At 48.0% G+C, this 71,306-nt stretch overlaps 1 protein-coding gene across 13 annotated transcripts; it reads left to right on the top strand.

Annotated features, from left to right (window-relative positions):
* Positions 1-13,237: 13,237 nt before the first annotated feature.
* SLC45A1 (solute carrier family 45 member 1) lies at positions 13,238-54,591 on the top strand. 13 transcript variants are annotated; one of them, XM_019480999.2, is made up of 14 exons: positions 13,238-13,363; positions 21,595-21,677; positions 23,039-23,229; positions 25,530-25,575; positions 28,358-28,396; positions 29,290-29,697; positions 36,970-37,062; positions 37,564-37,788; positions 39,691-39,762; positions 40,114-40,850; positions 42,725-42,878; positions 47,112-47,288; positions 52,561-52,766; positions 54,277-54,591. In XM_019480999.2, exons 6-14 carry the CDS (start codon positions 29,301-29,303, stop codon positions 54,541-54,543), a joined length of 2,328 nt encoding a protein of 775 aa, XP_019336544.1. In that variant the 5' UTR covers positions 13,238-13,363; positions 21,595-21,677; positions 23,039-23,229; positions 25,530-25,575; positions 28,358-28,396; positions 29,290-29,300; the 3' UTR covers positions 54,544-54,591. The 13 variants fall into 13 exon arrangements, with proteins under 13 accessions (XP_019336544.1, XP_059572935.1, XP_019336545.1 ...); XM_059716952.1 differs by lacking the exon at positions 28,358-28,396; XM_019481000.2 differs by lacking the exon at positions 23,039-23,229.
* Positions 54,592-71,306: the final 16,715 nt, after the last annotated feature.

The following is a 71,306-nucleotide window of genomic DNA, read 5'->3' on the forward strand; positions in this document are numbered from 1 at the left end:
CTGTAGTAAACACCAAGTTAGGCTTCTCTTACCTTGCCCCCTCCCTACCTGAAGCTTGACCCAGAGGATTTCAAGCTGCTTATCTTTGGAGCCAATGTCAGTCTCCAGAGAAGTGTACTGCTCCCTCACATAGACAGCCAACCCTCTGCCTTTTCTCCCTACTCAGTCCCTTATGTGCAGGGTGTAGCCCTGTATGACTATGCTCCAGTTCTCATGTGAGGAGTCCCACCAGGTCTCCGTGATCCCTATCAGGTCATATTACCCACTAGAGAGCAGGTGGGCTAGCTCCTCCTGCTTGTTTCCCATGTGCCTGGCATTGGTGTACAGGCAACTGAGGCCTCCAACTGACACCCTTGATTTCCCCAGATGATGTGGGAGAACTGTTCCATTAGCATTTTCAAAAACAGTTAACTTAGTGTCCTCCATGTGGCAGCTTTCTTGTGTGCCACTCCCACTTGGAGTTTCCCTGTCCCCCAGCAAAACCAGTTTAAAGCCCTGTCTAGTAGATCAGCCATCCTGGCCAGGAACAGGGACTTACCTCTCCATGTGAGGTGGATGCCATCTTGTCCCAGGAGTCCTCTTTCCTTGAAGTGTGTTGGCGGCGTCTGTTTACTTCTTCAACACAGCCTTCCCTCTTGGGTCTGTGGCCTGCAACAGGGAGCACAGAAGGAAAAACTACTTGAGGCCCCAGTCCCTTGAGCCCAGCTTCCAGAGCCCTGTAGTCATTCGTGACACATGACACTTTTATCATAGCAGCCCCTTTCTTCATCCACTCTCCATCTGTCTCTAGGTCTTCATTTCTGCTCTTCAATTTTCTTTCCACCTCATGCTTACTTGCTACTACTGATGTTGTTTTGAGCATCAGGTCTCCTTCCTCCACATCTTACACCCCAATGCTCTGTTGATCCCCCTTTTTGTTTAAAAGGCATTTGTCAGGTTTTCAGTGATGATAGGTTGTACTGATTTATCCTTGTTACTATCTGAATAAGACATTTTGGTAGTGCTCATTAAATGCAGTCCCCCTCATTGCTGAGTATTTTGCAAGTCATGGTGAGCCATGACACTGCATACCCAGAGTCCCTCTTTTGGTCTCTCTCTCATCCTGGTAAATATGTTTAGTGTAGCCCTGCTCTCCAGGAGGTGTAGCCATACCAGACTACCTTATCTACACACAAAGTTTTGGAGTGTCCCAACAGTTGTGACAAGAACACACAGTTCCAGTCATGAGTGAGGCCTAATTAGCACACGGATCCTTTATGGCAGGTGTGACACAAGACATTTACTGCAGAGTAGACTGGGCAGTGCACTTAGTGTGCCTGCTCCTTTAAGGGGACCAGAAGCCTGCAAAAGCAGCCTGAAAGTGGTGACTGGGCTAAGAAGAGCCTCACCTAACAGGGAAAGGGCTGGGCTTAGCCAGGAGATAATCCCAGACCCTGGATGGAACAGGCAATAAGATCTTGGAGACCAAAAAGGACTGGGTTTAGCTGGGAGATAAACCCAGACCATGAATAGAGCAGACAGCAAGATCTTGGAGGTTGCTGATAGAAGATCATTAGGCAGACAGGCTGAAGCTGAGACAGGCTACTGACATGGCAGGAAGAAATCAGAGCCACATGACCAGGGAAGGGGGTGGGCTTAGATAGGGTATAAGCCCAGACCCTGACTTGAGCCAGTAGTAGGTCAGGGAGGCTACTGAGGGAATATCCCCTCAGCAAGATGGTTCCAGCTCCTGACTGCCATGTGAAGAGTGCAGTCATTTTTGGTCTGACCTGCAGAGCTACAAAGGGAGGAGCTCCAGACAGTGGGACAACAGTCAGGCTCTTCAGATGCTGGGGTAAGCAACTCTACTGGCCTGGGGAACACGGGAGTAGAACCTAGGCAGAAAGAGAGATGTGCACGTAGGGAAGTGACCACAGGTTTAAGACTGTACCCAGAGAGGGATGCAGGGCCAGGAGTGGCCACTGCTGGAGAGAGAGCCCATTGGGCCAAGTTGTGCCAAGGGGAGTCTGAGATTTCAACTGGCCTGAGACTGGGCCAGGGTCCAGGACAGGGTAAAGGTCCAGGAAGGGCAGCAGCTGTGTCTTGCCAGAACAAGGTAAGTCTGAAGGGTCTAGTTTGAGCTGGGTCAGGGGTCCAGAAATCTGTAGCCCAGTGGGAACAGAGAGAGGGGGCAGGAAGCTCATAGCTCAGAGAAGCAAGTGTGAGCCCGGGGAAACTGGGAGCTGGGAATGAGGCCAGTGGGCCTGGGAGTCCAGAAGGGAGGTGTGACATTAGTGGGAGAGAAAGGCCAAAGACTCCATGGCCCAGGAGGGGCAAGGATGGCCAGGGCAGGAAAACCCAGGAGTTGGTCCTGGGTAAGATCAAAAACTGAACCATACCCTAAACCCCAGTAACAGTGGTAGAACTGATTATGGGGGGTAGCCCCTATAAAGTGCCACTGGATTCAAACCCCAGGAAAGAGTGAGTATGGGGTGCCTGGAAACTCCAGCTCCCACTGCCTTGTGGGTTACCCTGTGGAGGGGGAAGTCAAGGGGAGCACACCCTGACAGAAGAATGCTTGGAAGGGCCCAGAAAGATCATGGGATCCATGAGCCCAGAGTCCAGAGAGGGACTGGAAGTGAGATCAAAGCATCCCAGGACCCAGTGAGAGAGTGGGAGCAGGACCAAAGGGAGGATGCCAAGAAGGTCCTATTCCCAGACAGCTGAGAGAAGAAGTGTGGGACCAAAAGGGGTCCAATAGCTTAGAGAAGGGCTGAAAGTGAGAGTGGGACCAAAGAGTCCAAGGGCCTACGGAGAGGCCAAGAGTGGAACCAAGAGGTCCACGAGAAAGAGAAAGACTGAGAGTGGGGCCAAAGTGCCCAGAAGCCTCAGGAAAGGATGAGTGACAGACCAAGAGATCTGAGAGCCCAGAGAGGGACTGAAAGAGTGTACAGAGAGAATGTCCAAGTGTGATAACACTTGCAAGACTTGGGGCATGGTGTAGGGGTGGAATGGAACCATGCAATTAGCCCATAAGGCAATAACTGCAGCCACCTGGTGGTCATTAGGGCAAGGACCAGAGGCAGTGGTAACCATTAGAAGACAATGACGTCTGGGATGCCCTGGGGCCCCCTTCCACTTATAAACATAAAATACACCAAGGTGTAGCAGGCAAGTGAGGGGGTGATTGCCCCCCAAAGAGCAAGCAGGGTAAAAAGTTGTTTTTTGGTTTTTTTGTCTTTGTTGGTTTCCATGGGCTTTCTAGCCACCCGTGGAGATGGCACCCTGCTACATAGATTAATTAGGTCAGCAGTAAATGTCCCATATCTACACATGCACCCCTGTTAGACTGGAGTAAACTAATTAACTCTGCAGCAGAGTAGCACCTGTAAATAGAAGTACTATCCTGCAGAGGATTTTTTTCTGTGCAGCAGCGCACATGTGGATGCTGCCCCAGCTGGCTGGGGCATGGGGGTTCTTTAGTGCAGGGGTTGCCTGCTGGCTAGTCCTACACTGGAGTACTCTTGTGCCGCAGCCAGCCCCTCCACAGTACATTGAACTAGAAGGTGGGGAGCAGCCTGGGGCTGGCAGGCTGACCCCCAAGGTCCCCAGCCAGCTGGGGCTGCTTCAACCCAGCACAACATGCTGCAGTCCTGGGTGCACACTGAAATGGTGCACCCAGGAGCAATGCACACCAGGGCAATAGGCTCTGGAGTTTATTGCTTCACATTAATTGCATATGCAGATGTGCCTTGGAGGGGAGGGGTAGTATATCTGGAGTATATACACATGCTGGGTGCATCTACATGAGACATTTACTGCACAGTTGACTAATTAGTTGTGCAGTAAACATGTCAGCATCTACAAGTGCACCCATATAAGTCTGAGGTAAACTAATTTACTTTGTGGCAGGATAGTACCCTGCTGTAGAGTTAAAAAAAATGCACAGAAGTGCACATGTAGATGCTGGAGGGGATGGCTGGGGCAGGAGGGTGTTTAAGTATGGGGGCTGTGGCCAGCCAGCCCTGTGCTGAAGCTCCCTTGTGCCCTACTCAGCCCCTCCACATCATGTTGGGCTGGGAGTAGCAGCCTCAGGCTGGCAGGCTGACTGCTGAGGCCCCATGCCAGCCAGGACTGCTCTGACCTGGCTCCACATGCTGTGACTGAATAAATGGTGGAGCTTAATGTTCTGGAGTTAACTACTTCTGGGTGCATGTTCAAACAGCACACTCAGGAGCAATAGAGGGTGGAGCAATAAACTCTGCAGTTTATTCATGTACTGTAATTGCACATATAGACACTCCCACTGAGCAGTGCTAAACTGTGGGGTCACATGAATCATATGTGCCAGGTTGAGAAGGGGAAACACAGGGATTCTGGGTATGCTATGCTGTGGCTCACCATGACTTGAAATACTATTGACTCTGGTGGGGCCAGCTCAGTGCACTATGCGATAAACCATGAACCTTTTAGCTTTGGACTACTACCATGCATATCTTCTCTGATAGGTAAACTAAATCATGATGGGGGAGGTGGAGGGATTTTAAAAACAAACAAAGTAGTGAGGTTAGATGGGCTACCTAGGGAATTCTATTGTAAATTTTGGGGGTGGATAGGGAAAGATTTGGTGCAGATTTTTAAGGAAATTATGGAAGCGGGGGAAGTAGGGGAATGCTTTGCTGATGGGGTTGTCATACAGTTATATAAGAAAGGGGGGAGGGAAAGCTTAAAGAATTGGTGACCAATTACTTTGCTAAATGTAGATTATGAATTATTCACTAAGATGTTAGCAGGAAGAATGAAGGGGATAATATCGCAAGTCATTGGGGAAGAGCAGACATGTACAGTGGAGGGGCATAGGATTACACAAACACATTGGGTTTTGAGGGATTTGTTAGATTATAGCAGGGATAGGAAGTAGAGTGTGGTGATGGGGAATTTAGAATTAGAAAAAGTGTATGACAGGGTGAACTATGCATTTTTGTTTAGGGTGTTGGAGGGGATTGCATTTGCAGAGTGGTTTGTCAGGTGGGTATGAGCAATTTATAAAGGGGCACAGAGTAGGGTGTTGGTGAGGGGTTTCTTAGGTCAAAAGTTTACAGTTGCAATGGGGGTTTGGCAAAAGTGTCTATTATCACCGGGTTGTTTTTTCATGGGATTCTCTATTAGCACAGAGAATTAGGAAGGATGGGGTAATTAAGAGTGATGGTACTGGGGGGGGAGGGGAAATTAAATGTTTAGTATACATAGATGATATGACAATAGTGGTGAGAAATAGAATATCATTAGAAAGGGTTTTGAGATGCACAATGGAGTATGGGGAAGTGCCAGGGGCACAAGTTAACAAGGGGAAGACGGTTTTGTTAGTGATAGGAAAGTGGGAGTATATAGAAAGACACAGATTATGGGTGGTAAGAGATAATTTAAAGGTGTTGCGGGTAAATTTTGACACAAGGGTGAAAAGGGGAGAGGGCATAGAAGGAATTAGGGACACATATTAGAGGGGTGGTAGATTTATGGAGTTCTAGGGGTTTATTGTTTTCAGGGAAAGTGGAACTGATTAAGAAGGTGCTGTTACCAATTATTGTTCATCGGGATGGTGTACCCACCATTGTGGTTACAGGCATGGTGGATACAATGGGAGATTTGTGGTTTTTTTTCTGGGGAGGGAAGACTGAGAGGATAGCAAGGGAGAGAATTTATATACAGCAGGGGAGTTAGGGAGGTGGGGGTTATTGGAGGTAGAAGTTTTGTTTATGGGCATTTTGTTTTGTCAGTGGTGTGGGAGGCTAGAAGGGAAGGAGGGGTAGTCGGGAGGTTTTGTAGGTATTGGGGAGGGAAAATATTGAGGAAGTTGTGTTTGTTTAGGACAAGGTGGACTGGCTTATGGGTGTGGAAACATCACATTATGCACAGATGGGGGGCTTTATTCAGGTACATGGTTTAGTGGTGTTGGCGTTGGAAGAGCTACAAAAAGTGAAGAATATGTTTCAGTTAATTAGAGGGAAGGGTGGTTTAATGGATGTGGGGGATTTAGCTTGGGCACAGGTTAGGGAAGTTTGGAAAGGGGTGGTGGACAGAAGGTGGAGGGCAGAACATAGGGAACTTGCATGGAAGGATACAAAGGTTATTAATGGTGAGGGGAAACACGGCATTGGTGGGGTTTGGTAAGAATGGCAGAATGTTCATGGGAACTATGTTGTAGGGAAAAAACAGTTTATCACATTCTGGGAGTGTTTTTATGCAAGAAAGGTGTGGGAATGAGTGAAGAGGCTTTTGGGTGAGATAGGATGGGTTTCTTTTGAGAATGTTATGTATGACCGTGGTAAAGTAGGAGTCCCTGGCTAGCCACAGAGCTAGCTGCCCAACTGCCTCTGGGCACACCACCCACCTGTCTCGTCTGCCATGCCTTGTTAACTAATTGATTATTGTTAATCAAGGCAGGAGGCTGTCTATTGTACACCCAGATATTGGGGGGGGATATCCGTGGTTCCATTCCACCCCTACACCATGGCCCAAGCCTCACAGATGGCATCTCAGGCAGTTAGCTCAACTGATGCCTTTGCCCATTAGCTGTGGCCCCCAACCTTGGGGACCTTTGGCTTCCATAAGCCCTGGCCCCATCTCAGGACCAGTCGGGACTCTGAGCTTCTTTGTTCTTCATGGGCATCCCCCACAGTGGACCCCTGGCTCTTTTGACCCTTTGCTCCTGGACCCAGCATTGACCAGCCGAGTACCTCAGTGGGTTTTTTGCCTCCTGCCTGCACTTGTGGGTCAGGGTCCCCCATTCTCAGCTCAGGTGCTCCTGGAAGCATGCCTGGCCCTGAGGGGTCACTCCCCCAGCAAGCTCAGGTGCCTCCAAAAGCTTACCTGGCCTACCCTGCTCTGGTGTTATCTGGCCCACCCGCTTGGGTTAAGGCACCCCTACTCACCTTTCACTGGGGTAGTAACTGGCCTGGCATTTCCTGGGGGCTCCCACACCATTAAGAGTCCCACTAGGCCACCCACTCCTGGCAGGGTGCACTTTTTAGGTTATGCCCAGGACCCTCCAAACCATCCCCTACAGCTCCTGTCCTTACCTCCAGAATGTTCCAAGCAGCCCTGCAGCCAGGCAATGTTACTGCCTAGCATGCCAGCAGCAAACTGCCCTGCTTATATAGGTAGCCATAGATCTAAAATGGCTGCCACAATCAAGCACCTGCTGGCTGCTTGGCTTGGCCCTTAGAGCAGCTGGCACCCACAGTGCCCTGCCACAATGGCTTAGTGGAAGGGGGAAGTAGGGAAAGGGAGGTGTGGTTACTACTGGTGAGAATTAAGGTTGCATTGTGAAAAGTTAGGTGTTTAATAATTACTAAGGGCTGTGTTTTTTTTTTCAGCAAGGGAATGTTTACAGTTGGGGTATTATGAAATGAGGGGTTATATGAGACAGGGAGAGGACAGGGGTCAGGAACAGGAATTACACAGGGTGTGGAAATATGTTAACTGGAATCATTTATTTGACCTGGCAGGGATTGGATGAGGAAAAGGGAAAAAGCAGGGGAGGGTAGGTGGCAGGATGAAGAGGTTTGTATATGAATTGTAGGGCTGTGCAAAGTTTCAGTCCCTGATTTGATTTGGTGGAGATTTGACCTGATTCAGTGGCTGAATCTCTGAATCTGAATTGAATCGGAGGACCCTTTAATCTCTCCAAATCAATTCAGAGAGATTTGGAAAGATTCAGACATAGAGACAGCTTTAAATGTTTTTTCTACATACCTCTAGGTAGCAGGGGCTCGTGAATGCTGTGATGCTGGGGCACATGGAGTGTCCCACAGAAGCGTGGGGGGGCTCCCCAGTGCGCTCAGCAGCAGACCCAGAAGTGGATCAGAAGCACTTCTGGTCCACTTTCAAGTCCGCTATGGAGTGTGCTGCCCGTCCCCACCCCGTGCCCCCTTGGCTCAGTGACTGGTGCATCCTGGGTCTGGGGGGGCACCCGGGGTCCCCCTGCAGCTGATCGCCAAACTGGGAGGGCATGGGGGGGCCCCCAGTGTCCTCCCCAGCAGACCCAGAAGTGCACTGGAAGTACTTCCCGGGAACTTCTGGGTTCACCGCTGAGCACATGGTGGGCCCCTCCGCACTTCTGTGGGACCCTCCATGTGCCCCAGCATAGCATTGATCATGAGATGTTCCTGCTACCTCAAGGTTTGTAGAAAAAACTTTTAAAGCTATGTCCGTGTCTGAATCGCTGATTCTCCAAATCGCCATCGAATCTTCAGATTTGGATTTGGCCAAATTGAATCGGGGACAAAGAATCGAATCACTGCCCCCAATTTGGCCCAAATCTGAATCCAAATTGAATAGGGCTCACTTCACACACACCTAATGAGTTGGGTGATGTTTATAAATAGTATAACTGTATTATGGGGTTAATCGGAATTTAGATGTGTTTTGCTCTGGTCGGTTTTGTTTTTGAGAAAAAAAAATCTGTAAATTATTTGTGGAATTTCTGTTTGGTTTGTTTCATCAGGGACATGATTTAGTTTTTCATTTGAGTATGACTTGGAGTTATATAATTTATAAATGCAACTGGTTTTGCTACTGGATGTTTGCCTTACGGATTGAGCTAATGGCTCAAAGTTGATGGTAGCAATTTTTTAATTGAAGTGTTCTTCCATTTCCATAAAAATCTTCTTGAATGTGTGACAGTTGCAATGGTACCTGTGTTACAACCTCTCTGTGGTGCAAGGTCAGATAAGGGGGCATTGCATCCCTTCTCTGCATATCTCCTATGGATATGCATGGGTGAGGAAGTGGAAAACTTTTCTGTGCTTGTTTTGTCTGCGATTACACGTTTTAACTGCTTTTTACAGTTTGAATACAAGAGACCAGGGAAGTCATGCTTGTGTGCACTGGCCCTTCCTTCTAACTCTTAAAGTTCATAAGAGCACCGATGCTGTAAGACAGGGGCGCTCAACTTTAAGCCTATGGGCTAAATCCAGAGCACTGAACCATGGTATCCAGCCTAAGGGGTTCCCCATGGTTTGGGAGTGGGGAAGCAGAAGTGATTAATACTGTCACTCCTCCCCCTCCCCCCCCTTCCCTACTGCCAAATTACCAAGCTCTGTATGGCTAGGTTGGGGCCAGACCATGCCCCCTATCCCTGCCACCCTGGCTGAATCAGGGCTGGGCCACATGCCTTTCCCACTCCTTGCTGCTTGATTGGATTCTGCTCTGCCTACCTCACATGCTGAATTGGGCCCACCAGCTGGATCTGGTCCATGGACAGACCAGACACTGTCTATCTGGCCCACCAGGCAAAATGGTTGAGTACCACTACTGAAAAAAAGTTGGGTAAATATTGTTGAGGGGATCAGTGTTCACCAAAATTTGAGAGTCCCTTTACCTTACATTTCCACACATCTCAGGAATCACAAAAGGAGGTTTCCAGGGGATAGCTGTCCTAAGAGAGTGGTATTGCATCTCACCATCCGGCCATTAAAGGATAAGTATTAGTGATGTACAAATACCTTTTAATGAGTCTAGTCTGAACCTATTACCAGTGGCGTACTGATGGGGAAGGGTGGGGGGTGGGAGGGGGCCTCTGGAGAGACAAGGGGGTGGGGTGCCAGCTGAAGAGACCAGGGCGCTTCCTGCATTTTGTGTGTCACCCAACCTGCCCGCCTGGCAGGTTGTGGCTTTCTTTGGCTGCTCTGGACAGAAATTCCAGCTGCCACCCCTCCCCCCATGACTGATGTGCTCTACTGCTAATTCCCCCACAGAAGTGCTGTGGGGCAGGAGGTGGGGCCCCACACAGGCTGATTTGCCTCGGGCCCTGCACCCTGCTTAGGTCATCTCTAGGTTGGGGCGTCAATGCAAGCATTGGCCCCTGGGCACCAGAGACCCACGGTATGCCACTACCTATCACCCATTTGGTTCTAAAGAGATGAAATCCTTATGGTACTAATAGATCAGGAAGAGGCATATAACTGCTAGATTTTGAAAGAGTGAAGATTCTTGAGATTCTTGCCAAGGTCTCAAATAGTTAGGTTGCTTTTGCAGCTACAAAAAGGGAAGCACTTTTCCAGCGGTGGTGAGCAGCAGTAAAGCTGTGCCCCTTAGAAGAGATGAGCAGCAGCAGAGCAGGACTTCCCACTGACTGCAGAAAGCAATGACAGCAACTAAGGAGCAATATTTGCTAACTGATGACAGCAACTGAGAAGCAGTGTCCCCCCAGTGGTGGTAAGGCAAAGAAACCCTTGTGCTAGGAGCTACACCGACTCTCCTAACTACACTGTTCATCCTGTATGGGACTAAGAAAGAACACTGAACATACTGAGTGTTCAAAACTGTTAATAGTGGATTACGGTGGTCTACTGATTATTTGGGGTTTCCTAAATATGTTTGTGTCCCACTTCCCTTCCCCTGCATTGACAAACCCTGCATAGTTTAATGTTGTTTGCAAGTGGGAATGTTTGTTCACATTGGAACACCCAGGCAGAAATTATTTTTCCAGGTGAGGGGACTGGGGCAATGGTGAGGGGTTAGGGCAGGGGTGGGCAAAATATGGCCCATGGGCCAGATCCAGCCCGCGGGGCACCTAAAAATATAAAATTTAATATTTCTCTGCCCTTGGTTCCTGTAAAAAATGACAGGAACCAAGGGCAGTAGGATCCAGGGGAAGCCTGTCAGGCTCCAACAACAGTGGGGCCCACCTGGCCCCACCCCCCCAGCTGGAAGCCCCAACTGGGGCTTCTGGCCTGGGAGCACATGGCTGCCCCATGCCAGAACTGCAGGTAAGTGGGGGGGACCCCGGGCAGGGAAGGAGCATGGGTGGGGGGGGAAGCGGCCCCTTCCCTGCCCCGTGCTGCAGCTGTTTGCAGCCTGTGCCTGCTCCAGACAGCCCTGTGTGGCCTGTGAGCAGCTGCAGCAGGGAGCACCGGCCATGGAGCAGAGTAGGGTCTGCTTTTCCCCCCGTGCTCAGCTTTTCCCTGGGCTCCTTCCCTGCGTGGAGAAAAGCGACCCCTTGCCTCCCCCATGGCTGGCACTCCCTGCTGCAGGTACTCGCAGCCCATGCAGGACTGTTCGGGGCAGGCACAGGCAGCCCCAGATGGGCTGCGAGTGGTTGCAGCATGGGGCACCAGGCATGGGGCAGGCGAGGGGCTGCTTTCCCCCCACCCCACATTCAGCACCACCTTGTAACCCAGCCCCGCTGCCAGGCTGGCAGCAGGGTGGATTACAAGCTGGTGCTGCACATGGGGAAGAGTGGCTCCTCGCTCACTGTGTGGCCAGTGTCCCACGCTGCAGCCATTCACAGCCTGCCTGGGATTGCCTGTGCCTGCTCCAGACAGCCCCGCGTGGGCTGTGAGCACTTGCAGCAGGGAGCGCTAGCCTTGGGGTGGGTGAGGGGCTGCTTTTCCCTGTGCTCAGCACCAGCTTCTTCCCTGCCAGCAAGCAAAGGGTTGGGGCTGTGCGCTGCCCCCTGCCTGTACCGCAGGGCTGGGGGGCACTGGGTGTGAGTGGGTGTAGTAAAAAGACGTTAGCCCCCATAATTTTGCAGTAATGCTTGAGCAACAACCATATGATAGAAGTGTCTTATGACCATCTTATGACCCTTTTGTGTAAAGATCAGGAGGTCTAACGTCCAAGCTGTGGTCTGCGGTTCTTACTGCTTGCCTTGCATTTTGAAATCATCTCTGTCCAGTGCCTCAAGGTTACGTTAAGATAGGAAGTTACTAAAGTTTAACTAACTTTGTTGAAATTGCTCTTTTCTTCTGCATGCTGCAATTCTACCTTTGAGTGCGCACGTACTAACCCTGATAAGTCACATTAACCAATAACTAGTTAAGTACAGCCTACAAGATAAGACGTCACAATTAGGAACTGGTACTGCAGCCAATAAACTTCTAGTACGTCAAGACTCTGTTGAATGTAAGCTATAAAAATGTAATTCCAGGCTGGACTCATCGTCGGCCCTGATTTGAGCTCTCTGCTCCCCGGTCGAACTGTTTGCAAACAATAAATCTGAAATTGGACCTAGCCTGTGTGTGTGACTCTCTCTCCGGGGGTGGATTGGACAAGCCTCCAGGGGCACGAAACTAGCCGTTTGTGCAACGTGGGCAGGGATCCAGTGGAAGAATGGGGCCCACACCAGTGCCCCAGGGTCAGTGCTGGTGGGGCCCAGAGCAGGGTGGCAGGAGCATGGGGTCCCAGCTGGCAGGGGCTCTACGGAGCTGGGCCAGCTCCCCCTTCTCCCTGCTGGTGCAGCCCAGCCCAGCTCCACGGACTGCTGCCAGCCTGCACCCCTCTTTGGGCCCCACTGGTGCTGGCCCTGGGACATTATTCCCAAGATGGTGACCAGGGGGTGGGGCACCTGTCAAGGGGCGGGGCTACCCATGCAGGCCTCAACAGCCTGCCAAAACGGGGTAAGCAGCCCTGCTTCTGAAATAATTGCCCGCCCCTGGGTTAGAGCCAAGACAATCAATTTGTGGAAAATCTCTAAACTGAACTTGGCCTTTGTTAGAGTCATCTGGTGCCTGGCAGAAGGGTTACAAATGAATGCACAGTTAACTCCTTTCTTGGGATTCACTGTTTTCTTGGCTATGTTTCTTCTACAATAAACAGAGTTAGTTATATTAAAAGTAAAGACTTGTTCCTCCTCTCTGCCTAACTCCCTTTTGCATTGAAAGGGTACAGAATGCTGTTAAGGCAGGGGTAGCCAAGCCACAACTTGTCAGCTGCAGGACAGAATGTCTCTGTAAGCCAGCTCCAACCTGCAGGTCATATAGCAAAGGTGTCAAACATATATGAGAGTTAAAATAATCAAAAGTAAATTTGTCATAATGTTTACAATCCAGCTGACCAGCAAAATGGGTAAATCTAAATGAAGAATAACTTCAAAACTGCACTTTTATGGAAAAATCTCATGTTGTTAATGCAGTAAATGACTGATTTCTTTATGCAGATTTATCAAATATACAAAAAAGACAACTCTGGCACCTCAGAAGCCTCTGGTATAACTTAAGGTCTCATAATAAAAGTGGCAGCTAATAAAAGAGAAAAAAAAAAAAAAAGGTCTTACTTCGTCACTAATCCTTTCTGGGGTCTTTTGAAGCTTGGTTTATATTATTGTTCTGTAATGCTAGCAGCTTGTTCGTGCTGCCTGTCACTTTAAAGAACAAAAGCTGAGGTACAGAGAAAAGCTGACTCTTTCTGCAGACTCCCAGCAGGCTAGGAAGAAGGGAGGGCATGATGACATCACTACATTCCCCAGCCAGAATCCAGGCTCCTTGTACAGGGAGGGCGGATTCAGCAAGACCAGCAGTGCCAGTCCTAGGAACCCCTGTCTCAAATAATCCAGGCATAAATAAGCATTTGAAAAGGGATGATTCTTCAGCTGTAATTACAGGTAACACCATTTTGTACTGAACAAATGCAAGCTGCTTTCTGAGATCTGTATACAAACTCATCCTCTTACTGCTCTGGGCATTTGCTCAAGAGCCCTTTGACAGGAAGGTTTACAAATAATGTATTTGGGATGCTATTTCAGAAAAATGAATGGGAGTGGGAGAGGATAATGCCTTTGCTAGTTGCATCAATTTCTGCAGTTACTGGTGAGATGACAATGCAGTTCCTTGGTAACGGCTCTTCTGCTCGAGGAAGTGCAGAGGGAATGCATCCTGTGGTGCATGTTGCAAAAGCAAAAGCCCTGGGATAGACTCCACTGCAAAGGGAGCATTGCCATTGCTGGGAGGAATGCTGAAGGGCTGCAGTGGGAAGGTTCTGGTGCTTCCTGATCAAGTTTTTATTAGTTGCTATTTTCTGCTTCAGATGCTGACCTCCTCAATATATACATCTGGGCTGTAACTTACCTTTCCAACAAGGGAAAAGGACAACAAAAGGGATTTTTTAAAAATTTTATTTATTTTTGCAAAAATGTTTATTCATTCCCACATTCTGATTAACCTTCAATTTCAGAATATTTGCTGCAAGCATAGAGATCCATTGTCTTCATTACAGAGGGTGCTAGGAAGTGTTATACATTTTAGATTTGCAATTTCAAAGCTTGCTTTCCACCATGAAAAAAATAATGAACCCTGTATTCTGGTCAAATCTGCTGTTACAAATCTCACCTCTCCTCCTCTTCCCACTAGAGTGAAGGTTTCTCAGCATTTTCATTGCTATTTCAGTGATGATGGACTTCTTTCCTGACCAAAATTAATAGCATGGGGGAATTTTAAACCCCTGTACAGAGGGCTGTACAAATTCTGACACTGTGCAGGTCACAGACCCCAAGGAGACACATGGCATGTTGGCTGCACCCTATACCACTTTCCCCTGGCTGCACTGCAGGTGCCCCCTCTTGCTGTACTGGGCTAGCATGCTGCATCACATTGCATAAACTTCCCAGGTTCCCATCTGGCACCCTTCTCCTTGAACCTTGTACACTGCACCATGTCGTCTTAACTTCACTGGGCAACGAGCACTTATGTCACTTTGCCATGACAGTGCCGCTGCGCCCTGCATGCGGTACCATGTTCTCTCCAGCCATGATGTGTGGCAGGCACCCCTTTGCTCCCTGCTTCCCCCAGCTGTCTGCCCATGGACTCTCAGCCTCTCAGACCATGCCCCAAGGGTAGGAATGGGCAGTTGAAGCAGGAGGGAGGGAGTAGGAGCTCAGACTCCAGCAGCCACAGATGATAAAGTGGTTATGGGGAGAAACCACCAGATCAGGAGCCTGGAGGACACAGGTTAATGATATGGGGGCTGCATGTGGCCTGTGGGCCACCAGTTGTACAGCCTTGATCCAGACAGCTCAATCTTTTTGGCCCAATCCCTCTGCAGGCTGAGTCTGACAGGGCCCCATCTGGCCAGGTATAGGGGCAGCCTCAGTCCAAATCCAGGGTGTCTGGCCCCAACCTGGCCCTGCAGGGGGAAGAAGGCTGGGTCTGGCCCCAGTTCAGCCCTATGGGGGGTGGAGTGTAACTTGGCTCCATGGGAGGAAGGGTCATGGCCCAGCCCCAACCTGGCTGGGTGGAGGGAAGATGGGTGTGGCCCAGCCCTGCATAAAGGGGTAAAGGGGCATGGCTAGGCCCCAGGGGAGGAAGGGGGGGCAGCCTAGCTCCAAACTAGGGTTGCCAGGTGTCAGCTAAATTTTTAGCCCAAAGTCACTTCAAAACTACCTCAAAACTAGTCAATTTTTAAAAATGGAAAACAATCAAATTTTTATCAACCCATTGATGTTCACACTAGGCAATGAATGCTACGGACACTGGCCCCTGCTTTAAGTTCCTAAACACTAGCAGTAATGAAGGTCACTCATAACATAATTATGTAGTATGTTGTTGTACTTTTTCTGTTTAGGTAGGTCCAGTGGGGCAGACAGGCTTTTTTTTTATTATTATTATGTGCATTGTGTATTCTCCCTTTGTTCCCCACCCTGGAGTGAACACCCACTTAATAAAGAGAGAAGACATGGCTCTAACCTTTAGTGTGGCCTCGATGTATGGCAACATCCTCTGGTAGGCAACAGGCGCCCTTCCACAATATTTTTTTCCACATTAAAATAAGATTGAAATATAAATTTTAAGGCTGAGGGACCTGGGCCTCTTTAGCCTAAAGAAAAGAAGGTTGAGAGGGGACTTGATAGTGGCTTACTGCTATATGAGAGGAGTGCATTGGGAGCTTGGCGAACAACTGTTCACTAGGGCACCCCCGGGGAAGACGAGAAACAATGGATACAAACTCCGGGAAGGCCGCTTCAGGCTTAATACCAGGAAAAACTCCTTCACAGTCAGGGTGTCCAGACTGTGGAATAAACTCCCTCCAGAGGTGATGCAGTCACCTACCCTGGTGGTTTTCGAGAGGAGACTGGACAGTTACCTCGCTGGGGTCACCTAACCCCAGTTGTCTTCCTGCCTAGAGCAGGGATGAGGTTTTGGGGGGCTGGACCCAATGTTCTGCAAGGTCCCTTCCAGCCCCTAACAAGCAATGAATAATCAAGCAACATTTCAACACTAATCCTCGCCTCAGTTTTTGTTGAGATCTGAGCTGATGTTGCCTAACTGGAGAGTCTGACTGTGACATCTTTCAATAACTATTTACAAATGAAAAAGTCCACTCAAGATGTTAATTATTTACTTTAAGAATTTTCATTTGAGTCTGCATCCTTGCTAGAGGATGATTCTCATATGCCCGTGTTGAACAGAGCAAACATCTCTTTAGATGACAAACTGGTTGCAGCAGATTTTGTTTCTGTGCATGGTTGCTCTGATGCGACAGATGTTTTCAAGTATGCTGTGTTTCATTTTGTTTCTCAGTTTTGTCTTCATCATATTCATTTCAGAAAACATACATTCTACAGCTGTGTTGCTGAATGGTAAAGGCCAGTAGTGAGAGGGTACATGAACCCAGCTCTCTAAAGTCCTTGTCACCTGTAGCATCTGAGTGTTTTTTTTTTTACACCTCAATCCAGAACTCTTCAATTTGACTATTGCCAGCCTTCTCCCACTGAACAGTGCTCGGTATTCTCCACTGCTGATCAAGTTTGCCAAGATCTCCTTTTGTATAATGGTAAAAATGACAGAGTTGCAAGTGGTAGATTTCTAGGGCTGAGTACAACAGATGGGCTGAGTGCACAGAAACTGAAGTTGCTGGATGTTTCCAGGCAGCCTTTGCTTTGTTTGTTATGTGAACTCAAACAGGTAATCCCTACAGTGGCTTTTGATGTTGTCCGGTGTCAATAATGGAAGATTGACATTCTAGGTCCATGTGAAATTGGACTCCAAGATCAACTTCAGAAAGATGCAAGTAGTTGCTTTTGTTTGTGGGGAAAAAAAAGTCGACTACAGATGACCACATTGTTAAATCAATGTCATTGATTTAAATCACTCTTTGGAAGAGACTGTGATAGAATGACAGCAGGTTGTTGAGAAGCTTTAATGGGTTTGCATTGTCAAGCTCGAGCATCCTGGTTTATTTTGTTTGCATCCTGCAGGACAGGCTGAAAGAAAAGGAGGTACAATTTGTTCACTAGGTTGGCATACATTTGATAGAGGAGTTCAGCATTGTAGTTTTCTGTATTTTTTTTCAAGTTGGAAGTGGAATTTCAGCTCTTCATATTGCTTGATCACTCTGTTTATGCACACAGTAATAGACAACCACCTTGTGTCAGAAACCTGGAGGATTTTTAGTGGAGTTTTGTCAACATTGATAGCTGCATACAGGTGGCAGTAGTTCTGCTGATGGCCAGTGCCATGGGAAAACCACGAGTAAGTCTGCGAAATCACGTAATCAACATTCTGAGGCAGGACACTAACTGCATTTGATGAACACAGCTGGATTGAGTGGCAGACACACTTAATGAACACGCTGTCTTGATTTTGCTCTCGAAATTTTTGTAAGAACGGAATTGTTTCTCCCACACATGGTATTACAGCTGCCTGTTAGAGGGCTGATGCATTGTTTTACATCCAGCTTGCTTTCATGCAAAAACTAAATTAGTGATTGAGTAATTGAACTGGCATCTCCAGCCGATTAAATGAATAATGTCAGCAAATGATGAAAAACTGTATTCAAAATTGTTGCTGAAATACCTTATGTGACGGGGCATCTCTCGGGGCCAGATCTTGTTGGCTTGCCCACCTGTCGCTACAGGGCAATCTGCCCTGTCTTAGATGGTAGGTACAGGAGACTGCCCATTTACATGCCCTATCTACAGCTCCATTCCTTCCCTACACCGCAGCCTATGCCTCGCAGATGGCATCCAGATTAACATTAGAGCCCCTTGGACTGTCCTTCAGGCCTACTCCAACTTCAGCCCTACTCAGCTCCCTCACACACATAGCCCTTCAGGCCTACTCACACTTCAACTCTACTCTGTGAGGGGCCTCCCAATGTTCTCCATACTATCCCCTCTGGGGTCTCCGGGACCTCATATTCCTGTTGTGCTCAGGTGCCTACATGTGGGCATACCTGGCCCCCACTACTCCCAAAACTCTCCACTACCCCTTCTGGGATCTGTCATTCCTGCTGGGATCAGGCACCTACACATGAGCATCCCTGGTTCCCACTACTCCCCCAGCTGCTTCCAAAACCCACCCAAAGATGGGAGCTAGGGTTAAGGCACCTCTCCTCGCCTTTCACCAGAGAGGTAACTGACCTGGCATTTCTTGGGGACTCCTGCACCACTTGGAGCCCCACCAGACTACCTTTCCCCAGCAGAGTGCAGTTTTAGATCATGCCCAGGACCAGGAGCCTCCAAAACCATCCCCACAAGCTCTAGCCCTTACCTCGGTGGTGGTGGTGGCGGCTGCTCAGCTGGGCAGTGTTTCTGCCTCCCCTGGCAACAGGGAACTTCAGCCTTTATATGCCTTGTGTTCAAAATGGCTGTCCTCATCAGGCACCTGGTAGCTGCCTGCCTCTGCCCTTAAAGTAGCAGGCACCCAAAGGTGTTCTGCTGCACCTTACAACTACACAAAGCTGCTTCTGTGTGGAAATGTTTGTGCTTTTGTCAATAATATGTAGGGTTCATTCCCAATGTCTTCAAGTAGCTTACGATTCACTGCAGGTCCAACAACATTTCTAATTAGCACTGAGCATTTTTTCTGTGTAGATGAATGTCTTTTTGTGATATTTCCTTGACTAGGCTGCCCAAGTGATCCACAGTAAGAATGCTAGAATGACATGTGATGTATGCTGCTAGTTTTAACTTCAACATTTTCAATGAGTTGTCAGCTTTTACTGTCATTATTACAGTGTCCAGCTGTTGGAAAAAGGAGCTTTTCTTATGTGCTTTTCAGTTTTGCTGTGTGATACAAGATCACTGTGATGTGCCTGATTTCCAAATTTACAGTATTTGCAGTACGTCTTTCTCTCATTTCCTTACACATTTCTAATCCATTCCATCAGCCCTTCTTCCTGTTCCCATTCCTTACAATATTTCCCCCTGTATTTCTCCCACTTACCCTGTGACATTCTGACAAGTACTGATGGAGAGTAATTATCATTTTCCTTCATCTGATTAACTCCAGAATTTGGACTGTAACCGCCACTCAGCCTATACTGGTTTGGTAGGGAAATAGCTTTAAATACTCAATTAAAGGCCCCTCTGGCCCTGCTCACAGTGGCTCACAGCTGTACTCAAGTGTTCTCAGAAGCACTGTTTAAAAGAATGTTAGAATGATAAACTTATTTCAATAAACTATAAAGCCAGACTGAACCACTGTGGCTTGGCAACCACTGGCTTGGCAAACCAAAAGCACAACTCTGTCAAATGACCCAAGTCTGGCACAGAAAGACAGGAAAAGAGAAGCCAAAGTAGCCATTCTTAGACTTCTCTGTAAGATTCTTTTCTAAAACTGGGAGACTTCCTGTTGCCCTCCCCACCCCCTTTTTTTGTTGAGCAATTTGATTTGCATTTACATCCATAAGAGGATTTTCTCAATGCCAAACAAGGTGCATGAAACCTTTGTACAGAAAGGATCAGAAGCATGAGCAGCACCTTGTGTTGGTCTGTGCCTGGCTATGCCTCTATTTAAAAAGCTGAGTGTGTGTTCTTGCTCAACTCCTCCTTCAGCTGCAACAAGAGCACCTTTCCCCAACAGCAGTGGAGAAGTACCAAGTTTGCTCAGGCAAAGAGAACAGCCTGCTGTTTAGCCAGTGCTTCGGGCAACACCAAGCTGGACAGCTTTGGCCCCACTTCCAAGCAGGGTTCTGGTTTGGATATTTAGGTCCACAAATGTTTCAGTTGGGTGAACCTGGGTTTCACAGCACACAAGCTGGCATCAGCTAGAGGGCTGGGCAGCCCATTTCAGGGACTGTAATTCTTTGACTCCCACCCAATTTGTGGGAGGAATAGAGGAGATTTACCCCCCCTCTCACTCAGCCAGGTGGTCCAGGGGGATTAGCAGAGGGCCAGGTTTCACTCACCTTGCCCCTGGCCCCCCTTACCCTTCAGCTCCTAGAAGGCACAGACCAGGAGTCTTCCAGGCCTCCTCTCCCGGGCTTTGCCCCAGGGGACGCCACCAGAGCCTGGAGGAAGTGATGCAGCATGGTGGGCTGGGTCTGTCCCCACACAGCCGCTCCTCAGTGGGGCATTCGTCCCAGTCCTAGCAGTGGGAGGCAGGAAGCTTGGGCTGGGGTGAGGGGGGGCAGCCTCTCCTCCCTTCCCAGTCCTGCTCCAGTGCCATGTCACCAGGGGAGGCAGGGGGAGCTCATGCCGGCAGGGGATCCCAGCACTGCTCGTTCTGCTCCTGGCCTCACCCTTACCTGCTGTGGCAGGGGTCAGCCCTGGCCTGGCCTGGCCCAGGAGAGGAGCCTGCTGGCAGCCTTGGGGTTGGGCTGGGGCCAGCTGAGGCCCAACATGTGCACTCACTCACCTTCTTGCTCTGCTTTGCAGACTCAGCAGGGAGGGCTCCACTTCCTGAACTCCCCCCTCCCTCCAACCCTCCCTGCTCCAGGCAGGCACTGAGTCCCACTGCCCCCTGAGCCATGCTGCACCTGCACCATGGGGCAGCTTCCATGTGGGTGCCAGGTGGGGGGGGGGCAATCCCAGCTGCCCCCCATTGCCCCATGCTGTGCAAGAGCAGGGAAGAGGGGTGTGTGGGGGGGTTCTGCCACGAGCTCTCAGAGGCCCTGATCACCACTGCCAGAGCTGATCAGTGTGAGCAACCCCCAGCTGGGTAGCAACCCCAGCCCTGCCCAGCTCCCTCCCTACAGGGACCTCAATCCCCTCTTTTCCCCCACACTTACCTGCTGGCGCTGCCCTTGAGGCTGCCTGGGGCCACACGCATGTACTGTCCATGCATGTGGCAGGGCGCCCCCTGGCGCACCACTTTCTTTCCACTTCCTCCCAGCAGCTCCCTGCACAGGCTGGAACTTTGCCAGCCTGCAAATTATGTCAATAAAAAAAACCCAACATGGCTGAAAACCCTCCACCTGTGACCACATTTTCAAAAAACCTAATTTGGCGGAAAAACCACAAAGCTGGCAACACTGCCCCAAACCAGTTGCATGGAGGGAAGGGGGTGTGGCCTGGCTCCAAGCTGGCTATTTTGGGGGAGCGTCATGGCCCAGCTCTGATCCTTCCTGTAGGGCTTGGAATTTTGGCAACAGGGAGGTGTGGCAGTATTAACTACCACTGCTTCCCCGCTGCATAATTTCCCAACATGTGGGAAACCCTGCGGGCCAGATTCCAAGGCTCCTCAGGCTGCATTTGCCTCCTAGGCTGGAGGTTAAGCCTAATCTAGACTAATATTTTTATGACATTAGTATTAGTTTCATGTTAGTTACTGGGAAAAATATTTCGGAATATCAAAGGGAAGGGATCATTTTATTTTTCAAGTGTAAATAAAATTCCTTTCTGCAGTTGCCTCACAATCAGCTGTTGTGAATGGTGCCCTTTGGAGGCTATTTATAAAATGTAATTGGAACATGAATATCCTTTTGACTACTCATGTACCTGGAAGAGGGACCAATGCTTGGGTTCCAAAGGTTAAGACACCCACTGCATTTGTAACACAAAACTATGTCAATAAAAATCAAAATTAAAAATAAACAAGGGCAACGTGGCTGAAAGTCATAAACTGTGTTCAGTGCATTAACAGAAGCTTATTCTTTAGCGAACTGCTTACATTCCAGGTAGATGTCATCTGAGGACTTACTAGCTTCAGGAAGCATGCGGTCCCTTGCACTGTGGAGCTCAACTAGAACTTTATGCTGAAGTAAGCTTATGAGTAAGATTTTCTACTTCAAGTTCCATAAATAAGGCATACTCACATTTTAATGATGAATCATTGCTGAATTCAGTAATATGAATGATCTATTTAAACAGAGCCTCTCACCCCAAACGAATACAAAGTGCAGTACACATTTTTCAGGATTTTATGCAAGAATCACTTCACCCACCACTGAAATGCAGTTACTTATGGATTAACTTCACTATACACAGCAGCATTACACAACAGTTCTGAAATGAAGCAGCACTGTGTGTGCAGTTGAAATTGCACGGAAACTTAGACAGAATGGTAGTTAAACTAGGGCTAGTGGCACAGGGGGCATGTTTACATGAGATGCTTTACTGTACAGTAGACTAATTGACAGTGCTGTAAAGCATCACTGTCTACACATGCAGAGTCTTACTACATGGTCAATTAGTCTACTCCATGGTTAATTTGCTACCTACAGAGTAGTTACTGTGCAGTAGTGCACATGTAGATGCCAGCAGATTTGCTCCCAGTCAGCCCAACCACCAGGGGGCCACCTACAGTCTAGCTTCAGGGCCATGGGGTTTGGAACTTCTCCAGCCCCAGAGCTGGGGTGGCTCTTTGCCTGCTCCAGCCTGCCCTTTACAATGCTATGGTGACCCTGGGGCCCTGGGCAATCTGTAGCCACCTCTGGCCACCAGGTCCTGCAGCAGTGGCCCTCCACCAGCCACAGAAGCCTGCCCCTGACCGGCCCCCGGCACAGCCCCACTGCCTGCCTGCTGTGCCCCTGCGCTGGGCACCGTAGGCACCTGTCCACGCTCACCAGCACCTGGACAGTTGCGCATGGGCCCTGTGGGCCATTGAGGGAGCCATATTGGTGTCTTCCCCATTGCCACACACCACGTCCTGGGGACAGAACTGGTCCCAGGAGGAGAACTGTGTATCTGTGGGGTGAGGCCGAGGACCTGAGCCAGTTCTCTCAGAGCAGGTACCCCAACACTCACATCTGAGGGCCTGTCAGGCTGCATGTGGGAACATGGGCATGACTGGTCAGCACATAAGTACTGCATAAAGGCCAAGGCCTTGCAGGCACAGTGGGTCAGTGTCACTGACCACAACTGTAAGCTGGAGGCTGCCTGCAAGTCTATGCCCTTTATGCAGCAGCTGAACCAGATCCTCATGCCCCAAAACCCTGACTGGAGCTGTTCTGTGTATTGCAGCATGGTGTCTGAGCCTCTGCTGTGGCCTGGTAGCTGAAATGAGGTGTCAATGGGGGAGGGCCGCTTGGGGTGCCAGGAGCCCATCCCACCATGGTGCCTGCTCCCAGTGTTGTCCAACAGCTATGGCAGCCCAGGTCAATGACTGTCCTCGGTGTATAGCCCCACACAGGAGGACAGCCTGGCCATGGCACTGCCAGCCCTCAGCAGCTCCAGATCCTCCCCGAAGAGGGTCCCTGCCTGGGTAGCCAGGCACTGCACTCCCGCACCCCAGGACATTGCCAGGAGCCACACATCATCACTGCCATTGGGGACAGTCTTGGGCCACTGGACATGTCTGCCATGCCTACTAGGTAAGTCCTGCACTGATGGAGACTAGAAATGTAAACACTGAGAAATGTAGACACTAATGCATGAAGAACAGATCCAAGGAGGTGATACTTCCACTCTATCGGGCGCTGGTCAGACCGCAGTTGGAGTACTGCGTGCAATTTTGGGCACCACACTTCAAGAGGGATGTGGATAACCTGGAGAGGGTCCAGAGAGGGGCCACTCGTATGGTTAAGGGCTTGCAGGCCAAGCCCTACGAGGAGAGACTAGAGAACCTGGACCTCTTTGGCCTCCGCAAGAGAAGGTTGAGAGGCGACCTTGTGGCTGGCTATAAATTCATCACGGGGGCACAGAAGGGAATTGGTGAGGTTTTATTCACCATGGCGCCCCCAGGGGTTACAAGAAATAATGGCCACAAGCTAGCAGAGAGCAGATTTAGATTGGACATTAGGAAGAACTTCTTCACAGTTAGAGTGGCCAAGGTCTGGAATGGGTTCCCAAGGGAGGTGGTGCTCTCCCCTACTCTGGGGGTCTTAAAGAGGAGGTTAGATAGGCATCTAGCTGGGGTCATCTAAACCCAGCAATCTTTCTTGCCTATGCAGGGGGTCGGACTTGATGATCTATTGAGGTCCCTTCCGACCCTAGCATCTATGAATCTATGAATCTATGGCTGGAGCATGAGGATGCTTCAGAATGGGCGTTGCCTCCCAGCTAGTCCCACACTGAAGCACCTTCATGCCCCAGTCAGCCGCTCTGCAGCACATTGAGTCAGGTCAGAGCAGCCACGGGCCAGCAGGCCCCTTGCCAGCCAGGGCTGGCCCTGAGGCCCCTTGCCAGCCAGGGCTGCTCTTCCCCAGCTCAATGTGTCATGGTCCCAGGTGATCTGCAAACAGCACACTTGGGAGCAATAAACTTGAGAACAAACTGCACTTGAGTTGTTCAGGTGTGATAATTGTACATGTAGATGCAGTAGAGGTAGAAGAGGAGGTTAGGGGTATCCATGTGGTAGAGATAACAGGAAAGCTGGAACCTTTATCAAAAAGGTCTTGGAAAACAAGTATAGCATTTGTTTTGCTTAGTCAGGTACTGTAATGGGTTCTTATTTTTATTTTACGTAGTCCCTCAAGAAAAGTAATTTGGCCTCATAAATGCCAACTATTGTTGAAGTAGGTTCAGTAGGTAGGTAAGACAGCAGCAAGACAAGCTGATCAGCTTTTCCTTTTGGACTTTTTGCAGTTCTGACAGTGAGAAACAAAAAAGTTCATTCATTTAGTTAACTCAGCAGATCTGTTAGCCTCTAAACTGGTATTAACATTTTTGCTTTGGCTAAATATAGCTGTTCATACACAAATGACTCATTAGAGGGGCCTTCTTCATGACTATGACTTAGTATGTGGAAATTGCTGATATGGTTGCAAGTGTGGTCTGGTGGCACAACTGGGCTCTGCAGTTCTGAACACAATGGTGGGCGCACTGGGCGGGGGGCATGGGTGGGGTATCACATACATAACTGGTAGCAACAGCAGCAGCAGAGTAGTTAACAGCAGCAGCAGTATTAACAGGGTGGTATATCACATAGGGAATTGGTCACCACTCCATTTCTGTTATTATACCTTGACCACATGCCATGCCATGCCTTGGATGCCTATGGTCAGCTGTGGAGTAGGAGGGAGCAAGGGTAAAAAAAACACAAACAAAGAAAAAATCACAGCAGCACCTACTGGCTAGAGGCCTGAACTACAGAAAAGCACAACACCACAGCACCATTTGGTGCCGATTGAAAGTAATTACAAGTCTGTGTTGCTGACTGTTTCCAAGACACGAATCCATAGAATGGAGCGAGGTAAGCAAACTTGACGCAAAATAAAATATGTCCCAGCAGTGTTAGTTTAACGCACTGAAAAGACTTTTAGAGCAGCAGGAAATCCTGATCATGCAAACACAAACTCAATTGTGTTAGCGTAAATAGGAAATCTTGTGTCTTCTACAAATGCCCTTATAGTTCATGTCTTCCTGCAGGGAATTAATTCAAGACTGCAACCCTTTTTAATATAGGCCACAAACATGAGGTAGGAAAGCAGCACAGTAAAATTTCTGGACACTAACAACAAGACTTGGAATCAAAGGCTTTGACCTAGAGGTGAAAGGCTCTATAACCAGTCATCTGAATCATTCAGTCTCTCATCACCTATGGTTTGAGCATCATTAGGACATCCTTTAGACCAGTGTTTCTCAACTTGTGGGTCGTGACCCAAAAATAGGTTGCAAGAATATTTGAAAGGGTTACGAAAAATCTCAGTAAAGCACAGGTTTTCCCTTACAGGGTGGCAGCCTTCCAGCCTGCAAGGAGCTGCTTGGAGTGATTGGAGGTAGGGTGCACCACATCATTGTGCATTGCATACACACATGCCCTTAGCTGGCATGCAGCCAGGCAGGGTGGTGGGAGTACCCCAGCAGCTGGATGCAAGTAATTCTATGGGGTGTGGGGGTTGGAGGGCCAGGGTTTGGGGACTGGCTGGGGGGTTGTGTGTGTCTGTGTGTCAGGGGTATATGGAGGGGATGGGTGTGTGAAGGGGTGGGTGCCATCTGGTGCTGGGGGCACAAGTCTAGGCAGTGGTGTGGGGGAAGGGAGTGGGGGGATCCTTCAGGGGTGGCAGGGAGCTGTATGGCTGGGACAGCAGCACCAGGGCTGGTGCCCATGCTCACAGGGGCGAGGTGGCCAGGAGACACTGCCTGGTGGGGGAGCTATGGTCAGGCCACCTTGCATGGTGTGGGAACCCCAGCCCAGGGTGGAGGGTGCCACAGGCATCCCCTCTTCCTCCCTGCAGCCTGTGCTGGGGCCAGACTCATTCTTCCACCACCTGCATGAGCCACACTCCAGCCCAGGCAGAACAGGGGCAGCTACAGGGCTCTCCAATAGGGCTGGGGTGGGGCAGAGAGATTCAGGTCAGGAGTGAGGGGCACCACTATGGCTGTGGGGTGGGGGGATGGCTGCAGCTTGGGAGTGAGGGGCACCAGCAGGGCCAGGAGGCTGCAAGTTGGGAATGAGGCTTCAGCCCTGGCCTGCTCCCAGTGCGCACTAGCAGAAATTAGTGAAGGTGCTCCACTTTGAAGCTCTTTCATCTAAACCCTCATGTAATAAGGGTTCATTTGTTGCATAGTGAGGCACTTTTTAATGCACTCTGCAGCTGTGTATTTCAGCAGAGTGCACAGCTGTAGAGTGCTTTCAGTGTCTGATGATGCAACAAAATGTCACTTGTCAGTGCCCTTAGAACAGCTATCTGAATCTGTAGCCTACTGAATTTCTGTCATTTTACAAATTTAAAGAAAAAAAATGACCAAAATAGCAATTGAATTAATTAGTGTTACCTATGATTGACTCAAAGCAAAGAACTCATTTGTATTCTGTAGACTATGGTAAAACAATTTGTTAATCACATGTTAATCACTTTTATCTAAAATTGTAGGAAGGGAAAGCATTTTTGCTTTTGTTTACAGTAATAATAGGCAAATTGGTGATGAAATACCCAGCACTAAGTAGTATATAAAAACATTGTCAAGTGGTTATGATAACAGCCAAAGACCTGCTCTTGCATTGCTTTTGATTCTTTGCCTGACCCCAGGTGCAAGGTAGAACAACTTGGCTGTTGCTCTACCTTGCACAGTTGGCTATTCCCACAGGACCTCCTACTAGCTAGAAATTGCCAGAGCACCTCATGTTCCATCTACTTTCATCTTATTTCGGTCTCCAACATGAATACCATGTACCAAGGGCTATAGCAAGGGGAACTGGGCCTACACCTGGCCAAAGGAACCCACAACAGAAGCCTGTTCCCTCTTTGCACCCAATGACCAAAGGAGTGAATCTGCCCAAAGCACTGAATCTGAAAGAGGAAATACATTCAACTAGTCCAGCTGGTTCAGCTTGCTCATGTGACAAAGTCTTCTGCTATTAAGGCTCTTGAGACATTGAAGGATATGATTGCTGCCTGAGATAGAGACAGAGTGAGAACCTAAGGAATTTCAAATACTTGTTGGTGGGGGGCAGGGATGTGTGGAACAATTCCATGCTAGTCTCTTCTTAGTCTCTTCTTTTTGTTTGTTTATGCCTTGCCATTGTCTTCTCACTTGTCTGTCAATCAGTTGCTAGGCAACCAGCTCTGCCTACTTGACCCTGGCCAGATGAGAGGGGGGTGGACCAAACTCTGTTGTGTTAGCATTGGTCTCATGGAATGGGGACAGGGTCACAACTCCTGTCACTCTAGGAGATGACCAGTGATGCTTTTTGAATTGATGGGTTGGCACCCAACAATACCTGGCCTTCATTGGGTCTGAAAGGTGATGTCAAAAGGCCTATATAAGCTAAGACTGCCCAGGAGGAGGGGGTAGGAGCCATGTTAAGTCTCATATGGCAACTGGAACATCTTCAACTCCCCTTCTCTCAGGATGCTGAGGGTGCTGAAGTGAGTACACTACTTGAAACTTATCTAGAAATATAGCCTGCTGTAATGTAGAAGTGTATCAAACAGCTACTTAACTGACACTGTTTGCTTCTAGGTTATTCTTTGATATTTCTCTAACCTGTAACCTTCCCCAAGCCTACTCTCTGTAACCAATAAAGGTCTCCACTGTACCAAGCATGGTGGGCTCATTGGGAGAGGGTTTGGGCATGCCTTTTTTATTCCCTTGGCTTGGATGACCAGGGGAGGCTACTTTTTGTGCTTCAGGCTAAAGGAAGCACCCCAGATTCTTGCAGTGGGTCAAGCACCCTCTAGGACTACAAGGCTTGTGTGCTCTGGTGGGGCACAGGGCCACAGACAGTCCAGACCCCTGGGTGGTGGTAGCGGTGACCCCAGGCTTGTGGGTGCGCTCCAGGAAGGGGGTTGGTCAGATGTGAAGTGCCCCCGTGGAGTCATGTGGAGCTTGGTAGGTGGTTGGGCACAGTGATATGGGTGGCTCAGCACAGGAGTGCCCCCTACTAGCCCACCACGGGGGGCGGGGGGGCGGGGGAGGAGTAATAATATTAGGTCTCTGCTTTTTGCACAGCACCAATAAGCTTGCAAACCACTTGTGCTAACAACTAAAAGGGCAATAGGGAAAAGATGGATAAAACCTTGTCTTACCAAATTGCAAATATTTTTCCTTCTATAGATCTGCACCAGAGCCAACATTTAGAAGCCTCCAGAACAGGTTGTTTTAAATGTCAATTATATATATTAAGTTATGAAAAAAACCCCAACAATATAAATAATCTAGGAACCTTCCTGTTGTCAGGAGAGTATTGGGACTAGTGACATGTCTGAAAGAAGTATGAAGGAAGAGAATGAAGAAATAAGTAAAGGTTCAGAAAGAAGAGAAGGTGATGAAAAGTTAGCTGATTTTACTGTGCTGGAGATATGAATTCAAACTGTAGAGGTTAAATTTCAGGACAAAATGACTAACTGAAAAAGGCAAGTGATTCTACCATCGTAAAAAACATTGATTCCTCTGGGGGAAAAAAAAAAAAAGGATTAAAATCCAGCAAACAGAAGTGTGATCTATGAAACTGTGTCTCTGTGCTTGGCTTTCCCTCATCATTCCTAGTTTTGCTTAATTTAACATAAAAAAGCAATCGCTGATACTTACTGACAGGTAGTGTAGCAAGCATGTGGGAAACACCACTTATATGGAAGACAGCTGTCTGAATCCACTAGATAGGCTGCCCTGGATTTCACAAAATGGAAGGAGGAAAAAGACAACTACAGCTTCTATGAGACCCACAGTAAATGTTTCTACCTTGACTAAATGGAGTGGAGAATGCTCTACATCACAGGCACTCTAGCCTTCTTTCCTGTGTCAACATACAAGCCATAAACTGTTGAGACCTCTGAGGGCAATACTCAGGAAAGGTCACATGAGTATTAACTGTACCCCACTAGGATGCTAGCCCAGAAGGTTCTGTCATCCCTGCAAAAATGTGTCCTCTGAAAGGCTGAGGCACTCTGTGTACTGAATGGCAAGAAAAAGACTCCAATTTCAACAGATAAAATTTGGTGGAATTTCTTTTTCATGTCAATACTGAACTTTGGCTTTTTTCCTCACAGGAATAACCAGGATGATCCCATCAACTGCAGCCACTCCTCCTTCTGAGGCTGTCTTTCACAACCTATCTTCGCAGGATTTCTGGAGGTCACAAATCTCAGGCTATTCTGGATCAGTAACACGCCATATCAGTCATCGTGCCAACAACTTTAAAAGACACCCAAAAAGAAGGAAACACATCCGCCCTTCTCCTCCACCTCCCCCAAACACCCCATGTCCTATTGAGCTGATTGACTTTGGGGATCTTCACCCTCAGAGGTCTGTTCTAGAGCTCTTATTTAATGGATGTATCCTGTTTGGGATTGAGTTCAGCTATGCCATGGAGACAGCCTATGTGACTCCTGTGCTGCTTCAGATGGGGCTGCCAGATCAGTTATATGGAATGGTGTGGTTTATCAGTCCAATATTAGGTAGATAATCTTATTTTTACTCTTCTACTTTTCCATTCCATAAAGGAAGAGTGTACTACTGAATTCTCTCTTTTCTTTGCTATTTAATTAACCAGACAAGCTAACTGTACAGGTAATTGTATAAGTTAACTGCACAGCTTATGTGGTAGTTGTGAAAAACTGCCTGAGACTTACAGGGAGTGTCTACATATGATATTAGTGCCACACAATAAACTCTGGCTCAGCTTGAGCCAGAATTTACTGCTTCCAGGAGCTGCATTTACGTATGTGCCTGGGACTGTAGCACATTGAGCTGGGTCAGAACAGCCCTGGCTAGCAAGGGATCTGGGGGGGTCAGCTTGCCAGCCCAGGGCTGCTACAACCTGGCTCAGCATGCTGCAGAGGGGCTGTCTGGGGCACCAGGGTGCTCCAGTGTGGGGCTAGCCAGCAGGCAACCCCCACACTGAAGCAACCTCATGCCCCAGCCAGTCCCATTAGTATCTACATGTGTGTTGCAGCACACTAAATAATGCAACAACAGTATTTACAATACAGTGTTTACAAATTCTATCCTACTGTGGTGTTTATTAGTTTACTGTGGTCTAATAGGGTTGCATGTGTAGATCCTGAGACTTTACTGTGAAGCTAATTAGTGAGGTCTGCTGTAAACATCTCATGCAGATGCACCCACAGAGAACAGAATGATCACTGGCCCAGGATGGGATGGGGCAGCCATGATGAGAAAGGGTTCTCTCATTGTTCATTTCTTCATTAGTTACCTTTTATTTGCAAACCTCCAGAACTGTGCCTATTTAGTTTGTACATTTACAAACTAATTAAAAAAGAAGAACCAGGATATTAATCCCCGGATGCCCATCCAAAAGAGGTGAAGGAATAGATACTGGTCCCTGTGGGCTTGTCAAAAAGCAGGATCAAGTGGCAAGAAGTATTTTTAAGTTAAACAAGGCAGCCAAGAGATGGGACAGAGTTTACTTGTCCCTTCAGGGTTTTGCTTCCTGATGATGGGGCTATGTTGTATTCCTCTTCACAGAGTTGGGATAGGAGGTTTACCTGTCTCTGCAGGAAGAGTAGCAGAATGGATTACCCTGTAATTTGGAAGCATCCTTTTGTCTTCCTTTGTACTTTTAAAACTGATTTAAAAGGAGAAGAAATTATGTTCTTGCTCTGCCACTGTCTCCCCAGCTGGCCTGGTGTAACTCAAGCATCAGTGCTCACTGCTGGCTTAGATATTGACCTGACTGCATATACAGGGCTAATGTTATAAGGAAGTTCCAAGTGAAGGCAGGGTAGGCAAAGTTGTTTATACTGCGCAGAGTGCCTTAGGAAGGGGTGTCAAACTTGTTGGGCCTCATGGGCCAAATCTGGATCAGGGGGTTGTGCATGAGCTAAGTTACCAGTGAGCAACAGCAGTGGTATTAATCCATGTGGCGGCTGGGACCGCTGTTTAAGCATGGCGCTGGAACCCAGGGACTTCACACCACCGCAGCTTGTCACCTTTATCCCCTGACACTGATTTTAGTCACCAGAGGTGACTAAAAATTGAGATTTCAGCAGCAGGTAAGGGTGGCAAGCAGTATTTAACTCACTGGGTTTTGGAGCCATGCCAAAATAGTGGAGCCTGAGCAATTGCAGAAATGATCCTCAGGCTGTATCTAAACCATGGAAGTGGGTGGTCCAGATGCTTGACGCTCCTTACCTTAAGGCATAAAATACTTGCCCGTTTCTGTTTTGCCTTGTCAAACTTCATTATCATTTTGAAATGGGTTGGAGAGTATGGTGCCAGCTGGTATCTATTGACCATCATATAATGTATTGCAGTTTTCATTCTCCACTCTAGAAATTTTGAACAATGAAATGGTGCTTAAAGCTTAGATGGCTACTACAGATTAAGCAGGTCACATTCTGCCTCAGTAACCATAGAATCATAGAAAATTTGGGTTGGAAGAGACCTCAGGAGGTCATCTAGTCCAACCCCCTGCACAAAGCAGGACCATACCCAACTATATTATTCCAGCCAAGGCTTTCTTGAGCCGGATCTTTAAAACCTCCAAGGATGGAGATTACACCACCTCTCTAGGTAACCTGTTCCATTGATTCACCACCATCCTAGTGAAAAAGTTATTAGATTAATAGATTGTAAGGCTGGAAGGGACCCTGGAAGATCATTGGGTCTAGCCCCCTGCACCAAGCAGGAAAGATAACTGGGGGTCAGGTGACCTCAGGAAGGTATTCTCCTCTTGAACATTTCCAGGGTAGGTGATTGCATCATCTCTAAAGGGATCTTATTCTACAGTCTGTTCACCCTGACTGCGAAGAAGTTTTCCTTAATGTTGAGCCTGAATCGGTCTTCCAGGAGTTTGTGGCCATTACTCCTGGTTTTCCCCTCGGGTGCCTTGGTGAACAGTTGCTCACTGAGCCCTTGATGTACTCCCCTAGTGTAGCAGTAGGCTGACACCAGGTCCCCTCTCAGCCTTCTTTTCTTCAGGCTGAAGAGTCCCAGATCCCTCAGCCTTTCCTTGTATAGCTTGCTGTGTAAGACTCTAATCATACGGGTGGCTCTTCATTGGACTCTCTCTTGAACATGTTCTTGTTAAAGTGTGATGCCTAGAACTGGATGCAGTACTTCATCTGCGGTCTCACCAGTGCTGAGTAGAGTGGAAGAATCATTTCCTTGGTTTTACTGGAGATGCATTGTTTGATGCATGCCAGAGTATTATTTGCCCTACTGGCTACAGTATTGCACCGCTGGCTCATATTCATACTGTGTTCAATTATTACCCCAGGTCCTTTTCATTAGTAGTGCTAGTCAGTTTGGTGCTGCCAAGCCTGTAGGTGTGTTGGGGGTTGCTCACCCCAAGGTGGAGAACTTTACATTTCTTGACACCGAATTTCCTCAGATTCCAATCTGCCCGACTTGCTAGCCTTTCTAGGTCCGCCTGTACCTGTAGCCTATCTTCAAGTGTGATCACACTTCCCCATGACTTGGTGTTGTCCGTGAACTTGGCCAGTGAGCTCTTCACCCCAACATCCAAATTGTTAATAAAGATGTTGAAAAGTACTGGACCAAGCACTGACCCCTGTGGGATACTGCTGCCCACTTTTAGCCAGGATGACACAGATCGGTTTACTACAACTCTCTGGGTCCTATCCTGTAGCCAGTTTCTCACCCACCTGACTATCTCAGAGTTAAGCCCAATTATCTCCAATTTTCTCGCGAGGACATTGTGGGATACTAGATCAAAGGTTAGATCGAGATCAATGATACTAGATAGTGCCTAATATGTAAACTAAACTTCCAGCTTGCTGCATCTTGACACCATTGCTCCTTGTTCTGTCATCTGCCACCACTGAGAACAGTCTAGTGCCATCCTCTTTGGAGCCACACTTCAGATATTTGAAGGCTGCTATCAAATCCCCCCTCAGTCTTCTCTTGCAGACTAAATCAGCCCAGTTCCCTCGGCCTCTCCTCAGAAGTCATGTGCCCCAGCCCCTGAACCATTTTTGTTGCCCTCAGCTGGACTTTCTCCAACTTGTCCACATCCTTTCTGTAGTGGGGGGCCCAAACTCCTATGTGGCTTCACCAGTGCAGAATAGAGGGAAATAAGCACTTCCCTCATTCTACTGGCAATGCTCCTACTAATGCAGCCCAGTATGCTGTTATCCTTCTTGGCAACAAGGGTACATTGTTGATTTATATCCATCTTATTGTCCACTATAACCTCTGGATCCTTTTCTGTAGAGCTGCTGCTTAGCCAGTCAATCCCCAGGCTGTAGCAGTGCATGGCATTGTTCCACCCTAAATGCAGGAGTTTGAACTTGTCCTTGTTGAGGTTCATGAGATTTCATTTGGCCCAATCCTCCAATGTATCTAAGTCACACTGAAACATAGCCCTACCCTCCAGTGTATCTACTACACCCTCCAGCTTAGGGTACAATCCATCTTATCTTCCAGATCATTAATGAAGATATTTAACAAAACCTGTCCCAGGACCAACTCCAGGGTGCTCCACTTGTTACCGACTGCCAACTAGACCTCAAGCTCTGATCATTAGATGTTAAGCCTGATTATGCAGCCAGCTTTCTTTCCACCAACCCGTGTTTCCTTAGTTTGGTTGCAAGAATGTTGCAGGAGATTATATCAAAAGCCATGCTAAAGTCAAGATATATCATGTCCACTGCTTGCCTCCCATCCTCAGAGCCAGTTATCTCATCATAGAAGGCAGTCAGGTTGGTCAGGCATGATTGCCTTTGGTGAATCCATGCTGACTGTTCCTGATCACTTTCCTTTCCTTTCCTCCAAGTGCTTAGAAATGGATTCCTTGAGGACCTGCTCCATGATTTTTCTGGGGACTGAGGTGAGGCTGACTGGTCTGTAGTTCCCTGGATCTTTCTTCTCTTTCTTAAAGATGGGCACTATATTTGCTCTTTTCCAGTTGTCCAGACCCCCTCACCCCTGATCGCCATGAGTTTTCAAAGATAATGGCCAGTGGCTCTGCAATTACATCAACCAACTCCTGCAGCACCCTCGGGTTCATCCCCTCCAGCCCCATGGACTTGTAAACATCCAACTTTTCTAAATAGTCCCTAATCTGTTCTTTCACCACTGCTGACTGCTCACCTTCTCCTGAAACTGTGCTGATGGTGCAGTAGTCTAGGAGCTGACCTTGCCTGGTGAAGACTGAGATGAGAAAGGCATTGAGCACCTCAGCCTTTTCTGCATCTTCTGTCACAAGGTTGCTTCCCTCATTCAGTAGAGGACCCACGCTTTCCCTGATCGTCCTCTTGCTACTGACATACTTATAGAAACCCTTCTTATTATCCTCCATGTCCCTTGCTAGTTGCAACTCCAGTTGAGCTTTAGCTTTCCTGATTTCATCCCTGCTTGCCTAAGCAATATTGTTATACTCCTCCCTAGTTGTCTGTCCAAGCTTCCACTTCTTGTAAGCTTTCTTTTTGTGTCTGAACTCATTGAAAAGTGATTTGCTAAGCCAAGCTTGTTGCCTGCCCTATTTGCTATTCTTCCAGCATACCAGCATGGTTTGTTTACGTGCTCTCAGTAAGGTTTCTGTAAACTACTACCAGTAGTAGTAGTCTCTTGGGCTCTTTTCTCCCTTAGACTGGCCTCCCAGGGGATCCTGCCCATCAGTTCCCTGGGGGAGTCAAAGTTTGCTATTCTGAAGTCTAGGGTCCATACTCTGCTGCTCTCCTTTCTTCCTTTTGTCAGGATCCTGAACTTGATCATCTTGTGGTCACTGCTGCCCAAGTTGCCATCCACTTCTACATCCCCAACCAATTCTTCCCTGTTTGTGAGCAGCAGGTCAAGAAGAGCACAGCCCCTAGTTGGTTTCTTCAACACTTACACCAGAAAGTTCTCTCCAAAGCTCTCCAAAAGCGTCCTAGATTGCCTGCGCTGTGTTGTATTGCCCTCCCAGCAGGTGTCAGGGTGATTGAAGTCCATGAGAACCAGGGCCTACTATTAGGAAACTTGTCTGAAGAAAGTCTTATCTACCTCTTCCCCTGGTCTGGTGATCCGTAGTAGACACCCACCACAACATCACCTTTTTTGGTCTTTCCTCTGACCCTAACCTAGAGACTTTCAACAGGCCTCGCTCTTCTTTCATAATGGAGCTCTGAGCAATCATATACTATAGGCCTGTGTGAAGCGGCTAATATTTGCTTTGGATTTGGATTCGGCCAATTTGGGGGACAGTGATTTGATTCGGTGATTCGAATCACTGTCCCAAATTCATTCGGCTGAATCTGATTTGGAGATTTGGCTGCTGCTGAGTCAGCCAAATCTCTGAATCACACAGGCCCCATCCCCCACCCACTCTCCCAGCCCCCCCACAGCCTCAGGTCCCAGCTCTTTGAAAAAAAAAAATCTGAACTCGCTGGCTGCTGCCAGGTGGGGGTAGAGGAAGGGGGCAATCCCCGCTGGATCGCCCACAGCCTGGCACAAGCTGGTGAGTCAGGCCTTTTTTTTTTTTTTTTAAAGAACTGGGAGCTGGGGCAGGCAGGACGGCCAGGGCAGGGTGCTGGGAGAGCGGGCGGGGGTTCATGACAGAGCCTCCCCATGCAATAGGGGGTCTGCTGCTCCCTGTTTCCCCACACTGCATGGGGGGGCTCTGCCATGAGCCCCCAGAAACCCCGAGGCTGCTGCAGCAGCTGGTGAGTCTGGGTGGGTTTTTTTTAAAGGGCCGGGAGCTGGGGCAGGCAGGGCAGACATGGGGGCAGGCTGGGAGAGTGAGTGGGGGCTGGAGGATCTCGTGATAGAGCCCCCCACACAGCATGGGGCAGTGGGGGACACCAGGGATCATCCCCCCTGCCTCAAAGTAGCTGGTGAGTGGGGGCTTTTTTTAAACAACCAGGAGCTGAGGCAGGTGGGGCAGCCACGGGGGGTGGGGCTGGGAGAGTGGGTGGGGTCAGGGGGCACTCAGGGGGGCTGGGGAACAGGCAGGGGATGGGGCCTGGCAGGGGTCCCCCCATGGTTCCCTCCCCCCTCCTCCACCCTTCCCTCCCCCGCCCTCTACTTACAAGCATGGAGTCCAGGTCCAGCTCCCTGCTGCAGCCAGCAGGGACTGCCTGAATTGCCAAAGCTCTCTGAATCTTTTCTGAAATGATTCAGAGAGCTTTGAGTTGATTTGGACATTTTAACTGGTCCCCTGATTCGATCTGGATTCAGAGATTTGGCCACCAAGTTAGGCCGAATCTCCTCCGAATCAAATCAGCAGCCGAAGCTTTGCACAGCCTTATCATACAGCTTTTCTACATACAGTGTGACTCCTCTTCTTCTCCCCTGCCTGTCCTTCCTGAACAGTGTGTACTGATCCATGACAGTGCTCCAGTCATGTGCACTATCCCACCAAATCTCTGTTATTCCAATCACATCATAGTTCCTTGACTGTGTGAGAACTTCCACTTCTTCCTGCTTGTTTCCCAGGCTCCGTGTGTTCTGATACAGACACCTGAAGTAACTAGCCAATTGCCCTACTTTCCAGCATAGCCTACCATAGAATTCCTCATTCTAAATCCTCAGTTGCCATGCCTACACGAGATGCTGATGGTGCAGTCATTGTATAAACAAGTACTAAATGACCGCTCAGTAAACTGTGTTACTGCACAGTAGCACTGATGAATGACTTTATTGTGATACCAACTGCGCAGTAGCTCAAGACTACTGCACCATAGTCTTGGGCTACTGTGCAGTCAATATCTTGTGTAGATGCAGCCAGTGAAACAAGATGCTGATTTCTGGTGTCTTACTCTTTTCAGGATTCCTACTGCAGCCTTTGCTGGGGGCCTGGAGTGACAGGTGCACCTCCAGATTTGGAAGGAGAAGACCCTTCATTCTAGTCCTGGCAATAGGTGAGTCATTTAAAAAAAAAACAAATTTAAAGTGCTTCATCTTCCATATAGTAAGAGGGACAATGAGAATTTGTTTGCTACCTCTCATTAAGACAGTAACATGAAAATGAGATCCTTAACATTCTGCGAGAGCAGAGGCCTGAGTGATGTGCTAGAGACCCATACTTGGAGGGTTCCCTCTTATCCTAGATCTGAAGAGATGATCCAGGAATATATGACAGCTTATCAGCATAAAACAAACCAGGCTCCAAATAAAGGAACATAATGGGAAAATTCTCTACAATCCCAAGCATGGCTGGGAGTAGGGGGTGTCACTAAAAAGCTTGGACAATGGTAGCAGATGTAAAATGTTTCCATGAATCAGAGATCCAAAAGCTTGTGATAATTGTAGAGCAATGCTTCTGTATTGAGCGTGAGGTAGAGTAATACAAGCAGAACAGGGCGCAGCTTTCTCAGTTTAATTTTCTCTCCCTGATGACAGCTCTGATTCTTTATTTCTAGGAGCATTATTGGGACTCTCACTTATGCTGAATGGCAGGGATATTGGCATTACCTTGGCTGACACTGTAAATAACCATAAATGGGGGATAATTCTCACAGTCTGTGGAGTTGTCTTAATGGACTTCAGTGCAGATTCAGCAGACAATCCTAGTCATGCCTACATGATGGATGTGTGTAGCCCAGTGGATCAGGACAGGGGCCTTAACATCCATGCTTTATTAGCAGGTATGCTCTTTTACATCTTTCATGGCATGTAGCCAGCTGGTCATGAGCAGGGATCCTGGATGTCTCTGATAAAAAATTGCAAGTTCTCTGATTTAAAAAAAAATCACAAATTATCTGATAAAACCCCCCAAATCCACGATTAAAATGAAACACAACTATATATATATAGGTATCGGTTGAACACAATATTTTATTGATATATTTACAATCTTAAAGCAGTTTGGAAGGCTACCAGTGCATCAGTCACTATAGCAAAATAAAATTTAAATACCTATACATTTTGGTATTTTATTTTGGGTTTTTTATCATGGAAAATCAGAACTCTTCTGCCCCCTTAGCTCACCAGGATGTAGGTCCAGGCCCCTGACTCCCAAGCCACAGCCCCCCAGCCCTATTGGTGCCCCTTACTCCCCAACCACAGCCCTCCTGACCCTGCTGCTGCCCTTCATTCCCCACCTACAGCCCCCTGCCCTCCGCAGCAGTGCCCAAGCTCTGGCTGATGCCCTTGGGAGGCAGCAGCTGCTGCAGCAAAAGCAGAGTGCAGAGCCTGGCTCCCCCTCCCCTGCAGGTGGCATGGCCAGAGCGGATCCCTTTCGGGAGGGCAAGAGGGGGTGCAGGCTGCCCACTGCAGGCTTGGGTGGAGAGGGCTGGCTTCCCACTGATGTGCACAGTACTAGGGAGGCAGGGAAGGGCATGTGTCCCTCAGATCTTTGAATGGGGCGCAGGGTGGGGTTGGCTGCAGGCTGCCCTCTGCAGGCTCAGGCTCCCCGCCTTGTGGGACAGGGCATGGCATGGCAGGGCAGGGAATCTTGGTGCCACTGCTGCAAGCCCTGCACTGCCCTGGTGACATGCCCCCTGCCCACCTGGCAGCAGTGAGGAGCACAACTCTGTACTGGTGTCCCTGCTGCAGCCGAGTAGGCAGGGGGTGCCTTGCCAGGGCAGCATGGAGCTTGCAGTGGAAAGGAGCTTCCCTGCACAGCCCCACTCTCCCCTGCCAGACTGCATCATGCCTGCTGGGATGAGGAGGCCCTGGGGGAAGGGCATCAGCGTGGGGAGCCCAAGCTTGCAGCAGGCAGCTCACACCTGCTCCGTAAACAGATCTTGAAGGACGTGTTCCCCATGCCCTCCCTCAGGAGTGCATGCCGTGGCAGAGCCAGCCCCCACCTCCCTGCCACCCAGATGAGCTGTCCGTGGTTCTGTTCCATTCCCTGCCAGGGCCCTGTGCCTGTGCATTCCAGCTCTGGGCCCCAAACCCCACTTACTGCACAGCTGGGCAGCAGCCCCAGCCTTAGCCCCAGTCCTTCCTAACTTCCTCCCTCCTTCCCTATGGGGGCCTCAGTTCCCCTCCCGGCTAGACTTACCTGCAGGAGCTGCTCTCCAATCTGCCTGGCAGCCATGTACTTGTACATGCATATGGTGCCCCCACCTGACCACCCTTCTCCCACTCCCCCCAGCCCCTTGCAGGCTGGAACTCTGCCACCCTGCAGAGAGCTCTTTGCAAAAATGCAGACTCCGAGTGTTTCTCTGTTAAAATGAAAAATCTGTGTTTTTCTTGGGTAAAAGGGAAAATCCATGCTTTTTTCCATGGAAAATGGAAACCCAGATTCCTGGTCGTAAGCAAACAAGCCCTGACATAGGGGCAATGTATAAAGGTGTGTACATGCCTGAAGTTCAGTAGATACAACTTTGGATTGTGGAACTACCTTCTCCTTTCACTGCACTATAAACAGAATTTAGTAAACAGTGGTTAGTAAAATTAATAAAAGCAGTACAGTATTTGTGCATTTCACAGATGTATGAGATGTGAGATGTAGTAAAGATTCTCACAAGTTTCAAAGTGAAATACACTGCATCCCAAGTAGCCTACCACAAAGCCCTCTTTTATCCCTGCAATTCAAATAGGTGGGATGGCAACATCATTTAGAGGGAGAAAAGTGAGCCTACTGCAATCAGGAGAACATTTTTACTCCTTAGGTAGGTAAGTGCCTCTGGTCATGGGACAATGACAACATGCAACACATTAGAGTGGCTTGTCATTAGCTGAGCTGGGCTAAGGTTAAAGCAGAATTTTTGACTTCCAGTTTTGCTTATCTCAGTCACTTTTGTATCAACAGAACTTTTCCCCTTTCTGCATTCATGTGGTCCTTTTGGTACAGGCTGTTCATTTATTATTAAATGGGGCTATATATCTCTTAAGGGATTAGCTCTGAATTTAAAAATATCAGCTAGAATAGTAGCTCAGAATGTGTGATTAAAAAAGTGCAGTGCTGCACTTTCTTTAGGTATTGACTAGGAAAGATAATCTCAGCTCTATTTTTCTACTAGGTCTTGGAGGTGGTTTTGGTTATGTTGTTGGAGGAATAAATTGGGAAAAAAACAGTTTTGGAAGAGCCGTAGGAGGGCAACTTCGTGTCATTTATGTCTTCACATCAATAATACTGACCATCACTACTGTCTTGACTCTAATTAGCATTCCAGAAAGGCCCCTGCAGTCTTCTACCAAGAAAAAAAAGGTGATGAAGAGTCCAAGTCTTCCTCTTCCTCCTTCCCCACCTCTCTTATTTGAGGAAGGTATAAATGAAAACCTCAGTTCTCATAGCTCGTCTCATTTGTATGCAAGTTTTACAACTCCAATTTCTCCTCCCAGCCCACTCACACCCAAATATGGCAGTTTTATCAGCAGAGACAACTCCTTGACAGGAATTAATGAGTTTGCATCATCATTTGGGACCTCAAATATTGACAGTGTGCTCATAGACTGCTTTACAGGAGGACATGATGGTTATTTAGCAATCCCAGCAAGCTTGCCCAGGCAGACAATCAGTGTGAGCTTTCCAAGAGTAAGGGATGGCTTTTACTGTCAAGAAAATGGAATTCTGGAACAAGGGGAGAATTCTGTAACTCCTGGGCCAGATGGAGATGCACTAAGGGTGGGTTCACTGGATGCAATAAAGCCACAATCATCAGGGATCCTGAAAAGGCCCCAGACCTTGGCCATTTCAGATACTGTAATAGGAAATTGTCCAGAGAGCAGCAGAAGGAATGTAACCTTCAGCCAACAGGTAAGAAGAATAACTATCTGCTGAACCAATGTAATTGTCAAGTAATCTGAATGTCCATTTATTTGATTTGGATTTTTTACTTTTAACTTTCAAATGTTTAAATATACACTTTCTTAGGATTGATTCTATTGTTTCTGTAACTATTTGTAATTAATAGTTCATTATGACCATTGTTTATAAAAGCAAATACGGAAGTACAATGCCTTAATTTGTGACACAAGCATATTGTTGAAAGAAAAAAATATAGAAAATAAATGAATGGGATTGTTGAAAATGATTTATGATATGAAATACATCAAACAGCCTGTTAGATTTGGGAGAACGTGGGGATTCCCTTAAGCAGTACAATATATTTACTCGAATCCAAGATGAAGTGTCTCCCATCTTTTAATATGTGGGGGGAAAAGCCCCTCATCTTGAGATTTGAGTACAAGGCAGTGGGCTGGGGGAGAGAGGGGGAGGGGGAGGTGGAAGGGATAGCTGGCAACTGCTGTGGCTCTGACTCCTTTCTCAGCTTGGGGATGAATTTGCTGCCTGCCCTCCCCGCTTATCCTCTAGCACCAGTTCCAGGCACAGAGTACATGGTTGTTCTGGTCCCAGCCTGGCTACCCATCAGCTGTTACAGTAATGGCAGCTCTTACTCTGGAGCCTGACTGGAGCTACCACTGCTGTAACAGCTGATGCATGGTCAGTCAGGGCCAGTGCAGCCACATACTTCATACCTTGGATGGAATAAGCTCTACAGTTTAATCGGATGTAGCACGTGGAACCCAGACAGAGCAGCCCTGGCTGGCAGGGGCTTCTGTCAGCCCAGGGCTGCTCTGACCAAGCTCAATGTACTGTGGAGGGGGTGGCTGGGGCATGAGGGAGCTTTAGTGCGAGGCTAGCTGGCATGTGTGCTACTGCAGTTTTTTACTCTGCAGCAGGATAGCATTTGTATTTACAAGTAATTGTATTTACAAGTATCCTGTTGTGGAGTAAGTTAGTTTACTCTGGCCTAATAGGGACACATGTGTAGACACTGAGACATTTACTCTGCACCTAGTTGTCAAGTGCGCAGTAAACGTCTTGTGTAGCCATACGCTGTGTATGTAAGAAGCAAATCTCAAAAGAGGGGTGGTCACAGAGACAACCAGCAAAATAGCGTTAGTTAAACCAGGCCTCTTGCTTCCACTGTCCTCTGAATTTATGGGAATATACCAAGGAATCAGAACTTGTAGCAGTGGTGGTATTTTTTATTAGACCAATTAGATATTTGTGGGGGGGAAAAAACATTATTTGCAAGTTTTTGGGTGAACACACCCTTCTTCAGGCACAGGAGAATGCAAAGATTGTAAAATTTCTCCTAGGTGGAAATAAAAATTCATATTTCACAGGAGAGCTGAAGGTGGTGTAAGATCTCCTAGTTGAAATAGTTCATTTTATGCAAATCAGATTCAGATAAGTGTTAGAACAGCTTTTTTACCTCTAAGTTATCTGGTAGCAAGCAGGATGTAGAATTATGTTTCGTTCTGGTTATGGTATTTGACATTTTACAGGAGAGTGGGAAGCTGAAATGTTCTCCTGGGCAGGGAATTTCCCTTGTGTTTAGGTGCCTCTGAGCAGCATGAAGATGCAAATTTACCTTGAACAACAGGAAGAGCAAGGTATCAGCTTTCAGGTTTCCAGGTGGCAGATTTTAATTCTTTCTTGTAAAATGATGAAATTTCATTAAAAAATGGCTAAATTTGGTATTTCATAATTTCAAACTTCATAATTTTACAAGAAAGAAGCAGGGTTTACTTGGTAGCAGAGTTTTATCCTTTCACTGACTTGTCAGAAGTATAATATTGCAAGTTTACACTGCTTGCTAACTTGGAATTCTTATGATACAGGTTGCTAATATTTTACTGAATGGTGTGAAATATGAGAGTGAGCTGAATGGATCAGGTGAGATGTCTGATCAACCACTTTCCATGAAACATCTTTGTTCAACCATCTGCCACATGCCTACGGCTCTGCGTAACCTCTGCATCAACCACTTTCTAGGTAAACCAACAAGTACTACTTTGCACTTGTTATGAAAGTAAACATTTGAATAACTATGACCTGATTCTCCACAGAGATGATGGGTAAGATACCAACACCAGAAAATTTTCTTTTGCTTAATAACTTGATAATTTTCTCTGAAACTGAAGAATAAGAGTGTCAAAAAGCCATGTTTTGCTGACTGGCTGGCTGGGGCATGAGGTGCTTCACTGCTAGGGTTCCCTGCTGACTAGCCTTGCACTGAAGCACTCCTGGGCCCCAGCCATCCACTCTGCAGCACACTGAGCCTGGTCGGAGAAGCCCCAGGCTGGCAGGCTGACCCCTTGGGCTCCCTGCCAGCTGGGGCTGCTGTGATATAGCTTAATGTGCTGCAGTCAGTGTGTACATACAGCTTCCCAGGAACAATAAACTGTGGAGCAATAAGCTCTGCAATTTATTGCTGCCCCTGATGACATGTGTAGATGTGTCTGTCTAGTCTAATCACTGACACTCCCCTTGAAGTTTGTCAAGAGAAAGAAATATGTGGGAGCAGGGGAAAAACAAGCCAGGTGTGTGGTTCAGCAAGATGGCTGTTACCTTGGATGGGAGTGGGCCCTAGGTTCTAGTCTTTCAGTGGGTGTGTCTACACAAAACGCTTTACTGTGCAGTAGTCTAAACACTAAATAAGTATGCTAAAAAGCTACTGTGCAGTTTCATAGTTGGTAGGGTCGGAAGGGACCTGAGCAGATCATCAAGTCTGACCCCCTGGTATGGGCAGGAAAGAATGCTGGGGTCAAACGACCCTGGCAAGGTGTCTATCTAGCCTCCTTTTAAAGACCCCCAGGGTAGGAGCAAGCACCACTTCCCTTGGAAGTTGCTTCCAGATCCTAGCCGCCCTGATTGTGAAGTAGTGCCTCCTAATATCTAGCCTGAATCTACTCTCCATCAACTTATGGCCATTATTCCTTGTTACTCCCAGTAGTGCTCGGGGAAATGGATTCTCACATTGCCTGCTGGTCTCCCTTGGCCAGTTTGTAGATGGCCACAAGATCCCCTCTCAGCCTTCTCTTGTGGAGGCTGAACAGGTTCAGGTCTCGTAGCCTCTCCTCGTAGGGCCTGCCATGCTGCCCCCTGACCATGTGAGTGGCCCTCCTCTGGACCCTCTCAATGTTGTCTACATCCCTCCTGAAGTGCGGCGCCCAGAACTGGACGCAGTACTCCAACTGCGGCCTGACCAATGTCATATAGAGGGAGAGGATCACTTCCTTGGACCTGCTCGTGATACATCTATGGATGCATGACAAGGTGCAGTTAGCCTTCCTGACTGCATCCCCACATTGGCAGCCCATGTTCATCTTGGAGTCTGTAATAACCCCAAGATCCTTTTCTGCCTCTGTGCTGACAAGAAGGGAGTTCCCCAGCCTGTAGGTATGCTGCTGGTTCTTTCTCCCCAGGTGCAGTACCCTGCACTTGTCAGTATTGAATCCCATCTTAATCTCATCTGCCCACCCCTGTAACCTGTCCAGATCCAATTGCAGTCTGTCTCTCCCTTCTAGCATGCCCACTTCTCCCCACATCTTAGTGTCATCTGCGAATTTGAACAAGGTGCTTTTCACCCCCTCGTCCAAGTCGCTGATGAAGATGTTGAACAGTGTGGGCCTGAGGACTGAGCCCTGGGGGACCCCACTGCTCACATCCTTCCAGTAAATTGATCTACTACACAGTTAGCTGGTGCCTGTAAATACAGGTACTAAATTTGGCTTGTGTAGATGCTGATTGGGATCAGCTTTGCTCCTGGTCAGCCATGCCCACAGGGCACCTGGTCATGGTACTGTTCAGCTCCCAGCTCCCCCAGCCGCTCAGTATGGGGACTGGGTCCCTTTCTCCACCCCTCTTCCCTCTCCCACTGGTCCTGGTGCTGTGGGGACCCTAGTTTCACACAGTAGCAGGGATCTGAGCAGTGCTGGGACTGAGGAGCTACCAGTGGGGCAGCTAGCTGCTGGCCCCTGGCTGGGCAGGGAATCCCTGCTCAGCAGGAGGCAGCCAGGAGCTGTCCCACTGATGGGGTAGCTAGTAGGGCTGTGTGAAGCTTCAGTCGCTGATTCAATCTGGCAGAGATTCGGCCAGATTCAGTGGCCACATCCAAATCAAATCAGGAGACCCTTTAATCTCTCTGAATCAAATTGGAACCCTCTGAGTCGATTTGGAGAGATTCAGAGAGATTGGATGATTCAGACATAGATACAGCTTTAAATGTTTTTTCTACATACCTCAAGGTACCAGGCAGCTCATGAATGCTGAGATGGTGCGGCGGACGGAGCATCCCATGGGAGTGTGGAGTGGGGGGGTCCCCAGCATGCTTTGCAGTGGACCCAAAAGTGGACCAGAAACACTTCCAGTCCACTTCCAGGTCCTCTGCAGAGTACACGGGAGACCCCCACCTCCCAGCTCAGCGACTGGTGCCTCCTGGTTCTGGGGGAGCAGCCAGGGTCCCCATGTGGCTGATCACTGAGCCGGAGGGACACAGGGCGGGTGGGGGGAGCACATGCTCGGCGGTGGACCTGGAAGTGGACTGGAAATACTTCCAGTCCACTTGTGTCTGCTGCAAAGCACGCGGGGGAGCGGGGGGTTCTGTGCGACTCTCCATCCACCCCAGCATCACAGCATTCATGAGCTATGCCTGGTACCTCGAGGTATATAGAAAAAACATTTAAAGCTGTGTCTGTGGCTGAATCTTCAGATTCAGATTTGGCCAAATTGAATCGGAACAGTGATCTGAATCAATGAATTGAATCACTGTCCCCCAAATCGAGCCGGATCTGAATTGAATATGGCCCACTTTGCACACCCCTAGTAGCTAGCAGCAAGCCCCCAGCTTGGCGGGGAATCACCAGCAGATTAGAGCCCCTCCCCTGCAGCTCTTTCTCAGCCCCATGGCCCACCTGATCAGGACCGGGGCCTGGGAAACAGCTGCAGGGGTGGGGATTCTTCTTAACCTCCTACCCCAATTGCCCATTTGAGGCAGGAGGCTGGGAACCAGCTGGGGGGAAGGGGACTTTTCCCAGCCCTGTGCCCTATGCCCCAAGCTGGCTGGGACCTGCTCCAGACCAGGACAGGTCCCGGTCAGCTCTGGGCTGGCTGTACAGAGCAATTTCTGTGCAGCCTGGATCTGGCTGGGACCTCCCCCAGCCAGAGACAGATGACAGGCGGCCACAGGCTCCTGCAGCACCAAGCTGCAGCAGCAACTCTCCTACCCTGTGCACATCAAGATTCCTCCTGATGTGTATGCATGGGAACGGTCCCCATGGTCCCTGCCAACCCCTGGGCTAGCACCCAAGGGGAGTCTGGCTCTGCCCCTGGCTGCTGCAAGCGGGAAGAGCAGGGTGGGAGCAAATCTGCTCCCAAGATGGAGCATGTGTAGAGGTGCTCCCCCAGTAGGCTTACTGAACAATATTTTTACTGTTCAGTAAGCATACTTCAAATTAATAGCATGTGTAGACATGCCCAGTGGGACAGAAACTTTCCCACAGCACTGCTGTCCATACATTTAGTCCAATGACTATTAAATGAAAAAAGCAGCAGTTTAGCTTCCAAAGGAGCACTAGAGATATGATTGGATAATGCCTGATCTGCATCATGGTTGTTAGCATACTGTACAGGGAAGTCTGATGTAGAGGTTCAAACCCCCTATTTGGTGCAAAGGAGCTACAATCCAGGTCTGTGGCTTGCTAGGACAATAAAACAGCCACTTGGTTACTAGGGCCAGAGGAAGCACAGGTAGCAGCCATATGTAAAAAGCACTTGCCGCAGCTAGCAGTGCTGTGATAAGTACAGCCATTTCTCTCAAACCTTGCAATGTGTATCCATGCCTTTCTTAACTTGACACTGCACAACAATGATTGGCTGTATGTGAAGTTACATCTTGTCCACTCATACTTAAGCTAATAGAAATGCCAGTTGTATCCTGTCTTGCTAATACCCGTACTATGAGCTGCAATCTGCCTGTGGCATTTAAGTGAAGTTCAAGGTGTAAATTTTAACATTTAAAATCCTGAATTACTTTGATTAAGATTACAACATAGCATAGAGATAAATAATCTCAGCTAATTTTCCGCATAAAGATAAGAGCAATCTATGGGACGTACTACACAGTATTCTACAGGTGGCCTTCTCCCACTCCCATCACTTTGAGAAGAAGCTTATAATTGATTTTATAACTACAAACAAACAAACAATGCTTCTGGCTTCTTCCAGGTTGGCTGTCATTTGAGGGGATGCTACTGTTCTATACAGACTTTATGGGAGAAGTAGTATTCCAAGGAAATCCCAAAGCACCTCACAACTCAGATGAGTACCAAAAATACAATGCTGGGGTCACCATGGGCTGCTGGGGAATGTGTATCTATGCATTCAGTGCTGCATTCTATTCAGGTACAACACACAACTTTCTCGCACTCTGCTACAAATAAGCAAAAAGGGTTCTACAATAAGTGGCACTTTGGCTTTGGCACTTATATAGCAGTTTAGCACACTAGTTTGAGGTACTTCTGCATTTGGATTTTCTTCTTAGCATTTTCTTATCCCTAAGGTAGTATATCTGCTACTCTGCACTGGGAGCATCTACATGTGTATTTAGGCATTTTTCCTAATGCGCATTAGGTACCTCTAATGTGATGTACTAAACAAATGTGCATTACGCTGCCTTAATGCACAGTAATGAATGCACATGGTTTTTAGTTATTTGTGCTTCCTAGTAACCTCACAAACACATAAGCTATGAATCTGAAGTCTTTAACCAAGGATGCACAACCTTTTCTGAGGTAGAATTCTGTTTAATTACAAAAAGCAAGTGTGCAACAATTCTGCATATAATTTAAGAAGATAAGTTACTGTACTCTTTGATTATATTCTCCTCCCACTATGAAAAGTTATTGTTTCATAGGCACGCAATCCTTCAAGAAATGCCTAGCGCCACACCTTTGTAGTGTCAGTATAAGGAATAAGAAGTTAATAAAGATTTGCTGAACTTGATCTTGCATGTTGGTTTTTTAGAAAAACACAAAATCATCATGAGACTTTTGATGAAATAATGCAACTGTACAATTCTATGATATCCAATTTGAGACTCAAGACTCCTAGGACTAGATGACTTAGCAAGCCCGAGTCAAACAAGAAAATTAATCTTCATGTTATATATACTTAGAAGGTGGCATGGTCTGGAGTTCTAGCTCAGGACAGGGAAACAAGCAATTCTGTATTTCAGTCCTGGTTTTAAGTCACTTGGTTAGATCCTTTAATATCTGTTTCCCAGTTCCCCTTCAGTAAAATGACATAGGTATTTTTTTCAAACCGACAACATTTAGCAAATGCTTGTTCAATAGTTTGTGAATATAAAAAAAAAAATCATTGTATCATTGGGCTCTGTGGCAGGCCAGTAGGGGGTGCTCCTGCGCTGAGCCACCCACCTCACCATGCCCGACCACTTTCCAGGCTCTGAGTGCCTTCCTGGGGGTTCCTCATGTCTGACTGACCCCCTTCCTGGAGCACATCCGCTAGCCTGGGGTAGAGCTGCCACCACCCAGGGACAGGCTTCATTCTGGGAAACACAAGCCTAGTAGCCCTCGAGGGTACTTGACTCACTTCAAGAACTTGAGGTGCTTCCCGCAGTCAGAAACACAAGTAGTGGTCTCCCTTAGTCAGCCGAACCAAGGGGACCCCAAGGCATAATCTAGACCCACTCCCAATAAATCTCCCATGCTAGGTACAAAGAAGAACTTTATTGGTTACAAGGAGTAGGGTTGGAATAGGGTACAGAGTTGAGTACTATTGGAGAAATCCCATAGAGCAAACAGGTTGGCTGGAGTAGCCTTTGATCACACATCTGAGTTACTGCAAGCTATATATCTAGATAGATCTCAGGTAGCTTACTCACAAGTATCATCCAGAGGCAGGTGGAGATTGCATCTGGAGGCAGGCAGTTCCTTGATCATAAGTTTTGAGGGAGAGAGCAAGTTTCAGGTGGTCCAGCTCTTTTTTCTTTCTGAGTTTTCCTCGTGGCTACTGCCTCCTCTTCCTGGGCAGTCCTTAACTTATATAGCCCTTATGACCTCATTTACCTGGTCCAATGGAGACCAGCACCTGTTGACTGCCAGCCAACCAATGCATCACTGGTTGCTGGGCAGACTGGCAGTCTCTAGCCCACCAGGGAGCCCAAGCCCCTCACCCAGGTATGTGATGCCAGTCAAGTAGGCAGTGGGAGCAGGTTTCCCCTCTCCCTGAGGAATGTTTCTAGCTCAGGTTGCCCATACTAACCAAATTGGCACAGAGCAGAGTTCTTTGGGTGAAACAGAGGTGGCCTTCTGCCACAGGCTCTACCCTTAGAGCATTCCAATTTTCTGCATGCTATGCTGTGAAATTCCACACAATGAATGTGTTACTTTGAAAATACTGATAAATCAAAGGGATTATTTGCAGCAAAATTCTACACAGCGTGTGTCATGGTGATACTTTCTCTCCTGTCATCTGCTGGGCCCTGTTTCCCTTCCTGTGCCGGAGTATTCACCAACTACACAACACCCTCCACTCCTTTTGGAGGTCTGCTTTCCTAATTTGTATTTCTTACCAAATGACATTCTATATCTCTAATATTATTTTTAAGACAGAACTTAGACAACAAATATACAGTCAAAAGTATTGCAAATATTTCTCAGATTAGTCAATTTATTAACAGTTTACAAGGCTTCAATTTTCAGGTACCTAAGATTATCAATATGTAGTTTAATGTTCACCACTTTCATCTTGAATTTATTTGCACTGAAGAATCTTCACAATCATTGTCTTTTTCTGAATATCTTCTTTTGACCATTCAAGATGAACACTATCTGCCATCTAAGTCCCCAAGGTCACTATCTATCCATGCAACAACAGCTCTGTATTGACAGTTTGTTGCATAACAAGCTCAGTCACAACATCTCCAAATAAGTTGGTTCAATAAAAGACACTACCAAACCTCTCTCTTAACATGATGTGAGGATTTGATAAAGGAATTATTTGTAAATTAATTGTAAATGGTTGCAAATGAAAGTGCACTAAAGTATTCCTGCACTTTTCTTGTGGAATATGTTAAAAACAGTTCCACTTAGACAACAAGATATCAATTTGTATCACAAATTTATAGACCTGAACTTCAGAGTTTCCCTTTACCCCCCTCCCCACCACCATGTCTTTAGAGATCTTGTCAAGAACCCAACTGTTGATGGAATTCACATGACCTGAAATAGCGTTCATACTTTGTATTTAAAGCTCAGTTGTCATGTAGGTTTGGAATGCAGATTTTCCAGCTCTGTTTACTTTCCAAGGCTTGGAATTCCATTGTTACATTTCTTGACAAGCCAGTTCTTAGATGCAAGATGCTTTGGCTAAACTTTTTTAAGTGATTGGAAATACATTCTTCATGCCTGCTCCAACTCCCTTACCTGGATAATATTCTCATTTCAGTTTCTACAATAGCAGCAAAGTACCTTTTTTGGAACGTATTTTGAATACCACCAAGACAGTCAAATATTTACTAATGACAACATAAATAGTTTACATCCCTGTAAAAGCAACATGGGCATGGATCAGGCAGGCATCTTTGGATCTGGAAGAATTTGGCCACATTCATAGGGGTTTACGAGGCAAAAAAAGTACACGGCAATCAGGAAGTCTGATAAATAACATTTGTTTGCTTTCACACATGCACGCATGCACATGAATTGGAAATCCTAGAAGTACTGAAATACCTATATTGGGGGGGGAAATTACCTGAAACTTTCAAATTGATTTAAAAACTCCCCTCCTTTCACTCCCTCAAAAAAACTCCCTGAGAATTGGGAAAAAGATGCAACACATAAAGGCATGGACCACAATATCAAAAGGGCCTTCTATCCCACTGATATAAGGATCAGAATTCTTAGCCCATATGCTGACCCGGGTTTTCACCTAAACTAGTAATATGCAATTTCCATGATCAAGTGATGCTTCTAGTTTAAACTCTAGACCTTTTAACTTTCAGTGGGCATGTCTACACATGCATTTGATCCAGGATCAGTTTATTCACAAGTAAATTACCCACAAGTAAAGGATCCCAGGCAGGCATCTACCTGTGCAGGGAATCGGGAACAGATTTGCTGCCTGCAATGGGCCTCTGATGCTACTGGCTCCCCCTGGGTGCTAGCCCAGGGGCTGGCAGGGAGCCCTAGGCCAGGAGACTGTAGTCTCCTGGCTGGGCCTGAGAAATTTCACCCTGCCTCAGGGTCTGCCTGCTTCCAGGATGTGGACAATGTCTCCCTGCCCCAGCAGCAGGGAGCTCCTGGCCCTGATTTCCAGATCTGGGGCAGGGGAATTCAAAAGAACTGCAGGGGAGGGGCAGGTCCCAGCTCCCAGTGGGGCAGCTAGCTTGGGGTGGGGCAGCTAGCTTGGAGATAAGGTCTTCCAGCACCCAGCTCCCTGATTGCAATGGTGGAGCAGGGGCTGGGAGATAAGGGGGAATAGGACATAGGGGAAATTAGGGAGGTTTACTGCATAGTAAGCATGTGCACATGTAAATGCACATGCTTACTTTGCAGTAAATTATGCTACTGTGCAGTTAAGCGTCTCATGTAGATGCACCTTGTATGTCACATGCTCCCTCTGGTGAGGATTTCATATGAGGCTTCAGGGCATTGCTTCACAGGAAAACCAGGTACAGCTGTATCAAATGCCCTCAGCTGGACCTGTGACAGGGAGTAAAAGAAACCTAGCCATATAAGCTGTTTATCATATGAAGTAAATGTTCTTGGTTAGTTATTTGTTTAGATTGCCAAGTACATATAGGGACAACATTCTGTGCACTCAGCCCTGTTAAGTGCAAACAACAACAAAATAGTCCTACAAACAACACTAAGTGAAATCCTATTTATTCTACTCATAAATAATTTTAGTTTTCATTCTGCCAACCTTCCTTATAGCAGTGCAAGAGTGCTGTTGTAGCTATAATGATCCAGAAATAATCTGAGGTATGGATTTTTTAGGATATTGTTTAATTGGATTTCTTAGACATCATCCCTACAAAATCCTTGCCTCTTATAATCTTCCTTATAAACATCTCTGTCAATTAATTTGGAAACAAAAATCTTACATGTCCTTCATATTCCTCTTCAAAAGTTGGATCTATAAGCCACTGACAAGATACAGAGAGGGTCAGAGAATATGGAAATATACACTATCAAGATAACCAACAAGAATATAGGAGAGAAATGCAGGCCACTGTGCTCTTAACTTGCTGCATGTGAAAGCTTTTACTCTGCGTGACATGAGAAACAAGGATTTCTTAGGGTGATAATTTTTATTGTTTCAACTATGTAGTAGAGATAAAAGACAAGCTTTTGAATGCAAGACCTGATGAAGAATGTTTAACTGGTCAATTATTTTAATTCAAAGTAAAACATCAAAACAACTGTAAAAAGTAAAAATTAAAACATTGAACTAAGGGAAATCTCACAAGTGTCTTTGATAATTTATGGAAAGTTATTTAGCATGATTTAACAAACAAATAATTTAAAATTTTACTGTTTAAACACAAGAACAAATTAGATCATTTGCAAAAGAAAGTTAAAAAAATAAACCAGTAAAATCTCTTTATACTTTTGTGTGTAATTTGTTATCTTTACATTCTGTTTTACAGCCATACTAGAAAAGCTGGAGGAATACTTCAGTATTCGCACTCTCTATTTCATAGCATATCTTGCCTTTGGACTTGGCACAGGCTTGGCTACACTCTCCAGAAATATTTATGTGGTTTTATCACTATGTGTAACTTACGGTATTTTATTTTCAACACTCTGCACACTCCCTTATTCTCTATTATGTGATTATTACCAGAATAAAAAGGTAAGTTCTTTATTACATTCAGAACCCTTAAAAGTTTCAGCACTATCCAATTCGTTAATCCATCGTAAAAACTTCACCTTCTGTGGATCTGGCATCTATGAATGCTGAAAAATATCGTGCTAACTTAAATGGTTTTGCCCCTTTTGTTTGTTGTTTGTTTTCTGTACACACAGAGTCAGTTTTTTAAACAAGTTAATTATATCTCTTGATACTAAGTAGCCAGTTACATGCAGAAAGTTCTCTCTAGTTTCTCCAAAACTGCTTATGGCTTTTTCATTCCCCATTGCCCTCTGATCCCTGCTGCATAATATTAAGGAGACAAATATTTTTTCAAAGACATCTGTTCATAACACAAGCTTGTACTGGCCATACACTACTAATGTCCCTGCAAGGATGCTGGGTAGATTCTGTCAAAAAAAGTATGTCCAGATGTTATATGCCAGCTGGACAGGAGCAGGATGGCTGAATTAGGCATGTTGCAGGCAGTCAAGACTTCTGTTAAGGTATTCAGGTTGTAGCTGTATTGGTCTAAATCAGAACTCATGGTAGAGGTAATATCTTTTATTACATCAACTAGATTTTTGCATTTCTGACACTGCAGCAGTATAAACATAGGGGAAATACCCTTGAGAGACTGTTCCTGCAGGGGTTGTAGCTGCTGAATGGATTGTAGCTCTAATATTCAGGCAAATTACATTTTTGTTGGAGCATGAACTGCAGCTCTAGATAAGTGTTTATAGTTTATAGTTTAACCTTCCCCTAAATTGTTCACATTTGCTCAAACTTGTGTTATTGAGGCTGAAGTTTTTCAGACCCACTTTCTGAATGTATTTCTAAAGTGTAAACTTAAGGAGTTCAAACATTTTGGAGGGTGAGAGAGAAACACTTTTCCCACTCTAAAAGAAACCCTTTTATATGAACAGTTTTAGCAACAGTTTGGGTTAGAAATGTGAAATTGGTAAAAAACAGTCCTTAGACTGGACAGGAGACTTTCACTTTGTGATTTGGATATGGACAGCCTGCACATGCATAGCAGTTTTTCAGCAGTACTTGAAATTTTAGTTTTGGCATCTCTGAGAATGAAGGGGAAGAGACTAGTGTAGGGCACTCCTTCACACCCCTGTGCCCCTGCATGAGCTGAAGCAGAATGGAGTGTTCAATGGGCAGGGAGCAGTTCACCAGGAGTCACATAACTTGACAGTTGTGTTATGTTCATCTCCTGCTCAACAGCTCTTCCACCTCCGAGGCAGGCTTGTTCAGTAAACAAGGTGCTTGCCACAACTCTGGGGTGCCCTGGCTCTGAGCTGGACTCCCCAGCCCAGGCCAGCCTGCCCCAGTCCCAGTTCCAGTTCATTGTAACAGAACCAAGCTTCCCCCCTTCCCTCCCCCCAGCTCTTCTAAGATAATTACTGGGCAGGCACCTTAAATGGACCCAGACTTCAGGCGGGCACAGGGACTGTTGTGGAGCTGGCCATGCCGCTGGTCTCACACGTGCTTCTCTCTTCTGCAGTTTGCTGGCCCGAGTGTGGAGAGCCCACGGCGCGGCATGGGCGTGGACATCTCACTGCTGAGCTGCCAGTACTTCCTGGCACAGATCCTGGTATCCGTGGCCATGGGCCCCCTCACTGCGCTAGTAGGCAGTGCCAACGGCGTCATGTACTTTGCTAGCCTTGTGGCCTTTGCTGGTTGCCTCTTTTCCTCTCTCTACGTTACCTATGAGATCCCATCCACTGAGGAGCTGCCAGAGGAACAGCAGCCACTTGTGCGAACAGTGTGACGTGTGGGCACAGGCTGCACTGGAGCCAATAAAAGCAAATGAGGCCAGTAGATGCCTCCATGCGCTCATTACTTGGCAGCTTGAGGGGCTATGAAGGGAGTTGGGAATGGCAGACAGGTGGGGGTGGGGAGGAGTTCCTGCCCAGTGCTGCCCCCTGGTATCTGAAGTTGGGAATTGCAGCCAGGTAGAAAAAATTAACGGGGGTAGGGGTGGGAGTATGGGGGGGGGGGAATAAAATCCTGCTCAGTGCAGCCCCCAGTGTCTGAAGGGGGTACTGAGGGCACAGGAAAAAAAAATTATCCTGCTCAGTGTTTCCTCCTGGTGGCCAAAGTGGGTACTGCAGGAAGTAGCGGAAAAAAAGTCTTGCTAAGTGCTGCCCGTCCTGTCCATGACTGAAGGGGGTACTTCAGGTCAGTGGTGCTGCCTGATGGCCAGAGGCCTTACTGCAGCCAAATCCCTCTTCAGTGTTGCCCCTGGTGGCCAGAGGAAGTACTACAGCCATACCATTGCTTCTTAGAGGCTTGCCATCCTTGGGGCAAGAGGCAGTACTGTAGCCAAATCTGTGCTCATTATGGTCCGCTGCAAGAGGAAGCTGAGAGGTGATCTTGCGGGTGCCTACAAGCTCATTGTAGGGGCCAGCAAGAAATGGGGGATACAATGTTTACCAGGGTGCCTGTTGGGGTAACTAGAAATAATGTCCACAAACTGGAAGAGAGCAAATTCAGATTGGACGTCAGGAAAAAATTCTTTACAGTAAGGGTTGCCAAATTATGCAATACACTTCCAAGGGAGGTGGTGCTGTCCCCTTCCTTGGAGGTATTTAAAAGGTGATTAGACAGACACCTGGCTGGTGGTCATCCGACTCATTCCTCCCTGTGGCCTGACCAATGCTGCATAGAGGGGAAGTATCACCTCCCTAGACCTGTTGGTGATGCATCTACTTATGCAAGAAAGGGAGCAGTTAGCTTTACTTATTACCACATAACACTGGTGAGTCATGTTCATTTTGGAGTTGACTACTACTCTGGGATCCCTTTCTCTGGTTGTGCTATTTAGAATGGTACCTCCCAGGCTATAGGAATGTTGATGATTCTTCCTCCCCAGGTGCAACACATGGCACTTATCCTTGTTAAACTGCATCCTATTCTGTTCGGTCCATTTCCCTAGCCTGTCCAAATCAGCCTGGATTCGCTCCCTGCCATCTTCCCCACATAGTTTGGTATCCTCAGCGAACTTAGACAGGGTGCTTTGTACTACCTCGTCCAAGTCACTAACGAAAATATTGAATAGTACTGGTCCCAGGACAGAGTCTTGGGGACTCCGCTGCCTACATTTCTCCAGGCAGAAACCGACCCATCCACCACCACTCTCTGGGTGCATCCCATAAGCCAATTTCTGTTTACCAGACTGTGTAATAATCTACATTGCAACTATTTAGTTTATTTATAAGAACTGGGTGTGACACTGTGTTAAAGACCTTTTAAAAATCTAGAGTAGATAACATCTACCTCTGTTCTTTCATCCAAGCATTTTGTGACCCAGTCATACAATGAAATCAGGTTAGTCAGATATTCTTCCTAATATCTAACCTGAAGTTCCCTTTCTGCAACTTGAGAACATAGCTAGCTCCTTGTTCTGTCATCTGTCACCACTGAGAACAGTCTAGCTCCATCCTCTTTCAAAACCCAATTCGGGTAATTTAAGACTCATATTAACTTTCCTCTCAGTCTTCTCTTCTCCAGGCTAAATAAGCCCAGCTCCCTCAGCCTCTCTTCAGAAGTCATGTGCCCCAGCCTCCAAAACATTTTTGTTGCCTTCTGCTGAACTCTTTCTAATTTGTCCACATCCTTCCTGTAGTGGGGGACCCAAAACTGAACACAGAACTCCACATGTGGCCTCACCAGTGCTGAATAGAGGGGAAGAAACACTTCCCTTGACCTGCTGGCAACACACCTACCAATGCAGCACAGTATGCCGTTAGCCTTTTTGCAACAAGGGCACACTGTTGGCTTATATTCATCTTATTGTCCACTGTAATCCCCAGGTCCTTTTCTGCTGAGCTGCTGCCCAGTCAGTCAGCCCCCAGCCTGTACTGGTGCATGGGATTGTTCTGTCCTAAATGCAGGACTTTGCACTTGTCCTTGTTGAACCTCATGAGATTTCTTTTGGCCCAATCCTCCAATTTGTTTAAGTTGAAAGCCTTGTTGAAATCAAAGTATATCACATCCACTGGTCTCCCCGTATCCACAGATCTGTCATAGGAGGCAATCACATTGGTTGTCCTTGGTGAATCTATGCTGACTGTTCCTAATCACCTTCTTCTCCAAGTGCTTAGAAATGGATTCCTTGAAGATTTACTCCATGATTTTTCCAGGGACTGAGGTGAGGCTGACTGGTACGTAGTTCCCTGGATCCTCATTTTTCCCTTTCTTAAAGATGGGTACTGTGTTCTCTTTTCCAATAATCTGGGACCCCTTCTGATTGCCATGAATTTTAAAAGATTATGGCCAGTGGCTCTGCAATCACATCAGCCAACTCCCTCAGCACCCTTGAGTACATCTCATCCGGTGCCATGGTCTTGTACATGCCCAGCTTTTCTAAATAGTCCCTAACCTGTTCTTTCACTACTGTTAGCTGATCACCTTCTCCCCAAACTGTGCTGCCAGGTGCATTAGTCTGGAATCTGACCTTGCCTGTGAAGACTGAGGTAAAAAAGGGGTTTGAGCACTTCAGCTTTTTCTGCATCTTCTGCCACAAGGTTGCCTCCCCTGTTCACTAAGGAATCCACATATTCCCTGATCCTCCTCTTGCTACTGACATACTTATAGAAACCCTTCTTGTTACCCTTCACATCCCTTCTAGCTGCAACTCCAAATGTGCTTTGGCCTTCCTGACTTCATCCCTGCATGCCCAAGCAATACTCCTATATTCTTCCCTAGTTGCTTGTCCAAGTTCCCACTTCTTATAAGCTTCCTGTTTGCGATTTAGTTTACTGAGAAGATCCCTGCTAAGCCAAGCTGGTCTTCTGCCATACTTGTTAGTCTTCCTGCACATCAGGATGGTTTGTTCCTGCACTCTCAGTAAGGTTCCTTTAAAGTACACCCAGCGTCCCTGGACTCCTCTCCCCATCAGTCTGGCTTCCCAGGGGATCCTGCACATGAATTCCCTAGCAAGTTGAAGTCTGGTTTTCTGAAGTCCAGGGTCTTTATTCTGCTGCTCTCCTTCCTTCCTTTCCTCAGGATCCTGAACTCAATCATCTTATGGTCACTGCTGCCCAAGTTGCCATATACTACTACATACCCCACCGATTCTTCCCTGTTTGGGAGCAGCAAGTCAAGAAGAGCATGCATTTACACTAGGAAGTTGACCCCTCACTGTCCAAAAATATCCTGGATTTCCTGCACACTGCTGTATTTTCCTCCCAGCAGATGTCAGGGTGATTGAAGTCCGCCATGAAAATCAGGGCTTGTGATGAGGAAACTTCTGCTAGCTATCTGAACAAAGCCTCATCTACCACTTCTTTCTGGTCTGGTGGAGCCCACCACAACTTCACCCTTATTGCACTCTCCTCTGACCCTAACCCAGAGACTTTTGACAGGTCTATCTCCAGTTTCATACTGGAGCTCCGAGCAATCATATGGCTCTTTTACATAAAGTGAGACTCCTCCTCTTCTCCCCTGCCTGTCCTTCCTGAACAGTTTATATCCATCCATGACAGTGCTCCAGTCATGCGAGCTATCCCACCAAGTCTCTGTTATTCCAATCACATCATAGTTCTGTGACTGTGCAAGGACTTCCAATTCTTCCTGCTTGTTTCCCAGGTTCCATGCATTTATTTACAGGCACCTAAGGTAACTAGTTGATTGTCCTGATTTCTCAGGAAGTATAAGAACACCTCCCCTGTTGCCCCCCTCCTGCTTGCTCTTCCTTCAGGTTACCCACCTCCCCACTTATCTCAGGGCTTTGGTCTTCATCCCTGGGCGAACCTAGTTTAAAGCCCTCACTACGTTATTGATCCTGTCTGCAAAGATGCTCTTCCTTCCCTTTGTCAGGTGGACCCCAACTCTTCCTAGCAATCCTTCTTCCCAGAACATCATCCCATGGTTAAAGAAGCCAAAGCTCTACTAGCAACACCACCTGCACAGCCAAGTATTGATTTGCGGGGTGCACCCAACCTGCCCCCACCCAGGCCCTTTCCCTTGACCGGAAGGATTGAAGAGAACACAACCTGAATTCCAGTCCCCTTTACCCTTGCATTCAGAGCCCTGTAGTTGCTTTTGATCCACTCAGGGCCTCCCCTGTCAGTATCTTCATTGCCCACATGAATGAGCAACATGGGGTAGTATTCAGAGGCCGGATGAATCTCGGTAATCCCTCCATGACATCTTAGATTCAGGCTCCAGGCAAGCAGCAGAATTCCTGAGAGAAGAGGTCTGGTCGGCAGATGGCTCCCTCCATCCCCCACAGAAGGGAGTCTCCAACCACCACCACCCCTCACTTGGTGTCAATTATCTCGATCCTTCCCACTTCGGTGAGGCCTGGCTTGTCCTCTTCCACCAATGGAATGTGCTCCTCCAGCTCTGTTGCTAGGGCTTCATATCTGTTCTCCAGACAAACTGCTGCAGGTGGAAATGAAGATTTCTGCTTGCTGCCAGAGGTCACAAGTTTCCAGCTTCCACCCTTCTGAGAGTTCATATCCTCTGTCTTCTCTAATGCTGTCTCTGGCAGGTCTTCTTCCACAGTCCCGGTGATCTTCTTCACCATCAAATCAATGAATGTCTTGTGGCAGAGGATGCTTTGGCGCCTCACCACCTCTTCCTGCAGCTCTCTTGCTTGTTCTCTGAGAGACACCACCAGGAGGCACCACTCACACGGCAGGTACTCCCTGACCTGGCCACCACTGGAAGGAACTTGCAAGCCACAGTCCGCCTAATGCCAAACCTGGACCTTGGTGGAAACCTCAATAGTGAGAAGTCCTGCCTGGAGAGAAACCTTACAGGTGGAACAAAGGCAGTGGCTCTGGCATTGTGACATATTTCAACCATTTCCCTGGGTCTCTTAATATGCCTTCTCTTTCTTACTGCCCTTCTTCCAAGCATACCTTCCCTAGCAAGCTTGCCTGGAAGCTGGCTTGTTTAATGCTTCTTGGCCTGAAAGGGTTTCCTTTTTTCTGCTTCTGCACCCCAAGCTGAAAGGTTCTTTCCTTGAAAGGCCGGGGGGGGGGGGGGGGGGGGCAGCAGGAAACTGACCTGCCAGCTGCTTACCCTGCTTGCAGCCCCTGATCGCTGGCTCCCTGGTTGTTTAGGGAGTCTTCTTTTATACCCTGCTCTGCCCCCTCAATAGGGCTTCTTTGAGGCACAGGCAGAAATCATTCATCAATCACTGTTTAACATCTTCATCAGCGACTTTGAGGTGAAGTTTCCCAGAAACTCCTGCACCTATCACTTTGAAATTTGGCACGTGGTATGCTCTTAGCAGAGGCTACCATTCCTGTGTCTGAATCAGTCAAAAGGCAACAAAGTTATAGATATTTTATTGATTCCCCATTATACTCTATGGCCGAATGTCTGAATCGGCTCCGAATCTGCCGAAGCGATTCAACTGAATCAAATAGGAAAAATGATTTGAATATCCGACTCGAATCTCTGGCATCCAAATCAGCTGAATCTGAATTGAGTAGTTCCCTATTTGCACAGGCCTGCTCTACAGTACCAACATTTTATTTACAGAATTTTAAGTAAGCACCAACAATCAAACAAACAATGTTCATTAAATAATCAGGCACAAAACAATAGTTCCTCATGGAATAACTAGAGCTCATCATTTTCACTTCTGTCAAAAATACAAATTGGAAATCATTAAAATGCCTCCTGAATATTACTCTGCTGCTGCTTTCTGTGAAAGAAAGGCAGAATAAAAGGAATTTTGCTTTCTTCTCACCCTACAAAATTGCACAGTTTAGATTTCCCGGACTCTTTACTATTAAATACATACCTAATCAATCACTTTCCTGATTGATAGTATTGTTCTTTGGTTTGGGTCATGGCATTACACATTGATGGGTGAGGAACAGCTGGGAGGGGAAATGACTTTCAGTACTTAGCCCATTCCCAAATCTCAACTAAAAAGCAGTGGGGTTTAAGGCGTGAAAAGTACCCTGCAGTTGGGAAACTTACCAATGTTTGGCACTCTGACTCTTGGTCTTGGTCCCAAAAAAATGGCTGGCAGTTGGAGGATTCCAACTGGTGCAATGCTGGCAAAAGGAGGGTGAGGGACCATGTACAGAGTGGTAGTATGGACTAGAACCACTGTGGGTAGCATTAGCACTAGCACTCTTTGAGTGGGTATGGGTAGAGGAGTGGGTGACCACGACTGAGTCAGTGGTGAACACAATCTGTTTGTGAGATAGCTTGGGTGAATGAGGTTTTGGGGGTAGTTTGGCCAAAATGTCTACCCTATCCTCCTACCTGTGTTGAAACCATGGTGTGGGTCTGTGGGTCTGTGACTTTGCTGGTGTTTGTTTGGTTCTGGTGTTTTATACTGTTACTAGCCAACTGCCCATCAAGAATGATGCAGGGGTGGGGGGCAGGCGGGGATGGAGCCCTGTGTTCACCCCCCCATCTGGGCCTGCTCCCCCACTTCCCTCCTGCCACTTGGGGTCCAGGTCCTCTTCCCCCTTCCCCGCCATGGTGGCTAGGGGAGGGGAGAAGTGGGCTTGGGCCCAATGCGGGAGGGGGGATGTGGGAGAGGAGCAAGCCTAAGGGTGGGGAGAAGCCAGCCCATAGTGGTGGCCGGGACACAGAGCAGTGGGCCTGCCGATGAAGTGGCGGCAGGGGGATAGGAACAGCAGGCTCGGAGCTGATGTGGGGGAGAGGGGTGGGGGAAAAGTGGGTCTGGGCCTGAGTGGGGGAGGAGGCCCTTTCTTCTTCTCCCTTTGCTGCTGCTGCATTGGGCAGGGCCCGCTGCTCTCCTCCCTACACCATCACGGTGGGCTGGCTTCTTCCCCCCATTCGGGAACACTCCTCCCCTCCCCCCACCACCACCGCGTTGGCCCAGGCCCGCTTTTGCCCGCCTGCTGCAGTGAGCCCACTTCTTTCCCCACACCTCCATGCTGGGCCTGGGACCACTCCCCCTCTTCTTCCCTGCCACTTGGAGTCTGGGGCCGCTCCCCCATTCCACGCTGTAGCAGCAGGAGGACAGGAGGAGTGGGCTCAGGGCTGACAGGGGGACTGGGGGGCTAGGAGAAGAGTGGGCCTGAGTGCAAGGGGGGGAGGAGGCCCGCTCATTGCTTCCGCTTCAGGCCAGGCCAACTGTTTTTCCCAGCACCTCCATGGTGGGCAGGCTTCTCCCCACCCCTGCTGGCTCACCCTTCCCCCACACCCTTTGCATCATGCCCAGGCCTGTCTTCCTCTTTCTCCACCACCGCCATATTGGCCCAGGCCCACTTCTGCACCCCCTCTGCCATGGAGGGCCTGCTCCTGCCCCCACCCACCCATGCCAGGCCCAGGCCCTGGCCCAGGACCACTACCCCCCTTCCCCCCTGCTGGTTGGGGTCTGGGCCTGCTTCCCTGCTCCCTGCCATGGTAGCAGGGGGAGGGCAGGAGCACATGCAGGCCTGCTTCTCCCTTTCCCACAATCATGGCCAGCCCAAACAAATTCCCCCTCACCTTTGGCCCTCCACCATGTCAGGCGGGTAGGGGGAAAGGGATGCCAGTGGCACTGGCCTTGCCCTCCCCTCCCACACACCATTCCCTCTTGCTGCCACCTCAGGGCTGCTTTGGGGCTGGGCTGTCATCATGAGGGGTGGGTGCACATGGGGACTAAGCCCCGTGTTTGGTCCAGACCCCACTTTTTCCTCTGATCATGGGAAACAGGCCTGCTCCCCACACCCTCCCCACTCTCTCCTCCAGTCCACTCTCTCCACCCTCCTCCATCCCCTGTGTCCCTGCTGTCATGGCAGCATACCACCACACCATTTCCTGTCCCTGACTGTTTCACTCAGCCAATCAGAGTGTGAATAAAGCATTATGGACAGACAGACTGACAGAAAGACAGACTAAGGCTTTTATAATGTTAGAATGATTCATACTTTACAGTAATTTATGTAGGGTGTATCCTTTCTCAATGGATAATGGCCAATCATCAGTGACTATTCGTTAAAATCCTTTGAGGTGAGAAATGCTTCATGAGAAAGCCCCAAGCTGGCTGTCACCAGTATCACCCATTCTTGTGATGCCAATTAAGGGGTCCCTCCCTGGTTCCCTCACCCAGCCTGAGATTATGTGCTCCCACAGTGCTCCCACAGTTATTGTCAGGGTCCACAAACCTGTACCCTCTGTAGCAAGGGGATTGCAACACAGGGTCTTCCCTCCTTCCTGTGTGGCTGTCCCCCTAGCATGCAGCCTGGCTTTCTCTGGCCAGGGTGATCACTGTGAGCATACAAAGATGCTTTGCCCAGCATCCAACCATTTCTTTTGCTCTTTGAATTCGGGGCTCCTCTGCCTACCCCAACATTTTCCTTAGTGATGCAAGGCAAAGGTAGGCACCCTGAGGGATGCACCCTGCCACAGCTGGCTCCCAAACCATTTTCAAGCCAGCCTTTCATGTTTCCCCCAAGAAAGACCCTACCTCTGTTGCCCTGGCCCCTGAGGTTCCCCTAGCATCCAGCCCAGTTTTCTCTGGACAGCATCCACCCCAGGGCTGGCCACCAAACCATTGACAAGCCTGTTCCTTGGGTCTTTCTTGCCTGCCCCCCACCTTTTTTGATAGCCAGTGCTGGCTCAGCACCGCCCATGACTACCCAAAGCGTATCACACCCTGAGGGCTTCATGCTTTATCTGTCATCCATGCTTGGGTGCTAGTTTCAGGGTGTCCCCAGTGTTCCCCCAGTCAGTTCCCACATTGGCATAAAAGCTACCCCTGACACTGAGCCCCAAGAAGTCTTATTCTACCCCTTCCCCCCACCCCTCCCCCCACCTTCCATGCTGTTGCCACTTTGGGATTTCTTGCATTTCCCAGTACTGGTTAAAGGACCTACCTTTCCTAGTGTTCCAAAAATAAATTGCAATTGATGATAATATACAAGTATACACCAAAGAAAAGGAGAGAGACTCATCATTTACATGAGTAATCTTTAATGATTTATTTACCATAAGTTACATAAAAAGCAAACATTACAGCATTTTCCATGTAAATAATTTTCAGCACAGTTACTTCAGCTTATTGAAGACAGCTTTTTGAAGGCAGCTTATTCCACACAGTTCAGCTCATTGTACAAAGTAGTTTATTGCAACCAGGCCAGATTGTTCACCCTGTGCCAGGAAAGACTGCTGAGGGAAGAAAGTTTGGTGTATGAGAGCAACAATTTCCAAAAAGTACACAGTGTAGAGGTGCTTTCAGGTCAGGTGCAGGGAAAAGCCTCAGCAGCCATGGCCCCAAGTCCCAAATGTGAGAATTGCTGATAAATCATAGGGGAGTAAGCCCACATTGCCTTCACATCACTCTCCATGGTAGAATGTGCAGCAGAGAGGTGATTACAGTTCCAGGGAGGAGGTCACTCTGCACTGTTTGCTACAGACAAGTGAAAAGGGAGGAGCCTGGAAAAACATATTCATATTAATGCTTTAAACAAGCCTATTGCTATTAATGAACATTAGAGCACCCAAACAGTGCAACCAGAATGAGTTGCCTTCAAATCACTCCCCATCCCAGACTGCAGTGGAGAGATGAATGCAGGCCAGGGACACAGGGGGAAAACAGTGATTGGAAAAAGCCTCAGGCAGCTTGGCACAGAGACCCAAGCATATACACCCTCCCCCCCGCCCTGCTTATGCAATACCCCCACTCACACCCCAACCCCATGAGGACCACATATCCTAAGGTTTTCCTAGGACATCAGGACCAGAACAGTGATCAGCATGCCAGCTAGGACCAGTAGATCCTGTTGGTTGTGTGTATTACTTCTTTGTGCTCCTTGCTTAATCTCACAAAGCACCCCAGTGACACTTTCCTGGTGAACTTAGTTTAAAGCCCGGTCAAGCATCTCAGCCATTCTGGCTGAGAAGAGCTTCTTCCCCATGTGAATGAGGTGGAGGCTGTCCCTTCCCAATATCTTGCTGCCTCTCTCTCTGAAGTGAGGGCTATGATCATAGAACCCAAAGCCTTCATGATGGCATCAGTGCTGCAGTCTTCTGTTTATGTCTTGAATTCTTCTTACCCTGCTATGCCCGTAACCCATAACTGGAAGGATTGAGGAGAAAACCGCCTGTGCCCCCAACCCTCTGAGCCCCACTCCCAGACCACTGTAGTCATTCATGACCTGGCTGGGATTACTCCAAGCCATGTCATTTGCACCCACATGGATAAGGAGCATGGGGGAGTGGTTGGAGGGCCAGATAGGTTTTGGGATCCTCTCAGCAACATCCAGGATATGGACCCCAGGGAGGCAGCAGACCTCATGGGCTAAGGGGTCAGGGACGAAGATTGCTCCCTCAGTCCCCCTCAAGAAGTCTCCCACAATGACCATTCTGTATTTCTTCTTAGGGGTGGTTGCAGATTGCCTTTCTTCCTCAGGTGTAGGAGCTGGCGTTTCTGGTGATGCAAGGATTTTGTACCTGTTGTGAAGGTCCAGGGGAATGGTGACCCTGTGTAACAGGGCCCTGGCTTGTTATTAGGGGTTTGGGGGAGCCTGAACAGCCCCACGCACCAGAAGCACTTCTACACACCCATCCCAGACTTGGGAGAACTCACCAGAGACTTGGGAACGAGGCTCTAGGATGCAGAGCCATCAGGAAGGGAGCTGACACAGGTGAGGGGAGTGAGAGAGGGTTAGCTATGTGATCCCAGAGTGGGAAGGATAAAAGACACTGAAAGCAGCCTCAAAGGGATGCATCTGGCCAAGGAGCAAGTGGCCTGGAGTTACCAGGGGTTAAGCAGCCACCGGGAGAGCCCAGAGCAGGGCTCTTCTCTGTTTGTTTGTTTGCTTGCTTGATCATTTGCTTTGTTGCACAAGCCTGAAGGCTCTTCAAAGCCTCTGAAAGATAAGAGGTAAGGAGGAGGTCAAGCCTGGAAGAACCACTGGAAGACTACTGATAACTTATTTGTTTAACTTCATTTGTTTGTTTTCGATCACTACCAAGCCTGGGTGGCCTTTGAGTATTATTACTGTGCTGAGCCTGCTCTTCAGGCTCATTGCCATGGGTGACTGGTGTCTCCTGAGTCTGGGGGGGGCACCAGCAGGCAACTGGGAGGGTCCCCCAGTGGCCAGCCGGTGTCCCCCCATACCCCTCCAAGCATTGCCTATACTCACTGCCTAGAGCCTTGTGCCCCTTCTGCTTGCCCTCCTGCATGAACTCCTGTGCTAACTCATGCACCGGGCCTAGAGTGTACCTGGTTGTGTGCTCTGTTCATGAGGCTCCAGTTGCATGGCTTCCTGGGGAGCTGGGTCAAGTAGGAGCTGGGTGGAGGTGTGACCCTTCTCAGATCCTCTCAGCTGACTAGCTTCTACCCTCACTGCAGGCCCCACCTACCTCCCAGCTGCACTGGCGGTCAGAGTCTGGGTCTTCCACGGTCCTTCTAGAGGCCCTGGGGGTCCTAAGGCTCACAGGGGTGCAACAAGCTTCCACCTATGCATCTCTCACCAAATCTGGGCCCAAATTGTGGCTTCTGGCATTGACCTTTTTAAACTCTGTACATGTGCAGTAGGGCCTGCCGCTGGCACCACACTGCTCTTGGGGCTAGGGGTCCCTGCCCCACTGAAGGAGAGGACAGGTGAATGCTCCCCCTTCCCCTGTCTCATGTGCCCTGTCTCATTGTTTGAAAGATAAAACTTTTGCTTCATTCTGCAACATAACTTTTGCACCATTGCCATAGCAGCATGCGAGTGTCTGCATCCCTCAATGTTATCTGAGTATGCCAACTCAAAAACAGGAGAGAGTGCAACCTCAAATACAGGAGTCTAATATCATCTGGTAGTGTGCTCTGCATTTTGAGATATGACCTACCCTGTGGCACTTTAACACCCTGCCCAAATCACACTAACACCCCCACCCATTGCGCCCTACACAAGACCGTCAAAAGTCACGAATGTAAAGATGACAGCTAGGCAACATACCTTGTGTGGAGGTGGAGGTCCCAGGTCTCTCCTCCTGTTGCTCAGAACCCACACAGGACATGTCACTGCATGCACTCCAAACTCAAGTTGCTGACAGCAGCATCTGTGGCCAGTGTGGTGGCAGAGCTGCCCAGGCAGGGGGTCAGACTTGAAGATCTACAAAGTCCCTTCCAACCCTACTTCTATGATTCTATGAAAACCCTAGCATACATGCTGGAGCACCCTGGGTGGGAGGGGGGAGCAATATAACTTGGTCTGTGTCTAGCGCTGAATAATCTGGGGAAGCGGGGGTCAGTCCTGGGTTGATCCATTTGTGCACAGAGAGATGAGGAGACAGTGCCGTGGTCCGTTACTGTGCTTGGTGTCAGGGGGAGCCATCCTGGCACTGGGGGAACTGCCTGGGTGAACAGTGGGGTGACCCTAAAACCAAAACCCCAGCAAGTCTGACAGATGAGACATGAAGCACCCCTTCCCATTGGAAAGCCAGAAGGGCTGCATCGTGCCAAGGGTGTCAAAGAGTGCAGGGACATTGCTGGCATGGGCAGCTTCCCTTCCATCCAGGACAGATAGCACTTTTGGAATCCCATGTGACACTCTAAATTGCTGAGAGACCTAGAGTGCCTCAAGCTGAGAGAACCCCTTTTTGTGGGTTTACAATACCGGCTGTCAAAAGGGGGGGGAGCAAGAAAGAGCTGAGGACCTGACTTGGCAGTGATTTTATGGCCATCCCTAGCATGGTGCACCCCTTAGGCTGCCTACCTGTGCCATCCATGACTTGGGGAACTGTTAGGGTGGCCAGGGTTAGCCCCTAATTTGATGAGCAATAGAAATTATTGGCTGCTGGGTGAAGTGACTTTGGATGCTTGCTGAGATGACCCTGCCCAGATAAAGTGGGGTGGGTGCTAGGGGCACCTCAGGGACCAGGGAAACAAAGGTGGGGTGTTGCCTTAGTGAAATGTGAAGGGCTGGCTTGGCCAGCCCTTACCTGCAGCTTGCAGGGGACACCAGGCACCCCTGAATTCTTAGAGCATTGCAGATTGTGCCTCACTAGGCACTGCCCACTCTCAGGCATCTGGGGTGCAGAAAAGCAGGGTGATGTCAGGGGAAAAGCCCAGGAAAGGTGGCTTCCTGCCAAAACCATGTACAGACTTGCAGGAGAAGTCTGTAGGGGCAGAAAGGATCTTCATCTAATGCACCTGAATAGTCTGGGTAAGCATGGTCAGTCTTAGGTCAACCCATTTGTGCATGGAGAGATGAGGAGACAGTGCCATGGTCTACTACTGTGCTTGGTGTGAGAGGGAGCCGTCTTGGCAATAGGGGACCTGCCTGGGTGACCAGTGTGGTCACCCTAAAAACAAAACCCCACTAAGGCTGACAGATAGACGATGGGCAAATCCTCTGACGTGCACCCCTATTGGAAAGCCCAATGTGCTGCATGGTGCAGAGGGGTGTCAAAGGGTACAGGGTCAGTGCTGGCCTGGGCAGTGCCTAGCTCAGATGGAACCCTGTGTTGTGGGTTTACAATAGGGGGATTCAGATGAGGGGGTGAGGGAAGGGAAGAAAGACCCAAGGAATGGCAGTAGTTTCCTGGTAAGCCATGGCAGGCAGGGTGCACCCCTTAAGGTGCCTACCTGTGCCCTGCAAGACTTAGGGAAGTGTCAGGGTGGCCAGGGGAGCCCCTAATTCTAATAACAAAAGAAATTGCTGGCTTCTGGGTGAAATGACTTACGATGCCTGCAGTGATGCCTGCCGGGAAACATGAAAGGCTTTCTTGGCCAGCCTTCACCTCCAGCTATGAGGGGACCCAGACACCTCTAAATTTTCATATCATGAAAGAATGTATAACATTGGGGGAGGGGGAAGATAAGCAGGGTGCTGAGAATGGAAAAGACCCAAGAAGGTGGATTCCCACTAAAATGATGTTCAGGCTTGTGGTTGGGGGAAGGAGGGGAGGAGCAAATAGTCATGGGGAGCAGGATTATTCCGAGGTTGATATGACTGCCTGGGAGAAATCAGGAGAAAACACCAGCATCCACTGAGTTGGTTGATGTCAGAGGGGAAGCTGTAATGCCAAAGCAGGAAATACATCAATGAACCCTGGGACCACCAGAAAGCGTGAAGGATGACTTGTGAAAACACTGGGGTGGACCTCCCCACCCCAGGAAAGCAATTGATGTTGGCTAAGAGCTCCCGGTAGGAATTGGGATGGATAGAGAACACAGGAACTTCTGTTGGTGGAGGATGTGAAGTGTGGGGCTTGCAAGTAGCAATCCAGCCATAATGGTGCCCCAAGGTCAAACACTGAGGCAGAAAGTTGTCTGCTAGGCCATGCAATTTGGGTAATCTTTGGAGAATGAATGAAGGTGGGCTTAAAAGGGAATTTACACTTTTCCTTCTTTGCAAGTAAACAGTCCTGCACACTTTGAAAAGTCCTTTGGTGAACTTTATTTCAGTGAAAATTTCACAACCACTACAGTTAAACCAATAGGAAGAGTATTAATAATAGATAGGCAATAACATTAACCATAAATTTCTGGGTTCCTACCTACCCCCACACACCTATTAAAATCTCATGTTGAAGAGACAAGAAGAGCACGACGTCCTTCTACAGATACATAGCGAGCAAAAGGAAAGCGCAGAGTAACATAGGACCCCTGCAGAAAAAAAAATCAGGACAGTTGGTGGTTGATGCAAGAAAAGAGGCAGAGCTCTTCAATGAGTTATTTACTTCAGTATTCCTAAGTACTGACCAAGACAATTTCCCTACCTTGAGCGCAGACAGATGTCCAAAAGGCACCAGACTGCTGAAAGTTAGTGCTGACTTAGTTAAGGAGCACTTGGAGGGGCTGGATGGATACAAGTAAGCTAGCCCAGGTGACTTCCATCGACAGATGCTGAAGGAATTAACCAGTGTCATAGCTGAGCCACTGGCACAGCTGTTTGAGCACTCATGGTTCTCCAGCCAGGTCCTTGAGGATTGGAAAAGGGCCAATGTGGTGCCCATTTTTAAGAAGGGGAGAAGGAATGAGCACAGTAACTTTAGCCCAGTCGGTCTTACCTCTATCCTTAGGAAAATACTGGAAAAAAAAAATCATTAAAGAGCGCATTTGTGAAGGTCCAGCAGGGGAAATGATGCTGAGAGGAAACCAGCACTGGTTCATCACAGGTTGATCCTGCCTGACAAAGCTTATAGCCTTTTATGACCAGGTCATACACTGCCTTGACATAAGTGCTGAGGCTGATGTCAGCTACCTGGACTTTAAGAAGGCCTTTCACACAGTTTCACATCCTATTCTCATAGGGAAGGTAGCAGGGTGTGGAGTGGACGCTTACAGTTAGGTGGGTGGCCAACTGGCTTAGGGACCACACCCAGAGAGTTGTTCCCAGCCTGGAAGGAGGTGGGCAATGGGGTCCCACAGGGTTCAGTCCTTGGACCAGTGTTATTAAATATCTTCATCAGCAATTTGAATGAGGGTGTGGAGAGCACCCTCTCCAAGTTCGTAGATGATACCAACTTATGGGGCAAAGTTAAGACACCAGAGGGCAGGGAGCAGATACAGGCTTATCTGGACAGGTTGGATCAATGGCCAGAACAAAATAGGATGCAATTCAACAAAGATAAATGCAAGGTACTCCCCCTAGGGAGGAGGAATCCCCAGCCCACCTACAGGTTGGGGAACAACCTCCTCAGCAGCTCAGTGGCTGAGAGGGATCTTGGAGTCATAGTCGACTTCAAGATGAACATGAGTCAGCAGTGTAATGATGGGGTCAGACATGATGGTTCTTTGTGGTTCCTTCCAACTCTACAATCTATGAAAAAGAGAGATAGAAGGCTAATCTGATTTTAAGAGGTGAGAGCAGATGAGGCAGCATTGCCTCACACCCACACTATCACGGGAAAAGTGCAGAATCCCATCACCCCTTTTTTGCCATATATGCCCAGGTAATGAAAACAGAGAAAGGTATATGCATTGACTACATAGTAATACAAGGTAATAAGAAGTTAAAAGGACTGTTAAAGCATGAGAGCTGATAACTGCCTGTGGAATGGAAGTTTTAATTGGACGTCACTCAGATTTTGGTACACATGCTTTAGGCATAAGGATCTTGTGCCCCACTAGATACATCTGCCTTGCCTGTCCCTGTTTTTTGGAACATGATCCACAGTGGGTTGGGCTGGCCTATTGTCTGTATTGCCATCATCAATACATCTGAAAAGCTTCCGTCTAAACCTTGCCTCCATATGCCCACTACAATCAGCATCCTTATGGAAACCCTTAGCAATTTGAAAGAATTCCTACTCTCAATAGCTCAAAATGGGCTTCCTCCCAGCTCAAAAGCCTAGCAAAGCCTAATCCTGGTCCACTAGTACAAATAACAACATAAATATAAGCCCCTGAGCTATAACATAATAACAACAATGAAGGCAACACTGTCTCTTTAAGAAGACAAACTTCTCCCCAAGTATTGAGTGTCTCCAAGCCCTGGGTACCTTATGAGCTCCTGGAACCCCATTAGTCTTACAAGCAACAGATCAGGCAACCAAACATCACTGAGTAGCTCTGTCCTGCAAGAGCTCCTTCCCTTAGCAACTAGCAGAAAACTTCTCCTGCCAGCCCTAGCTCTGGGGCCCAGCCTCCTTCTGGTCAGC

Source organism: Alligator mississippiensis, chromosome 13 (genome assembly GCF_030867095.1).
Source record: "Alligator mississippiensis isolate rAllMis1 chromosome 13, rAllMis1, whole genome shotgun sequence".
In the NCBI taxonomy this organism is placed as follows: Eukaryota; Metazoa; Chordata; order Crocodylia; family Alligatoridae; genus Alligator; species Alligator mississippiensis.

Coding starts and splice junctions, on each gene's coding strand:
- SLC45A1 (XM_019480999.2), top strand. CDS start 29,301: ATGATCCCATCAACTGCAGCCACTCCTCCTTCTGAGGCTGTCTTTCAC. Junction 39,763..40,113: donor AGAACATTTTTACTCCTTAG/GTAGGTAAGTGC, acceptor TTTTTCTACTAG/GTCTTGGAGGTGGTTTTGGT. Junction 40,851..42,724: donor ATGTAACCTTCAGCCAACAG/GTAAGAAGAATA, acceptor CTTATGATACAG/GTTGCTAATATTTTACTGAA.